Source organism: Anastrepha ludens, chromosome 6 (genome assembly GCF_028408465.1).
Source record: "Anastrepha ludens isolate Willacy chromosome 6, idAnaLude1.1, whole genome shotgun sequence".
In the NCBI taxonomy this organism is placed as follows: Eukaryota; Metazoa; Arthropoda; class Insecta; order Diptera; family Tephritidae; genus Anastrepha; species Anastrepha ludens.
In genome coordinates, this window is record NC_071502.1 from 49600213 (window position 1) to 49672301 (window position 72089).

General features: G+C 36.1%; 3 protein-coding genes across 9 annotated transcripts; 1 reads left to right on the forward strand and 2 right to left on the reverse strand.

The window, feature by feature from the left end:
- Positions 1-8951: 8951 nt before the first annotated feature.
- Positions 8952-10460, reverse strand: LOC128866878 (uncharacterized). 3 transcript variants are annotated; one of them, XM_054107916.1, is made up of 5 exons: positions 10204-10460; positions 9889-10137; positions 9703-9820; positions 9431-9628; positions 8952-9350 (listed from the first exon to the last, which is right to left on the reverse strand). In XM_054107916.1, exons 1-4 carry the CDS (start codon positions 10283-10285, stop codon positions 9445-9447), a joined length of 633 nt encoding a protein of 210 aa, XP_053963891.1. In that variant the 5' UTR covers positions 10286-10460; the 3' UTR covers positions 8952-9350; positions 9431-9444. The 3 variants fall into 3 exon arrangements, with proteins under 3 accessions (XP_053963891.1, XP_053963890.1, XP_053963889.1); XM_054107915.1 differs by having other exon boundaries at positions 9427-9628; positions 10204-10459; XM_054107914.1 differs by having other exon boundaries at positions 8952-9628; positions 10204-10459.
- A 1625-nt stretch (positions 10461-12085) lies between these two features.
- LOC128866045 (uncharacterized protein CG5098) lies at positions 12086-24219 on the forward strand. 5 transcript variants are annotated; one of them, XM_054106514.1, is made up of 10 exons: positions 12086-12177; positions 13935-14090; positions 14315-14455; positions 16970-17271; positions 17333-17765; positions 17827-17971; positions 18042-19173; positions 19236-20169; positions 20239-21654; positions 21712-24219. In XM_054106514.1, the coding sequence occupies exons 2-10, from the start codon at positions 14022-14024 to the stop codon at positions 22237-22239; spliced, it is 5100 nt and encodes a 1699-aa protein (XP_053962489.1). In that variant the 5' UTR covers positions 12086-12177; positions 13935-14021; the 3' UTR covers positions 22240-24219. The 5 variants fall into 5 exon arrangements, with proteins under 5 accessions (XP_053962489.1, XP_053962490.1, XP_053962492.1 ...); XM_054106515.1 differs by having other exon boundaries at positions 21721-24219; XM_054106517.1 differs by having other exon boundaries at positions 17333-17732.
- Positions 24220-31194: 6975 nt separating this feature from the next.
- On the reverse strand, positions 31195-53664 carry LOC128867057 (uncharacterized). The gene is made up of 7 exons (XM_054108151.1): positions 53639-53664; positions 44223-44293; positions 44041-44134; positions 43832-43950; positions 40424-41583; positions 32968-35164; positions 31195-32746 (listed from the first exon to the last, which is right to left on the reverse strand). The coding sequence occupies exons 1-7, from the start codon at positions 53662-53664 to the stop codon at positions 31371-31373; spliced, it is 5043 nt and encodes a 1680-aa protein (XP_053964126.1). The 3' UTR covers positions 31195-31370.
- Between the last annotated feature and the right edge of the window lie 18425 nt (positions 53665-72089).

Genomic DNA, 72089 nt, shown 5'->3' on the forward strand with positions numbered 1-72089 from the left:
TTTTTTCCGATAGGGAGGGCGAACGACGCAATATTTTTTTATTTTTCGCTTGTCATTTGTAAACTTCATTAGTATACATTTCATCGTGGAACGCTACACACTTGAGCAACGCGTTAAAGTTAGTCAGGCTTATTATGAAAACGGGCGTTCAAATCAAAATGCATATCGCGCACTTCATCTTCAGTGAGGACGCACATTTTCACCTCAGTGGATTCGTCGATAAGCAGAATTTGGTGTTTGGTGCGGTTTACATGCCGGCGGCGTAATTGGCCCATATTTTTTCGTTGACGAGAACGATCGCCACGTTACTGTGAATGGAAATCAATAGCTCGACATGATAAACGATTATTTTTGGCCGCAATTGAATGGAATGGACTTAGACGACATGTGGTTTCAACAGGACGGGGCCACAAGCCACACAGCACACGCTACAATTGATTTGTTGAAGAGTAAGTTCGATGAGCGCATTATTTTCAGAAATGGACCGGTCGAATGGCCGCCGCGCTCGTGTGATTTGACGCCTCTAGACTATTTGCTTTGGGGTTATGTGAAGTCATTGGTCTACAGTAACAAGCCGGCGACGATTTGTGAGCTCAGAGCCAATATTGAAAGCGACATTGCTGGAATTTCGGCCGATTTATGCAAAAGAGTGGTCGAAAATTGGGTTCAACGATTGGACTTCGTAAAACGTGCACGCGGTGGTCATGCAAAAGAAATCGAATTTCATACTTAAATGTATATGTTCAAACTCGATAATAAAAAAAAAATTAGTTAAAAAAGTCAAACCGTTTGTGTTTTATTAAAAAAAAAGTTTAAGCGCTCTTACTGAAAAACGCTTTATTTCTCAAATCGACAGATGTACAATTTTACACGATAGAACTCGATAAAATTATTGAAACATATTATAAAAATGGTCGATCTTTAAGAACAACATAACGCAAAATTCACGGGTTTTTTTGGTGGAAATGAGTTGACAATTCGAAGATTAGTGAAAAAATTTCAAGAAACTGGTCCTGTCGGGGTTAAAAAAAAAGGACTGGCAAACCAAAATCTGGATGTGTTGTTGAGAATATTGCTACTGTAGCTTCAGTCAAGTGTTGCTGAATGACCGATATTTCGACGTTCCCAACAATTAGGCGTTCATGAATTGACTGTTTGGTGCTCATGGTGGTCATTTAAATTAAATATTTTTTCACATTATTTTTTTCATAATAATTTGTTTCTTTACTTTTCGTATAATTGTTCAAACCCGTATTTTGAATAAAGATAGTGAAGCCTGAAAGAATCTAAATTTTTTTTATATTTTATTCTAGGCGCGTCTACTGAAAGACCCTTCAGTTCGTTCTCTTACAATACACAAAGGCAAATTTAAAGAATGCAATTTTCCATCAAAACTTCACACTTATTAATCAAAATTTTTTAAAAATTTTCAAGTAAGAAAATTATAGCCCATTGATTGTTAATGTACTGAAGTGCAATTTCGAAATAATTCAAAAATTGCTTCAATTTTTTTAATTTTTTTAAAACATCCAGGTAAAAATATATGGAGCAAGGAACTTTGAACATTGAATTGGAAGATATTCAAGAAAAAAATTTTACTTTACTCTTTAATTTCTTTTTCCCCATTTGTCAAGATTTTCCTCTTTCTTTTGATTACAATACGTGAAATTTAAAATTTTTAATATTGTAATTTTCCCATTTCCTCAACCCATGTGAAACTTTAAGATTCTCCGAGAAAACGAAGAAGCTTAAATAGAAATAAAACATAGAAAAAAAGTTTTTAATATCCATGAAACTAACTTTATGTGATGGATAACACAGGCTTACAAATTAATGACTTTTTTGCTCAAGAGCCAGGTCATCAAATTACTATTTAAAATCGGTCGCTGTGTCTGAAAATCCACCTAATTTTTTTTCTGTGATGCAGCTTTCGAGATATCGTCAAATGAGAGTTTTGAATTAAGGAAGAAAAGGTACATATGTTACTGCCAACTTGGGGCAAAGACATGGAAATGTTGCTGTCGGCTTTTAAAGCAATAGGCCGACTGGTGCTAAACTATGCCGCGCCTGTCTGGTTGTTGTTGTTGTTAACAGCATAGGTAGCCCTGTCAGTGTAGGCATATCATCGTTCGTCTTCGTCTAGTTCATCTAAGGGTAGGCCCAGGAAACATGCTGTTTCCTGTCCAGAGGGAGAGGGGGGTTAGATGAGTCGGTTTAGGGGGGCATGTGAAGAGGTGGTTAGTGTCGTGCAGGGTACCTTCACATGCCGGACATGTGTTTGGTATGTCGGGGTCGATTCTGGATATGTAGGAGTTTAACCTGCTACAGATCCAGAACGTAGTTGTGCCAGTATTACACGGGTCTCACGGGGAAGCTGGAGCTCTTCGTCTGCAATAGGTGGTGGTTGGACTCCGATTACGGCATTCACAGGACGGGAGTTCAAGAAGGTGGTAACGGTCTCCCGGTGAATGTCGTTTATTGACTGTCTAAATACTGTCCGGTCCAGTAGGTTACGGTCAGTTTTGTCCTGGATTTCGTCAGCGTAGTATAGGAGGTGTCTCCTGACGTGCCTGGGAGGCGGCTCGGGCTCAAGCAGGTGTCTGCAGGGGTGAAACCTGCGGTAACATCCCAGCAGGAACTGCTTGCTGAGCAGTTTGTTGTGCTCCGCTACTGGGAGCATTTGTGCCTCGTTGTGAAGATGTTGGATGGGTGACATCAGGAGGCACCCGGTCGCTGTCCGAATGGCGGTATTTTAACATGTCTGTAGCTTTGTCCACTGCGAATCACTAGTTCCAGGCGACCAGACAGGCGTAGCATAGTTTAGAACCTCCCGGCCAATTGCCTTAAATGTCGAAAGCAACAGTTCTTTGTCTTTGCCCCAAGTGCTGCCGGCCAGCGATTTGAGGACCTTGTTGCGATTTTGGACTTTTGTGGCAATTGCGGTTGTATGCGCAGAGAAGGAGAGCAAGCTGTCAAAGGTTACACCCAGAACTTTGGGGTTATTTACAGTCGGAATTGGTGTGTCGTCGACTTTTACCTCCTTACCACCTCTTCAGCCCTGGCGGGAGTGTCGACTGATAAATATCATCTAGTAGCGTGGAATGGCTGACTGTATCGAAAGCCTTCTTTAGGTCCAACGCTTCTAGGACAGTCCTCTCGCAGGGGCGGTTTTGGTTAAGCCCGCGATTTATCTGGGCGTTTATGGCAGTGAATGCAGTGGTGGTGCTGTGCACTCGTCGGAATCCGTGCTGATGTGGGGCTGGGGCCAGGTGTGTCGTGTAGAGTGGGAGTAGGAGGGCTTCAAGTGTCTTCACTACTGGGGAAAGGAGAGTTATCGGCCGATAAGACTCCCCTTGGTTGGCGGGTTTCCCAGGTTTCAGTAGTGGGACCACTCTCCGTGCTTTCCACTTGTCAGGGATGATGAGAGTGGCCAGGGACAAATTGAAGACCCTTGTGAGGAATCCTACTCCCAGGGGTCCCAGATGTTTCAGCATCAGCGCGTTTAATCCGTCAGGGCCAATGGCTTTCGATAATTTCGACTTTTTGATGGCCGCCTGAACCTCATCACCGGAGAAAGTAAGTGGCGCACTGTCGTTCGTCAGTTTGTGCAGCCTTCTGGTAACACGACGTTTGGTTCTGTCGCCCGGAGGATGCAGTATGAAAAGCCGGCTAAAATAGCTCGCGCATCTCTTCGGGTCCGACGAAGTACAACCGTTGAAGGTGATAGCCACCTTCGTCGGGTTCGACAGGGACCTAACGGTGGACCAGAGCTTACTCACCCCAGAGGTGAGGTTGCAGGTCTTCAGGTGCTCAACCCATTTAGTCCGCTTGTGTTGATTTACCAGGTGCCGGATCTCCAAATTGAGATCCCTTATGCGGGGATCCCCGGGATCGGCCTGGCATAGGTGGTCACGCTCGTTTGCTAAACTGGCTGCTTCGGCTGGGAAATGAGGACGGATGTCCTTATATCTTCCAGCTAGAATGAAGCGAGCCGCAGCAGCTGTGAGCACCTTGCGGAATGCGCGTTCGCCCACGCGCACATCAGTGGGTATGGGAAGAGCGGCGAAGGTGTTCTCGGTGAATTCCGTGAAGCCGGCCCAATTAGCTTTTTTAAAGTTAAAATAGGACCGGTGTTTTGCCGGAAACGAAGTCGGCAGGTCTCTCAATCGAGACGATAATGGGCAAGTGGTCTGATGCAAGCGATAGCATAGGTCGCCACGTTATGCTATTTATCAGACCCGCGCTAGCTATCGTTCGGTCAGGCGAGCTGCTACAATTGCCCGCTACCCTGGTGGGGTCGTCGTCGTTCACCGTGCTGAATGTCGAGTCGTCTATCTGCTCTGCCAATTGCTGTCCCCTACGATCATTTGGCAGGCTTGAATGCCAAAGATCGTGATGCGCATTAAAGTCACCTACAATCAATCGGTTTTCACCTCTGATGAGTGCACCTATATCAGGGTGATATCCTGCCGGGCAACAGGTGACAGGGGGTATATACATGTTAAATATTTCGAGCGCGGAATCGCCTGACCGGACAGCTATGCCTTGACATTCTAAGGTGCTGTCCCTGCGGTCGATTCCTTCATCGATAAGACGATACTGCACAGTGTGGTGAACTATAAACGCTAGGCCAGCCACCACCATTGTCTCGCTCGCGATCGTGTCTGTGCACGTTATAGCCATCCCTGGTGATCAGAGATGACCTAGCGTGCAGCTTTGTTTCTTGGAACGCAGCTCTTTTAATACTGTGCCGGCTCATAAAGTCAACTATCTCGTTACTCGTAAGTCCGTTGCAGTTGAATTGGAGAAGCTTCAAGCTTCTCGGTGAGGTCAGTGTAATTCGGGGGGTGAGGGACGCGTGGGGTTGTCTACGTTAGACCTGCTGCGCAATCCACTGTGGTTGTTGCGGCCTGATGGTGGTGGGCGGCCGCGCCTCTGGGGGCGGTAGTGAGTGCAGAGCTCTGCAGCAGGGGGCAACGTAGGCAGTTGTCCACTCACGGGTGGTGCGCAGGCCGGAACATCTCCGAAAATGGCACCAGCCATTGCAAGAATTACACTGGACTGATACCAGATTCCGAGGTATTACGGCCTGACACACGGAACAGACTGTGCGGGGGACCAGGAGCTGCTGGGGCAGGAAGGATGGGAAGGGGTTGAAGGGGAGTTGTGTTGCTCCGATAGGCTCCTCACCGTGGAGGTGTGGGTAGTGGTGGCGGTTGGTAGTGCCGGTGTATTAGCCGTGGAGGCATCAGACGCCTGCTGGCGGGAGCAACACGTGGCCACATACCGTGTGGACCACTTCCTATGTGACTTAAGACCCGAGCAGGTCTTAAGGTGGCTCCACCCGTTGCACTTGTTACACCTAACCGAGTTGGAGTTCGGGTGAAGCCGTTTGTGGCAGACGCAGCAGTAGAATACTTCTGGCCCAGGGTTGGATTCGATTCCAACTCTGCGGAGAAGTATTTGGAGCAGGATTGCTGCGAGAGTTTGCTCCTGTGACTTAAGGGGTGGGATGATATGGGTTTCACTAGACAGGGCTAGTATACTGGGGCGGCAGCCCTTGGTCGGGAAAAACGGTACGTAGAACCGGCTGCCATGGGAATGCCTGTCTGGTCGCTTGGCACCAGTGATTCGCAGTAGACGAAGCTTCAGACCTGCCAAAACACTGCAGTAAGGATCGCGACAGGATGTCTTATGATGTCACCAATACAACGCCTACACGATGAGGCCCTTTTGCTGCCTGTTAAGGAGCATAACAAATTGCTCAGTAAGCAGTTTCTGCTAGGGTGTTACCGTAGGCCTCACCCATGCAGATACCTGCTTGAGCCTTAGCCACCTCCCCGGCACATTAGGAGGCATTTCCTCAACTACGCGGACGAGATCCTAGACAAAACAGACAGACAGCTACTTGATCGGATAGTGTACAGACAGGCCATAAACGACATTCATCGGGAGACTCTCACCACCTTCTTAAGCTCCCGACCCCCGAATGCCGTTATCGGAGTCCAACCACCACCAATCGCAGACGAAGAGCTTCAACTTCCCCGAGAGCCCCGCGTAACCATGGCACAATTACATTCTGGATACTGTAGCAGGTTAAACTCCTACTTATCCAGAATCGACCCTGAGATACTAAACAAATGTCCATCATGTGAAGGCAGCCCGCACGACACTGACCACCTTTCACATGCCCCATTAAACCCACTTCTCTAACACCCCTCTCCCTCTGGACCCAACCCGTCGAAACAGCTAGTTTCCTGGGTCTACAGTTAGATGAGCTAGACGAAGACGACCGGTGATTACGCAACACTGACAGAGCAAAGGTACTGCTACAACAACAACAACATCCAATGAAGCGTCCCCTTGCACGTCGCCTTGGCAACGGCGAATATCGTAGGCGATGGAACGATGAGTTGTATGCGCTTTACGACGACATAGACATAGCGCAGCGAATAAAGCATGGCATGGGTCATGTTGTCTGATTGGATACAAACGCTCCGGCTTTGAAAGTATTCGATGCGGTACCAACTGGTGGTAGCAGAGGAAGGAGAATGCCTCCTTTGCGTTGGAAAGATCAGGTGGAGAAGGACTTGGTTTCACTTGGTGTATCCAACTGGCACCGGTTAGCACGAGAAAGAAACGTGATATGTTAAGCTCGGCCAAAATCGCTTAAGCGGTTATCGCGCCTATTAAGAAGAAGATATATGAATTCAAATGCCTCAGAAAATTTTCGCTGAGCTACGCGATTTTCCGATTCTGATTCATAGCTATATCTTTCTAGTTTATATTAAACAAAAATTATTTTTTTTGGCCTCCATTAGATGCTGCTGACGGAACTTTAAAGCAGAGCTGGGCGATAAATATTAAATCCATGTGAATTTCGATTACTTTAGTCGCAATTTCGAACATTTTTAAATTTGGATTCGAAGAGTCGTTCGTTCAAGGAGTCTTATATTACAATTTCAGTAATCGTAATTTGAGAAAAATAATTTAATTCTAGAAATGTACAAAAGATAAGAACTACACTTTCTACTTATTTTTAAAGTGTAACTATTTTTTTTTTTTTACAAATTGTTTATGTGATTGATTTGTTGCTACTTATCAGTTTATTCACCCACACCACACCATAGGGCCGATGAAGGCTCCTCTCGGCACGTTCTCCGACCAGGTAATATATTAACAAGTAAGAAACAAATTGTATATATAATCTGTAATAGTACAGAGCTCAATCCTCTGCTGTTCTAGTCACCATCAGTGTCAAATTTTTATTTCAGCGAGGTCGAACTTGGAACAGTATAGACCCTAAATTGGCAGCTTCTTATGATAATTAGCCAATCAGTATTTTAATCCGGATACTTGCTTTTTTGCTGCCTTCACAAAAATGTTGTAAAGATGTTATTAATATGTTATTTGAAAATTACAATGTATTGCTCTAAATAATTCGTTACTATATAAAAAAAACCAACTAATGATATCACAAATGTGTGTGATATGTGTGCGTGACTTGTCAAACTTTACTTAAGTACGATCAATACATGATTCAATGATAAAAGGTTTGCTCAGTAAGCAGCTTTCTCGTTCTCTCTTGACAAATCGGCTCCCTTAGCAAGACACTGGGTGGCTGGCTTTAAAAATTTAGAGTAAAAGTGGAGGAAAAGTAAAATTTGTAGAAATGGTTTCTTTACGAGCAACAAATCGCTAAAGAGTTTTCAACGGCATATTCAGGACTATGGTAGTATGACATGAACTACATACCGCTTAAGTCAGGGCATGATAGAGTAATTGAGGCAATCCGAGATCGATGAGTGGAGAATTTACAAAGCTTTATTTCTTATGATGTGGTGATTTAGACAGAGTTCATGTTTTGCAAAAAGCTAGCATTTCCCAAAGAGTTACGACAGGGAGAATAATTGGATAGTCCCGACGCAATCGATAACATTTCAGACCTCATTATAAAAAAGTTGGGATTGACGGAACTTGTTTCCAATGAGCCCACCTTCCCATGGATGGATGAAGTGTCCAGAGGAGGCTTAGCAAAGCACAGTACCAGCATGAAAAAGCTCCACATAAAACTGTAGATCTTTCCATTTATGGAATAACATCAAGACGCGCGTTACAAATAGGAGGAGGATCTCGGCTAAACACTGAACAGAATTGTACGAGCCAATTATTTATTTATTTTTAACAAAAAAGTTTCATATTGTCGAAACTTCGCTACCTCGCGATCGGTTTTAAATTTAAAAATTAGTTCAAAAAATAAAATATTGTTTTAAGTGAAATAATTTCTTGATTTAATATTACACTTGGCGTATATTAGGCTAATAACTTCTATTTGTACCATTATTTGCATCTAAATATTAATTAAAATTTATTTTTTAAACCGTTCGCAGTTTCTTTCAATTTAAGTAAGAAAATACTTTTTTGCTACCATTTTTACCAAAAAGGATTTAATATTTTCTTTCGCTTTATTCACCTTCTTAAATACAACCTTTTGTAAGGGAGTGTCAAAAATCGAATGTCACTAGTGAGCAAACCTTTAATAATCGAATCATGCGATCAATACAAAATTAATATTTTCATTTTCATGCGAAAATCGTTTTCTTATACATTTCTAGTAATATAAATCGCAAATTTTCATAACTTTGTAGGGAAAAATATTATTCCAAATTTTCTATGCAATTGGATTGCACTATGATTGATGGAACTACCGTAAATTTATATATTATTTGTTAAGTAAAACCTGCTGAGCTAAATTGTTTGGATTTTTCGAAAATGTGTAGGTTTGAAAATTAATAATTTAGGTTGTCTTCACTAAACTGCCCGCTATTGTAACAACATAAAGCATTCCTCATAAGTAATATTTGTGGAATACTGTAGAATGACAATTCTTGGACACATATAATTTTGAATCATACATACAATTATTGTAAAAAAGTTTGAAATAAGTCAACTGAATAAAAATATACCATTTATATTAAGTCAATTAGCTTAAGTAACGAAAACAGTTTCTAACTATACGTTTCCATGACAGTCTGTTCTACGTTACCGAAACGACCCGGATTTATATCCGGCCAAGGACTCCAGCAGCATTCCCCGTATGTAAGTATGGGGAATGTTTAAACTGCTACAACAACAACAATACTCTAATGTGAATAAATCTTATAAAAAACTGGGATAAGTTAAGACTTATTATGAATATACCTTACGCTTTACAAAATTATTACATTCGATAAAATTTTAAAATCTATTTTCTTAAAAATAAGGCAAACTCCCTTGAGATGTGTTTATGTTAATATGTGGTGTGTTTACGCTTTAGCTGTTTTGCTGTTCTTACTTTCATCGATGTGGGTCTTAATGTAATTCGAGAAAGCGAAATATTATGCTTGTTAGACGTTTCGTCATTATCATGCGAAGATTTTCTATTACTTGCCTATGTGCGACCGGTTAAAGCACTTTCAACGGTTCGTCTTTTGCTAGCTCTATAACTTCCAACACTTTTGTGCTCAAAGTTTCTAATACTGTTTCTTGCGTTTGAGTAGCGTCGATTGAATGCCAGAAATGTTTTTGGTCTTCACAAATACGATCGAATACACTGGCTACCTTTAACTGAAAGTCCTTTTTCTCATACCTAAAATAGTAAAATTTAAAAACAAAAAATATATCAGGATATGCATGAGGTAAATAAAAATGCAATATTTAAACCTTTCTTTGCCAAAATCGCCTCGCTGCATTAGTATCTCAATTGGCGCTTTTAGATAAAACACAGCATCTGGCCGTATGAGTCCTATTTCTGGCGCCATGCACCAATCGAAATCCAAACCTTAATAAAGAATAAAAGAAGATAAAATGTTGGAAGCATTGAATAAGAACAATTTTTTTGTTTTTTACCTTTGGCCACGCTGTATGCCACACCAGAATACGAATACCTGTCAACCACCAAGGTGGTACCTAAACTAAGTAATTCCTCAATTTCTTTTTTGAATTCCCAACGGTTGGCAGTGAACAGTAAATGTATTACTTGATCATTAAGTTCTTTAGCATTTTTCAAATAGGAGTTTATTGTTCCACCAATTTCTGACGAGCGATTTGGGAAAATCATATGTTTTGCTGGTATGCCGCGACTACGTAGAAATTCAACTGAAAATGTAATTTGTTATGAATTTGCATAGTAGCTTTAGAAATTAGTAAATACTAATAACTTACATAGCAAGCGACTTTGTGACGATTTCCCACTGCGGTCACAGCCTTCCAAAACAATGAAAGCACCACGCTTTACTGTTGCCATGTTTTTGGTTAATTGACAAATTGATTATTCAAATGTTTACAAGTAGTTAAAAACCACCTTAAGATAAATTGGAGATATGGAAATACGCTAATTTTATTCAACTTTTATATAGCTTGCAAACAAACGTGCTAAAAACGCTAGGGTTAATTAAACTACCGGTAACATATAAGGCGAATTGATAAAATAGGTATTAAATTCGCCTTGTGCCGGTAAAGTGTAAATAAAAAACGGCCAACTGTCATGCAAACACAAGGGGCGCTGCCAACCTCATACAGGTTTTCTTTCGTTTTGGTGATTTGAATGGCAAACTGATCTGTTTTATTTACATTCTGAATAAAATTCGTGGAATTTTTAGAAAGTTGGATGTCCTTTTGTAAATGTTAGCAAAGATTTCCTATTTATCTACACAATTCCCAAACTACGAGACTGCGAATTTCTGCTGTTAAGCATTTAATTTCATTTCGTGATTTCTTATGTGACGACTTTATAATTTGAATATAGGGGATTGATTTGATTGATGTCATTCTTCAAATGATGTGACATATGTCTACAATTGCCCTCATGAGAAATCAAAATGAAATTAAGATACGAAAATTGGCAGATATTAAGGCGCGAATGATGGAAAATGAAGATGCAGCGTCAGAGGTATATGTGTTTTTTTAGGTCATCTCATTCATATATATATATACATATGTATATATAATTGGCGCTCACACCCTTTTTTAGTATTTGGCCGAGCTCCTCCTCTTCTTTATGGCGTGTGTCTTGAAATTGTTCCGGAACTGGAGGGACCTACAGTTTCAGGTCGATTACGAACGGTAGATATTTTTATGACGAGTTTTTCCATGTCAAAAAAACACTCGGTTGCTTACCATTGTCTGCCAAGAGGCGACCGCGACCCTTGGGTTTACACAAGACAATGCTGTGAAAATAATTGAAATTATGTATTAGCTGTCAAAAAAAGAAAAACTGTTTACGTAACTTTGGCATGCAGCCAGTTATAAAGACAATTGACTTCTAAGCTACCCCCCTTAGTGTCGTTTCGTACAAATTGCTTGCTCTGACTTTGATTTGTTTGGGTTGACATTTCACTCAAATGCGTAGACTATAATAATACTTTAATAACACTTACTAAATCTCCAAATTAAAATAAATTTCTCCGAACTGCGCGCCTTTTTATCAGATTTACTGTCTTCGAAAAATCATAGACCGTCACGACGGCAACTAGAAAATTTTTAATATGTTAGAAAAAAAGTGTGAATGTATTGCTATTGTGTCTGTAGGACTGCCTCTGTAAAAACCGTGTTAAAAGTAACAAATAAGCATAGAACTGTCAAGCAACAGCATTTTCAAAATAAAATTGCCTATTAAAATGCTTGCAGTCTACTTCATAGCTGTAAATTCTAATAAATATCGAAAAACCTTATCGGTGAGAAAATTGTACTCAATATTAATTAATGCCTTGTTTCGTATCAATAATTGTCTAAATTATTGTTGGTTCACAGTATCTCTTTGACTAGCCTCGTAATATATCTTTTTGATTTCCTTTGGTTTTTTCCCTTGTTGGTTACTACTGGTTTCTTTTGCTTAATTTAAATTGCTATTTCTTACTATGAGTACATTTCTAACTTTTACAATACTACCCCTAATAAATAAATAGTTTATTAATAAGTTAGTCCACACAGTTCTGTTAAGTCTTTTAGGTCAATTATTCTTAAAATTATCTCCGCCTATATCACCCTGCACTAGCATATCGCGGTAGCCCTGTACTAGGATATCTGGTTGCAAAAAGAATTTTCAATCACTGCAACACTGCTCTTGGATTTACGAATTGTGTGCTAGGTTCGCGGAATATTGGTTAAGAAAAATCTAATAAACTGCTTTAAAATTTAGTAAGTGTTGAAATAATATATACAAAAATGTGCAGTACATAACAAAGAAAATAAATACCATTCATAGAAAGAGTTATTAGTCTAAGAAAACACTACAAAAGAGATAATGCATGAATAGCTTTTACTGAAAAGGTGTTTTGGTTAAGAAAGTGTAGAAATAAAGGGAATCGTGTGAAAATCTGGCAAAGCGGGTGCAGCAAATAACCGAAAAAGTAGCGTAACGAATGAAGGTAGATGGCACAACCGAAATTAGCCTAAAGGGAAAAATACCGAAAGGCGAAAATGCGTGAACTGCATAAACGAATCTTTTCGCCGTACTGAAGAATCAAGAACTAATATATCTATCGCGGATGAATGAGTGAAAGAAATGTATACTGACCCCGTGGCAGTCTTTTTGTATCAGTGTGAGTGAGTACATGCTATATTGAACTGATGTAAACAAGAATTTTTGCAAAAGGAAGAATTGTACGAAAACAAATTAAAACGTGATGAGTAAAATGTGATTTTGGGGAAGTCTCTATAGTGGCGTTCCAGAAATCTTGTTTGAAAAATGTGATCAGTTTAAATATGTGCCAACGGGAATTGTCCACATTATTTCTTTGTAAATAAGTTAATACCGTCATATATAATTTATGAATGCATTATTTTATCAAATCGCCCCTTTTTTTTTATCAGTGTGAAAGCGTGTAAAAGGCTAACAATTAGGATATAGAAAATCCATAACCTTGTACCAGCTTCGAAATGCACAAATATTAAAAAAACTATAAAAAAAAAAACCATTTGATTTGATATCCTGACTCCTTTTGCAATAAACCAAAAATTAAACGCTGAGGAGCAAAGAAACTGACAGTTCGAAGGCGCTCTGTCATCCATTCAGCTGCTTTCTGTCGTGTTTACTGCTCGTTCTTTACGTTTTTTCGCCTTCTGTTACGTAGAGGGATCAAGAGGAAATAAAAAAGGGAAAAAGTTGCCGGAGTAGAAGCAGAAAAAGGAAACGAATTGTGTATAGGTGAGATTAGTGTGGCGTATGGACAAAAATTTTATTTCTCAGGGTTTTTGTGTTTCGCGCATCAGAAATATGTTATTATAATGTTAATGAAACAATTGAAGCGAAAATTGGAAAAGTGATATGCCTAACCGGTCCTAAATACTTTATAGACCACGGAGTTTTGCGAAGTGTTTGTAGATTAATGTGCGAGAGTGTGTATTTTCGCCTGTGGGCTGCTGACCGCAGGGCATATCCTAGTGTCGTCTGCGCCATTAAGAAGATTTGCAAATCCAATCAATGCGATTAATTGCGAATAACCGTTTATGCATATGAAGGCAATAAAGTTTTTTTTTTTTTATTGCAAATAGGTGTTAATTAAAAACCATGTTACCAACCTCCTAATTATACAGGTAAAACTATTTTTAAATGCAATTAACTAGCGCTAAAATGTGAAGTCGCGTATTACTGCTGAATTTGAAAATACCCATAAATAAATAAATAAATATCCCTACATAATAATAAATAAGACACTTTTGGAAATTGAATTGTTTGATATTGGCATTGATAGCAAGTGCTAACGGGTATATAAGATTATAAGGTCCATACAACATAGAAAGGTCTTTAATAAAAGAAGAATTATTAATTAGTAGTGCATATAAAATAAAAAGAGTCCTAAATACCTAAGGCATGAATTCACAACATATTTATAAATTAATGGTTTCAATGTCTTCATAAGTTTTTTTAACTCATTAATTATTTATACTCTAAGGTAATATCCTAAATGCTTACTTACTAAAATAAAATACCAGTTATTGGAGAATCTTTGAATTTAATCAGGATCAACGAATAAGGTGAAATGTCTAACAATAACCCGCATGGACACATAAGCCAACCGACGCAAAACCCTTCATGGAATCATTTGCAAGTAAGTTTTTGATTTTTAAAATTCTAATAAAGCGCGAACCGGCATAATTTAAAGTCAATAATGAATACTGTATTAACAAACTGAAAAAGAGCATATGCAATACGTAAATTGTGCGCACTTTTATGTCGCCCCCATTGCCTATCCAATACTAATATACCTACATACATACAAACATGTGTACATGTTCATATATCATTGTAATGCTTTATTATACTTAAATACAGATACCATCGTATATACCGAGGCAGCCACAGTTGGCGCACATGTCCAACGAACGTCCCATGGTGCGATCACCATCGGCATGGCATGCGCCGGCACCGCCACCGGATTCCCTATATAATTTCATGTCGGCCAATCATAAAAATGTAAATGAAGATAATATGATTTCAAAAAAAAGAAGAAAGTTTTTTAAATTATCACGATTACATTATAATTTCCAATAATTTCTACAATAACAGCTTTCCATTTGTTTCTCCTATCGATATGTTTCCTAAGTTGTTCTTTTTTTAAATGAGTTTTCGAAATTTTTTCTCTTGTATATTTGCTTTATTTTGGCCCTAAAAGTAATTATTATTTCTTGAAAGTAATTTCTCTAAATCAAAATGCGTAATTAGTTAAGAACCAGATATTTAAATTTTCATTTACATGTATGTGCATAACATCTATTGCTTTGCTTATTTTAGTAAGTAGTTTAAGCCGAGAGCATTGTAAAAATTTTTCTTGATTTGCAAAATGTATTTACTTACAATGTAGAACCATGATCACGATCGGTATACGGTGACAGGCCAAAACTGATTTACTTAGATATGCAAATGTCTATTCGTGTATATTTATTAAGGACAGTTTTGTTCTAATTGTATTTTTGAATTAAAAATAAATTCTTCAAATTAAAAGAAGAAATCCTTAGCGCCATAAGTTACTGGAAATAATCCTTGAAAGTTGTATTATACATAAGTACACGCCTTAATAAAAGTCCAGTGCCTATGCACATGTGGCGGTACACATGACATGCGACGTATTAAAATTTTGTTTTTTATTTATCATTATTTTTTTGTGTTATTGTTAAATATATTAAATGAATGAAACGAAATATATAAAATTTTAAGTTTTTCATATTAACAAAATAATTATTGTAATAATTACTCATGGGCGAATATTGCGCGTATCCATGCTGGATGTTCGCGATCACATACAAACGTTATTTTGATCTTAGCCGTTTGGTTGTCAGATTATATCATTAACGATACTATTAAATTTGTGTCTGTTTTTCGCTGCCACTGTTACTTCGCCGATTTGTTTTGAGACCTGTCTACTCTTTGATGTTGTCGAGCCACATCATTTTCTTCCTACCGATTCCCCTTTGTCCCTCGGTTTTTCCTTGTATCAGCAGTTTTAAGAGATCGTATTTGTCACTTCGTGTTATATCTTCGAAATAAGCGATTTTTCTTCTTTTTATGTCGGTTAGCATGCCTCCAGAGGTTTGCATTCTATTAAGCACTGTGTCATTTGACATTTTGTTAGTCCAGCTTATTTACATAGTTTTTCTATAACACCACATTTCGAAAGGCTTCTAGTCGGTGTATCCATATGGTTTTCAACGTCCACGACTCCCATCCATATAAGAGTATTGACCATATATAACATTTTAAAAATCGTGTCTTTAATTTAATTGATATGTCCCGGCGGGCCAGTATTTTTTTAAACTTCATGAAAAATTTAAATAAAATAAAAAATTACAAATTGAAATTGTTAACAAAATTTTGCTTAATGCCCCACAGATTTATTGTACTAAACTCACCCAGAGCGATATTTCAATAGCTATATGATTTTCTGCTCGAAATTCATAAAAATGTGTTAATAAAAAAGTAATTTGCGAAAAAGTAATTTGCGCTTTCAAAATTCCACAACTCTCTGTAAATGAAGTGACATGAGGTTCGCCGGTGACACTGCCCGCATAATTTTAGGCATACCACTGTTGCAATATTTTAGCCGGATATGAATCCGAGTTTCCCACAAGCTATCTCTTAGTGTTCTGAGATAGAATTTATGGAAGTTTGTCATTACTGTGGTTAAGCAAGGAGTCTCCGCTACGAGTGGGACGTTAAACGTCCAACCTGTTTCTTAAGGGCCCACAACCTCAAATGCGAACGACCAAATTACCACAAAGATCTCTCACGTGAAAAATGCATCACAATAGCCAGAACAAGAGTAGGTGTAACGAAATTTATATCTGAACGCTACTACAGCCGCGTAACCCCACGAGAATGCAGGCGGTGTAATACACTCCTTAGCATAGAACACATTCTAAAGGACTGCCCCATCTCGAGCTACAGCAGCAATCTAACAACAACTCTAGACTGCAGCAAGGAAGTTACAATTAAGATACTAAACGACGCCTTCAAAAAACACAATCTGCTGCATGAAATTTGAACACGCTTGCGAGGCAAAATGGTCCAGTAACCGAGCCTCCAAAATATATTTTACAAATTAATGTGTAAAGTATAAATTTAATAATAATAATAATAATAATAATGAATCCGAGTTGTTCTGGTGGCGCATACCCGATTGTTTTGGGTATAAAATTACTTTCTAGTCCAAAAATTACAATAATACCAACAAAATAAAAAAAATGCTTAACGTATAAAATATTTTTGCTTAATTAGTTTCTACTAAAAATCTGCTAATTAATTGGCTTACTTACAAATCACTATTTTGTTTTAATATAATACTAACATTAGAGAGTAGAAGAGTAAAATTAAAAAAAGAAACTCGGCTTGGGCTACTTTCAATGTATAATAATATAAATTTTTGTAATATAGAATTTATTATTTTTTTTTGTTCGACTTTGGCTACCTCTTATTAACGTTGTTCTTCAATAGCTCGAACATCAGATGAACTCGCTGCTGCCACGTTCATTACTACCCCCATTCGACTCGATGGACTTATCACTTCAATCGAGTCGTAGTTCCAGTTCACCTCTGAACAAGGCAGTTGGTGGTCATGCGCCCGGTATGCTGCCACATGAGTATGGCGGTCATAAACATGCAACTACGCCACAGCCATCAGGACCACCACCACCGCATCAACATCAACAACATCCACACCAGCAGCAGCAGCAGCAACAACAACAGCAGCAGCAGCAAGGTCAATCACAATTGCATGGACCAAATAGTTACCCGATGTGAGTTGATAAAATATAAAATTAACAAGAAAATCTTTTATTTTTTATTTTATTTTTTTAGTCATAATTTATCATCGAATTCACCCTCTAGTTTAGCACAACAGCAACACCAACAACAATCACAATCTCAACACGCACATCATTCGCAACTATCTGCGCTGCAATCATCGCCTGCCACGCATGGCATGCAAAGTGCTACACCCCAATCTCCAGCATCGCCAGCTGCAAGCCAGGGTCCGGGGAAATATATGAATACGAATGGCAACGATTGCGAAGGAATGTTACCACCTAGTGGCACAAATCCTGGTGGTCCAACGTCGGTGGGTGGCAACAATAATAATGGTGGCGGAAGTGGTGGCACCGGCAATGGCGGTGGTAGCGGTGGTGGACCGAGCCCTGTACATCCTTACATGCGCGAACCAAATGATGCGCCAACACATATGGGCGACAGTTATGGAAAGGTATCTCATTTGGCACGCAACTATGAGACTGATGTATGCTGTTCTTAATTGAAAATTGTAAGCCGAAAATTTAATGTTCTCTTCCACATATTAGTTGCAGTCCAAGGGTTCTAGTTCAAAGCCAGTTGAGTTGGTTAGCAAAGATTGTAATTATCCCTCGCTTATATCAAATAAAATGCCGTCACATACACAGCAAACGCAGCAGCAGCATCAGCAGTCACAAGTTTCTCCCAAGAAACGTAAGCCATAGATTTAATATTTACAAGTAATTTCGATGTTAATGTTAGGTTGTTATTATTTTCCTCTAAGACTCACCGATGCGCACCTATCATGCACAACAGCAACACCAACATCATCATCAACAGCAGCAGCAACAACAACAACAGCACCAGTCATCGTTTAACAATCCCTCACAATCCACAATGAAACACAATGGCCCGCACACCCCGCCAACACCACAGTCTCCAGTTATGCATCAACAATCTGGCGGACCTTTGCATGGCATGGACTACAATCAAATGCATTTGCAGCAGCAGCCGCCGCCGCAGAGCAGTTACCCACATCAGCAACAGCAACATATGTCGCAGCACTTGCCACCTCCACCACCACAGCATGCTCTACACTACCCACCACACCCGCACGCACATCCACATTCACACAGCTTGCTGCCACAACAATCGGCACACCAGCAACAACAACCAACGTCACAATTGTCGCAACAGAACCAGCCACATCATGTGTCAACGCAACAGCAACACATACATCCGCCAATGCATCAAACGCAACAGCATCATCACCAAGTTTCGCCACGCATGCACCAACACCACCAACATCAGCAACAGCAACAACAATCCATGCAACCGCAGCAACAGAATTCGTCGCCACCGATGCGTCATACTTTGAGCGCCCATTTACATCGCACTAACTCCAGCAATGTAACGCGTCCGGATGATATGGCTCCTGTTGCATCGAATGCATCAAACACCTCATCATACAACATGCATTCAACTGAAAAGAAGAAATCTTCACCGCACGGCGAAAACGCCGTGATATCTGATCTTTCACCTGCAGCTATTGACACCACTGCTAATATTCCCTTTTCAACGAGCGGGGGTTGTGCGCCAAGTTGCATACCTGACAGCGCTGAATCACCGTCTCCGGAAGCAGTGTCATCACATTGCGAATCGCTGGACTCAAATAGCAATAGCAGTGGTGGTGGAGGCGCTAGTTTTCGACAGCGTTTACAAAAACGGGGCAGCATCGAAGCCAAGTCTTCAGGCACTGAGCATGAAGCTGCTGATTTCGGCAATGTTTTAATGCCGGCACAGGGTAGAGGAGATGCTCTACAAAGGCGGCAGCAATTGCCACGGAATAACATTCCTAGAACTCCAAAGTCTTCACCACCGGAACAAATGAGACGTTCGCCCCGAAAGGCTGATAGGTAAGTAACAAATTTGTTTTTTTTTTTTATTTCACTAACATACTTTATCTCACCCCTTAAAGCAAATCACCTACAAGCAATTTAACTAAATCACCTCCCACTGCAACGGCAAACTTGGGTACACCATTCTCTCTGCAAGAAAAAATGCCAACAGCTTCTACACCAACTTCGCCAACAAGCCAGACAATGGAGAATGGTCGCATACCTACAGCCAGCACAGATACAAACTCGCTTCGAACTATGGCCGAAGCGTTTGCAGACTCGGAAGTGGAAACAATTGACAAAATCAGCGCCATGATTGCCAGTACTGCAAACGATAGTACACCGAATATGGATGCGAATAGCAATTCAAGTGTCAAGAGTATCGGGGAACGAGAGAACAGTGTTATTAGCAGCGGCAGCCCAAAAACCAAAAAACAGCGACAAGCGCTAAAACTGCGCAATGCCTCGGAATACAACTCCAATTCGAACGGCTCAAGCAATTCATATGGCGCTATTGGAAACGCACCAAGCAGGTGTATGACAATGAGTGATAATGCTGTCGCAGTTGATGAATTGCGGAAAGAACTAATGCGATCAGAATTGCAGCAAACGGATGAGACTAACGGCATCAAATCAGCAGTCGCGCACTCCACAAAAACTGATCGCGATAGCGCTGCCAGCATAAGCATTGAGACAGAAACCGATACGCGAATTCGTCATCCACCACCGCTGAGCCCGCAAAGCAATAGTCACAGCAGCAGCAGTTCGTCGAGCAGTTCAAGTTGCAGCAACTCCAGTCACAGCAGCATTGGCAGCAAAACAGCAACAAAGGCAGGGAAAGTGTCAGGAAGTCAGTGCATCGTTATCGCTTCGACGGCATCAGCCGTTGAGGATGGAAACAAAACAACGCGGCAGGCTCAAATCGACAACAAAACTTCGTCAACATTAGCCGACAATGAGCCATTGAATTTGAATGCACTAAAAACTGACACAGTAACAGCTTCGTTTGAGGAGGTAAAATTTTGCAAAATCTGCCACATGGCAAATAACAAAGGTAAAGAGCTAATCAAAAATTTATTACAGGTGGAAAATAAGTTGGAGGAAATGTTCGCCGGCATTGAGGATGAACCAATTATACCAGAGCCCGAAGATATTGTTTCGCAGGCCCCTGCCAATGCGACCGAGGTGGTGCGCGATTTAAGCTTGGCATTGGAGTTATCCACAAATACCAGCACACAACACAGCGCCCCAACATCTGATGAGGCAATGGAGTTGAACCAATCTGTGAATGCTTGTGTTAAGGATATGAGTGCGCCGCTGCATGTGCGTACTGATGGTCCACCTCCAACGAAGGCCGCCAAAAAATCCACACTACCTAGTCCTGTGCGCAAACCAGCTGCTGAAACGCCACCTGATGCTTCTTCAGCTTCAGCGGGAGCTGTGCAGAATGCGGACGAAAAAAAGATTGCAAAGGAGAGTGATGCAGCATTAGCTGCTGTTGGCAGACGAAATGGTCCGCCACGTCGTCGCCTCTCAGTTGCTATGGATCCAGCAAATTTGCGCATTATGTTGGGGGAGGAATCTGACTTTACGGAAACACGTCCGCAACGCGCGAAACGCGCAGCCGCAGCTAAAAGGAATAACAATAACACTGATAACAGCGGCGACCATAGCAAAGAAGTCATATGCTTAGATGATGATGACGATCAGCCGAGCACTTCTGCCGCTGCAGCCGCAGCCTTAGCGGCTAAGACGATGGTCGCTAGCACAGCCAAAGAAGCAGCATCGCATGCAGTCGGTGGAAGCGGTGCCAATGCGAAAGCAACACCCAAAAACGCTAAAGGCGGCAAAGCGCAGGATACGCGCAAACGACCCAGTCGCGCTAATGATGTTGGCAAGAATGGTGGTAAGAAGAAGTTGACGGGGAAGCAGCAGCAGCGGCGTAAACAACAGCAAAATTCATCAGAAGATGAAGCGCCAGCTGCTCCGTCGTCTTCTGCCGTCGCGGAGCAAATAAAGAATAAATCCCCATTTATCTTGGTCAAACGGGATGGTAGCATAAGTGTGGTGAATGCACCATTGAATGCTGAAGATGTAAACGAAAAGCACTCGGGCTCGCGGCTGATCAAGAAGCCTGCAGGTGCTGCCGGGTATGCGCACGATAGGAAAAACCTGCGGGGTCTGCACTCGTCCACGTTGAGCAATAAATACGATGCAGATACTACAGATTCAACGTGGATTTGTGTATTTTGCAAGCGGGGTCCTCATCGCATGGGGCTAGGTGACTTATTCGGACCCTACCTGGTCACAGTCGATTGTGAGGAGTATAAAGCGGCGGTAAAAGCGCCTGATGCACTTGATTTGGATGCGATTTTCGTTAGCAAGCGGAGGCGTATTGATATGGTTCAGACAAATCCGCGTAATCTGCCTGTGATGGCTGCTAAAAACAGCGCAGCGGAAATAGGCACAACTATTGGCGCAACGCGTACAAGCGTTGGGGTGAGTATACCAAGAATATTACTACAAAAAGTATTCTATAGTGATTCCCTTTTGCAGGGTAAAAAGAAAAAGAAATCTATGGACACAAGTATGCCTGGAGCTCTGAATTCCCTTGTACCAGTCATTGATCCACTCGACTGCAGCGCAGATGAAGCATTGCAGCATAATTTCCTTGGCATGAGCAAAGTTTCGGAAACAAGCTATGAAGTGTGGCTGCATGAGGACTGTATTGTTTGGGCACCAGACGTATTTTTAGTCGGCGTACGTGTCATGGGGCTCGATGCAGCGGTCTGGAATAGCACTCACTACCATTGTACGTTGTGCAGCAAGCCGGGTGCAATTGTTTGTTGCCTGCAGCGTGATTGTAAGGCGACAGCACATGTGCCATGTGCACGAGAGGCCGGCTGGAACTTAAATGAGTCGACAATGAATGTGCACTGTCAGAAGCATGCGACTACTAATGCAGTGCAAACAACCGTGGCAGCAACAACAACAATAACCACTCCTGCTGTAACAAGCTCAGCTGCGGTACGCGAACTGCAGGCTGTAAGCAGCGGACGTCAATCTGATTTGAAAAATTCTTGAGAAACGCAGGTGAGCGAGAGTCGCCGTCCACATTCACGTGCACATCAGCGTGCGCGTCGTCAACGTTGCTTAACGACGCCGTCGCAACGTCGAAACAAAATGCAGCAAAATTAAGCAAACGTCAAACCCGCAACAGCGTTGCATTTAAATTTAAGGGATGAGGAGTAAAAGAGCATTGAGTGAATGTAAACGAACGAGGCCTGTTTTGACAGTGCTTTGGCTATTGGTAATCTGCTACACATTCGTTAGTTTTAAGCGTAAAACATTTTAAGGTTTAGTAATAGAAGTGTATATTATTAGAAACTTGGATTTTGCAAACGAATTGTACTACTCATTAAGCTGAACGCTACTATTACAACATCAGACCGGCCAAGGAAGCAAGGCCATAATAATTGACAAAAAGCTTGAATTTAATTAGCCACTGTGAAAATTTTGAGCAAAGAAAGATTGTGAATTGTTTAATCGTTACAAAAACTATCGCATGCGTTTATTCAGCAACCATTCTGGTACATTTCGAAAAGCAAAAATAAGTGACTAATTTTTATTACCATCTTTTGTTGTATTAAAATTTTACATTTAGTTTTTAATATTAGTTTTTTTACATAGATATTTTATATAACGCATAAGCAGGCGAACATGCCTACGCACATACATTTACATATATTATGACATACCTATAAGCTATTTGTATATAAATAATAGTAATTGAGTTAGAATCTATGAGTAATTGCAGTAGAAAAGCGATTTTTATTATGGTAGCTCGCAGCGGGGCGATTATTACGTATATGTAATAATAAATGATCAAAACAGTAAGAAAAATAGTTTTTAATAAATATGCGGTTGCTAGTGCGAAAGGCTATGATTGATGCTAAATTATTTGAAAATACCAAAATTCATATCCTGATCTACAAAAGATAGCCAAACAAATCCTTAATAGAAGAAACAAAGTTTTTATACTGATTTGAAGTTGGAATTAGGCAATTGTGTCACAGAGCAAATGGGGTTTTGTGCTTTCACATACATATTTATAATAATAGTAATAAAATGTATTGTAAAAAATAATAGTGCTGCGTTTCCCACTTGGCTGATGAGTGTTTAAGTTTTTAGTTCAAAGCAAGTAAATTAAAAAAAAAACAAAATGGTGGTGATAGAAAAATCGGATAAAACGCAATTATGTTATTGTAATGATGGCTATTAAATTTGCCTATATAATTAGTACATTCAAAGCTATCCGCTGGGAACTAATTTATCCTCATCATCACACATCGCTGAATGCAAAATACTTTAAGTGCTCAAATTGAAACGTGACCTTCTCTGCAAATTCAAATTCATTCCCCTACAATTCAATTCAAGTAGTCCTACTTCAGTTCACGAACCAATTAACATTGAATATCTTCGTGTAGACTGCAAACGGTGTTTGCGATTGGTTTTTTTTATTTGTAATAGACAATGAATGCAGTGTACCACGGGGGGGTGCAAGCACTAAGTTTTGTGTCACAAAAAATTTGATATTTTGTGTATAGTGAGGGGCAAATAACGCTAATGATGATGGCAGACTTAAGTGACAGAATATATTTCCGAATCAATATATTCGTTTCAAATGGAAATTCACCTTCAAATTTGATCACTAACTATTCATATAAATATGGGTGGCAAGGCTGTTTATGTTGCATATTTTTATGATTTAGTACAATAACTTTCCGTATAAAAAATTTGAATTGAAAATTTTCAATTGTGGACAAAAGCAAATCAAGTCGTTCGTCCGAAACGGACGGTAATTTCTGTATACTTGGCATCATACAGGGATGGTAATCATTATAAGCTAATAAAAACAATAATAATTTACTGATTATTTTCTGACAACAAAAAATTTGCTGAACATTAGTTATTAGTTTCTATTTTTTTTTAAACAGTAATTATTTATTCACTCTTATTTATAACGCAAAAATATTATAAAAAATTAAAAAAATTATAAAAAATATTTGGGCTTGGTTTTTTCTCAAAATAATTATCAATGTTTGATAAAAAATTGCTTGATGACAAAAAACTTCTATTATTTTTTAAAAAGTAATTATTTCTTGGCTTTTATTTATAACGCAATAATATTAATTTTTGCTTGGTTTTTTCTCAAAAGTAATTATCAACATTTGGTACAAAAAAATTTTGATGACAAAAAAGTTTTACTTCTTAAAAAAAAATCGTTATTTGATTTTTATTTATAACGCAATAATATTAATTTTTGCTTGGTTTTTTCTCAAAAGTAATTATCAACATTTGGTACAAAAAAATTTTGATGACAAAAAAGTTTTACTTCTTAAAAAAAATCGTTTTTTGATTTTTATTTATAACGCAATAATATTAAATTTTGCTTGGTTTTTATCTCAAAAATAATTATCAACATTTGGTACAAAAAAATTTTAATGACAAAAATGTTTTACTTTTTTTTTTAAATATAATCGTTTTTTTGAGTTTTATTTATAACTCAATGATATTAATTTTTTTATTTTTTTTTTGTCCAAAATAAGTATCGATATTTGATAAAATAATTTTGTAAATACAACAAAAAATGTTCTGTTCCTTTTTAAAAAGTAATTATTTATTGATATTTATTTATAACGCAAAAATATAAATTTTTGCTTGGTTTTTTCTCAAAATAATTTTCAATGTTTGATAAAAAATTGCTTGATGACAATAAAGTTTTATTATTTTTTAAAAAGTAATTATTTATTGATATTTATTTATAACGCAATTATATCATTTTTGCTTGGCTTTTCAAAAATAATTCGCGTTTGTTAAAAAAATTGCTTGATGACAAAAATTATCTATTTATTAAAAAAAAATTGTCGCTTTTTGATTTTTATTTATACTTAATAATAATTTTTGCTTGTTTTTTTTTTTTAATTTTTATCTCAAAAATAATTATCAAAGTTTAATGAAAATAATTCTTTATGACAGAAAATATCAATTAGAGATAATTTGAAATTGAATAATTTTAGTTTTTGAATGAATGAAAATTTATCAATTATTTTAGGATAACAAAAATTATGCTGATCAATATAAACAAAAATTTCCATTTTTTGAACTTCACTAAATTTTTTATTAACAGTATTGATTGAACAATAAAGAGCAGTGAAACAATATTGATAACTGCTGATGTTTTTTCCTTCACACAAAATAATAAATAAATGAGAAAAAGTAGTTTATTTTATTATTTACTCAAAACAACTATAAAATTTGGTAAAAATCGTTTTCTGGTTCAAGAAAAAAATTTAAGATTAGAGATACAGTACAAGCACGATTTTCGCGACTAATCAGGGTGTGATCTAGAGTGGGATCTAAAAGTGAATTGATTAATAATAAAATAGTATTGATTACCTAAACCAAAAACTTTTATTTAAAAATATTTTCGACTTAATAATACAGTAAAGAATATAAAGCTGAAAAAAATTTTCCAGTTTAGCCGCTAAAAAAAATTACTTATCAATGCCATGTGACTCAATATCAGGCAAATCAATGCAGAAAAATAAAAAAATAGAACCCACAATGCTTCAAACTGAGCTGCCGCAATAAATGGATCGTTGCGCTTACCGAGCTTAAACTGTATCTCCACTATCAGTGTTATTTAAAATTAAATGTAATTGTTTGTTATTGTTTTCTCTTTCTTTCAAAATAATTATAATTTTTTACTTACTTTTTTTTTTAATACAAACTATTCAGTTTTTAAAATTCCTCAGCTATAGGTTTGAGCTAATAAGTTTAGCTTAGTATTTTTGAGAAAATTGTCAAAAGTTTAGTATTTTTGAGAAAATAGTTAAACTAAACTAAAAAATAAATATTATTTATAAAAAATTTCAAATGTAAAATTAATGCTATTTATAAAATCACTCATTTTGCTTGAGCAAAAATTTTAAATTAAAAAAAACTTTATACTTAAACAAAAACTTAAGGGGTTATACGCAGTTATGAAGCAAATAAAAGACGGGTTGTTAAGGATTTATCCTGAAGAAACTTCAGAATATTTTAATTTGAAAATTTTTGGCGGTTATAAAAGCATCCTTCAAGAACGTAACAAAATTTTTTATTTATGAAAATGTTGATTATAGAGCTCGCTGCAGTCGATTTCTGAAACCTCCTTTAAAAAAAGACGATTTACGGTGTACATCGTAACTCAGGATTGGATTATCTGAAATCAAAAAACCAAACAAATTTTGTTAATATATTAGATTATCTAGTAATTAATCGTTCGGCTAATCAAAATAGTGAATTTTCACAAAATGGCAGCTTTTAAAAGAAATGATTTCGATTTTTACGTTAAAATTTGGCCGTAAATTGATTATAAAATGGAAAATAAGTATCAGATTTACAAAAGGAACGATTAATTACTAGAAAATGTATCTTTAAAGATTGAGTTAAAACGGTTGACCGATCAAACAAGCCGTTTTCGAGATATCGTGTACACCGACTTGAAAAATGCCGTTTTGAAAAAAACACGTTTAAAGTTTCAATACCTACCTTAAAACGTGCCGAGGCATCTCTACATATTTAGGTATAACTCCGAAAGTATTGCTTAGATCTACTTCAAATTTCGTGCGTATACTTTTGAATATATGTACATTACAAAAATACAAAAAAAAAACGATTTTTTTGAAAGTCATAACTGCGTATAACCCCTTAAATCAAGTAATTATTTTTTTTATTAGCAAAAAAGTTATTAAAAATTTGCCATAATTTATTAACAAAAAAAACCCAAATTCATTATTGAAACAAGAAATATTTATTGAAAAAAGAAAAAGCAAAAATTACGAAATAAAAGTAACAATTTTATTGGTAACACTGAAAAAAATTATTATTATTGCAGATTACAAAAAAAATGTATGCAATCAATAGTTTTGCGATTAAATTTTTTTGACTTTTTGTTATCAAATTTTAATAAGTAATGATTACTGTCCGTCCCTGGTATTATGCCGTTATTTGCTTTTGATTTTTTTTGTTTTGTTAGATATGTAGATATATATTCAAATTTCTCAATCTTCTCTTCTCATCAGAACTGTAGGTCTACATAAACAACTATTTATCATAGTTAAAAAAATGTAATAATAATAATATTAGTAGTAATAATCATGATAATAATAATAAAATAGTTATAATAACAATAAAGATAAAAAAATAATAATAATAGTAATAACAAGAATAATAAAACCAAAAAAAAAAATTATTTAAAAAAAGAAATCGCTTTTCTGTATTATAAAGTCATTCATTCATTCATTCATTTGCATTCAACTATTAAATTAGTGGAAACCAATCAAACTGATTTCATTTTTTGTTTTGTTTTTATAACGGAAATGGCACCATTAAAAAACAACAACACTGAATGAGTGTGCATGTGGTACACATGAAGAATTCTCAAAATAAAAAATACTGGAAAAATAAATATATGTATGTATATTAAAAATTGAATAAGTTTAAAATAAATTAATTAATAAATAAAAACATAATCTTAAGCTGTTTATCAATGAAATAACCAAAATTGTGTGGATGCCGCGAAGGTGGTTTTAAATAAATAAAATGTAATTGCAGTTATTTTGTTTAAACTAAGTAAAAATGCTTTTTGTTTAATATTTTTTTCTTAACAATTTTAGTTATAGTAGCTATAAAATTTGCTTAGGCAGGCATGCAAATAGACATACACACACACACATCTGTGGCAAAAACATATATATATATGATGGACTTGTATAAGTAGCACATAGACAAAAATTAAAAAAAAAAAACTAAAAAAAAAAATAGAGTGGCAACATCATTATTGGAATAATATGGAAATAATGCATACAATAATAAGTCAAATGATTATAAATAATTTTCCTTAACTTAAAATTATATTTAAGGTATTGTAAACACATCGACATATAGAAAACATTTAACTAATCTTGCAAAGTGAAAGGCAGAGTCAAGCAAAAAAGGAAAAAAAAACAACAAAAAAACAAAAATATTAAACATTAAATAAAAAACATACCACAAGCTAGTATTTATGTATTTAACTAATTTACTGTAATTAATGTACTGTAATTTGTAATTTGTAATTTTCAATTTATGACGCTACGAATTGTATTTATATACATACTAGTTTATACACTCTACTACATACAAACACATACCAATTAAAATGCTGTATGGAATGGAAACAGTGATTTAATTCAAATTGATATATAGCAGCTTTTCGATTAAGTGAACAATTGTAATTTTTAATTAATACTAATTGATATTAAAGTTAAATCACACACACACTCACACAAACACACACACACATACATCGGTAAATCTATCACACTCATATATGCATTAAAGTGTATACTAAGCGAAATAAGTTAAATATTCGGATGTGACCGACGATGTGCTAAGCTTCAGGTGGTGAAATGAGAAAAAAAAAACAAACGAAATGATATAAGAAAATGACAAAACAATATAATTGTGAAATAAATAAACTATATGCGTATTGTTTCTTTTAATTGAAAAAAAAAATGTGATTAAGTTGTTTAATTTCGTTTGATAGGCTCTGACAAACTACGTTGAAAGATACTTGCAGGAAGAAATATGCGAAGGAAACTGGGTCTAAAAAATTAAGGCCCCTATTATGAATTGGATTCGATCTTCGATATTCGATGGTTGTCGAAGATCGAAAATCGAATGTAAATTTAGTATTATGAGCGGTGCATGCCTATCGAAATTTTCGTTGTATACCGAATTTAGAGTCGAATGCAATTTTGCTTTCGATTGTGTAGCGTATTGTGAGAAAATTTGTTAAAATGTAGGTAAAGTAAAGTTGTTTGCGATTATTTATTGTTTTATAGTAACCAAATAATAACCATATAATAATTTTGTTAATTTTATGCAGGTCGAAAGTCGTGAGTACCAAATAGCAATTAAAAAAGCTGGTTGCATTAATGAAAGAGAATCCACAATTCGCAAAAGGGATTTGCACAAAAGTTCAAGCAGCAAAAAATGGGAGGAGTTTACAACGGAGCTGAATTTATTGGGACCACCAGTTAGAACGGCAGCAAATTGGATTAAGGTTAATAATGGTTTTTTTTGTGATGTTTGTAGAAATACATTTTTATTTTCCCTTGGCAGGTATAGGCTGACGAATGACGAATAATTGAATAAAGAAAATTTATAACAAAAATAAAAAAGAAACTATGGCGTAAGGTTTTTATTTAATACTTTTTAGTTTTTTCCATAATATTCTAAGAATTTCATTTCTCATGTTTTCTGCTTCTTCTTCTTATGTTTTCTGACTATAGAATAGACTATAGAGAATAGTGGAGAGCTCTTGCCTGCAACAAACATTTAAATCGGTTTTTCAAGACTCCAATTGTTCTCTCAATGATACTTCTCGCTTTAGCATGTTGTTTGTTGGATGCCCTTTTTGAAGACCCTTCCTCAGAGTTTCTGAAAGCCGTCATTAAATATGGCTTTAGAGCGTATCCAGCATTACCTGAGACAGACAAAAATTATTAAAAACGGAATTTCAATTGGTGTTTATTGCATACCGAGGAGTCAAGTATTGCGACGGTCATTGATATGTTGCTCCTCTAAATGCGCTTTCAATGGCGACATGTTGAAAGCCATAGAATCATGAGTAGCTCCTGGATTTTTCGCATTTATATAAGTTATTTTTGTTGTATGATCACAAACCTAAAATTTGCATTATTCGCATTGAGATGAATCGTCGAACCACAACTCCGTTGTACTCATTTTCCCAAAAAAGAATTTTTTTAACCTTTAAAAATGTTGTTAACAAAGAATTTTAATACAACCGTTTTTTCTTTATTTTGATTTGCTGTATCAGCTGAGAAAAAATTATCTATTGTAAATGCGTCGAGCGATCGAAATTCACAATAGTCTTATTCTTCAGCGAATGAGCACCATAATATATTACCAAATGAAAATTCTTTCGATCAGCACTTTCGACTATAGTCGAAGATCGAATGTTGCTCATAATAAGGGCCTAAAACTGAATCTGTTCAAACTGATAAACGTTTAATATTTTTTGCGTATAATCTGGCACGATTTTCTCCAATTATTCCTGTAACCTTTGTTGTTGTGGTTGTAGCAGCATACTTAACCCTGGCAGTGTTGTGTAGATTACCGCTCATCTTCGTCTAGCTCATCTAACGGTAGGCTTAGGAACTTACTGTTTCGACAAGTTGGGCCCAGCGGAAGAGTGGTGTCAGATGAGGGGGTTTGGCGGGGCATGTGAAAAGGTGGCCTTCACATGCTGGACATATGTTGGATATGTCGGTGTTCAATTTTGGATAGGTAGAAGTTTAGTTTGCTACAGTATCCCCAACGTAATTTTGCCAAAGTTATGCGGGTCGCTCGGGGTAGCTGAAGCTCTTCATCTGCAATAGGTGGTGCTTGGACTCCGATGACGTTATTCACAGCTCGGGAGTTTAAGAAGATGATAATTGTCTCCCGATGAATGTCATTTAGTGCCTGTCTAAATCCTGCCTGTCCGAGATCTCGTCAGAATAGTTGAAGAAGAGGCTGCTGACGTGCCTGGGAAGCGTCTCAGGTTCTAGCAGGTGCCTACAGAGGTGCAATCGAAGGTAACAGAAACTGTCTGCTGAGCAGTTTTTGCTCTTTGATATCACGGGATGCCCCCGTGGCTATCCTGATTGTGGCTCGGTCTCGCCAAGTTCGCTCCTTAAGTCTTTTATAAAATACACCGTAAATTGAAGCTGGTTTGAATACTTACCGCTGCATGCCAGCAAATAGTTAAGTCTAATTTAAATTTTTTTACGATTTTGTTTATTTTTATAAAAATAAATATTACAACTACAATCGATTTTTCGTTCGTACAAAGTACACTTATAAAAAAACATATTTATATATATAGTAACTTAAAATTAATGGCAGTATTGTGTTTTTTTTCGTACAATGAAAATGCCCCAAAAAACAATATAAAAAATAAATTACTAAATTTTGCAAAAAATTTCTATGGTATCATCAAATGATGTACTATTGTTTTGTGACAGTTATTAAATCTAAGTTAGGCATTTTGAACTAAGTATTTCTAGTATTCCTTCCTCTCAAAACTCACTTTTTCCTATGCATCTTAATAGCGGAAAACATCATTTAATTGCCCGCAATCGCCTCAACAGCTGGGTTATGTCATTCGGCAGACGGCCGATGCTACTTAGTGGCACATCGTAAGAACTTACGCCGTTGTAGGCATTGCTTGGCTTTTGTTGCGCGCTAGAGCTTTCAGCTTCACTCACAGCACTCACAACATCCATGCGTCGCTGCGCCGTTAGCACCGGCGTGGTAGGCGCCGGTATGAGGCCGGCTGTGAGTGCAGGCAATTGAATATTCAGATGGTTGTCGTGTTCAGGTGGTACGATGCTATTGCTGAATTCGTCAAGTGTCTGGTGTTGGTGCGGCAGTGGTGCGTTGCCGGGGCGAGCGCTAGTAATTGAGTTACCCAGTGGCGGGAATTGTGGAAGCTGTTGTTGTTGTTGCTTGAAGTTATTGAAGAAGCTGGGTGGAATAAGTGATGTTTGTTGTTGTTGTGCAGCCACTGATACTTGCTGCGCAGATTGGTGTTGCTGCTGTTGCTGTTGCTGCTGGTGTGGGTAATACAACTGAGTTGCTGTGGTTTGCTGGGACTGATATTGTTGTTGCGTTTGTTTTGGCTGTAGGTAAGTTTGTGTTTGTTGTGTGGAATATTGGTGATTTTGCTTTTGTTGAAATACTTGTGGCGGTTGTTGCCATAATGACTGTTGTTGTGATGTTTGATAAATTCTATTAGTGTTATATTGTTGTTGTGGTTGTGGCTGTGTAAGCCTAACTGCTTGTTGCTGTTGCACCTGTGGACTCGTAAACTGCTGGAAATATTGCTGCTCTTTCAGTTGCTGCTGTTGTTGCTGCTTTTGTATTTGTTGCAATTGCTGTAGCTGCTGCTGCTGCGCTAACTGCAGCGCTTGTTGGTTTTGCTGACTGAAATGTTGCTGTTGTTGTTGTTTGTGGGGTGATGCCAGGTAAGTTGATGCGATCGCTGCAACTTGTTGATATGGGGCTTGTGGTTGTTGTTGTTGTAGGTGTTGCTGCTCCTTTTGACCAACAAATGTGGCAGGTGTAGTAGGCGCTTTTTGAAAGTAATATTGTTGCTGGCTTTGTGTTTGTCCATATTGCTGTTGTTGTTGCTGTGTTTTTGCAGTTTGTTGTTGATTGTTATTGTTCGTTGGTGTGTTAGTTTTCGTATAACTCGCAGCAGTTTGCCCGAACTTCTTTGTGAGAAAGTCATCCAATGGCACATATGAAGTTGGTGTTGGCTTGGGTTGCGGCTGCGTGACCAATGCCGAAATAATAGACGACACTGAATTAGGTGGAATACGTTGTCCTTCTGCGCGCGCAATAATAATACGCGGCGCCGGCGAAGTCGGTGCATGCGAGTTGACAATCGGTAATAAATGTTGTGGACGCTGCGGTGGCGTTAGCTGGGCGGGAGCTGCAAAGAGGAGGGTAGTTGGAAGGCGAAATATTGAGTGTTGTTTTTATTTTCTTGTCTTCGAATTTTCAATTAGCGCAATAGAGTGTACGTATATGTGGGTGTGTGTGTGTGTATGTGCATTACTTTAGATAGTTTAATAGTGTGTGTATGTGTGCACTTGGTATACATTTACAAAAATTCAGCTTAAGAGCGCGCTGACTCAAGCGAAGCGAACTCACCTTGCGGCGGCAGCTTATTGTAGCTTTGTGTAACCGAGTTGCCAACGGTACGCGCATTACTGTTCAGTGAAAGCGCGCGTGGCGTTTGTGCTGGTGTTGACTGGTACACAACAGTCGGCTGGCTAGACGCTTGTTGACTTTGGAAATTCTGTAAGATGGAATCATCAACAATAGCGCGTGTTAGCTTTTCAAAGTCGAGAAAAGTTGCAGATTCGCCATGAGTAGTGATAGAGGAAGAGGAAGAAGAAAAGGAAGCAGAATCGGTGGTAGGAGCTGCAGTGGAGGCAGAGGATGAAGCCATTGAGTAAGTGACAATAGATTGGGGTGCTTGAACCGCGACGGTAGGTGCTTGATTTTTAGATGAAGAAATCGAATAGGAAACAGAGGAGGTAATAGATTTTAGTAAATGATCAAGATTTGGTGTAGGACTGTGTGCATGTGTTCCAGTACCGATAGACACTGATTGCGCTGGTGGTGCTGTGGTGGTTGTCGTCGATGAACTTGTTTGTCTTGACGCGTTTGTTTGCTTTTTAATATTGTCATAGCGACTACGTGCGCGCAATGCAACACTGCGCGTTGGTTTAGTCACTGCGTGCTGAGAACTAAAACTTGTAACCTGCTCAGTGCTTGGCTTCCGGCTGGCTTGAAAGCGTCTAAAACTATTTCGCATGCTCTCAATAACTGAAGCGCCGATGCTGGTGCTGCCCTCTGCCGCTGTTGACGTGGTTGTGGTTGTAGCGCCGCGCTTATGTGTGCTGTCGCCGTCGAAGGAGTTGCCGCGCGCGTCATAACGCTTACCGCCACTAACGCCGCCCAACTCCTTGTCTATGTTACGCACTGCGATCTTCCTGCTCGTTTGCGATGATTCAATACTACTTTGATTGCTATTATTGTATTCTACAATAGGCGCAGCAGTTGTTGTGTTGGATGTTGTAGTAGCCAGTGTACGATTGTTCGCTGCTGCTAGACGCGATAAGCGTAACCGACTTGCGGCCACGCGCTTCAAATAACTACGAGGTGTGGTGGTGCTGCTGCTGATAGCTGGGAATTTCGTTGTTGTTGTCTTACTAGGTATCTGTAGATTCGTACGTTTCTCATATACAATTGGTTTCGCGGTGGCGCGCTGTTTTGAAGCCAAACGGCGATAGTTGCGTATACGCTCCTGAAAGCTGCCGCCTTCGCTCATGCTCGCTATGACAGTGGTGCTGGTTAAAGGTTGCGCGGTGGTTGTAGTTGTAGTTGTGGTTGACGATGTCGTGGCATCCATCGTAGGCTGTGCAGCAACGCCACTTGAGTTAACTGCTGCATTCACCGTTTCATCATCAACATGTATGAATAGAGCTCCGCCTTCACCGTAGTTTGGATCTAGAATCGCGCTATAGGAACCGCTTGCTCTTTGTGTATTCTCTTCATCTTTATTGCTGACATGTTTGGTTAATTTCACACCCGCCAGCAGTAACTTGGCCGCTTGATTTTCCACATCTAATTTGTCCTCATCCAGTATCGCTGGGTAGGTTTTTATATGCATTTGCTGTTCAGCGGGTGCTTGCGTAGTGCTTGCAATTTCTGTCGTATCTTCTGTAGGTGGAAACAGTAGATGCTGTATAAGACTGTCGTCTGTGTCGACTGATGGACTGGACTCTTTTGTTTGTGCTAATATTGCGCTCACTGTAGTCGTGTTCGTTTGAGCCAAATCTTTCAGTATTTGCGTGCTATTCATCATTAGATCAGACGTTTCTTCCGCCGGACTAATGATTTCCTCGAACTCATAGAGAGTGGGTGCGTCAGCGGTTGTAGTCTCAACATTTTCTGTCAACTCTTTTTCTGGTGGGCTCAAGAAGTTGTAATCCAAACTCATGGGCACCGTCCCGACCGAATTCAAATAATATTTTTCCTGATTCACATACGTAGCCGTAGTCGTAGTAGCTGTTGGACCTACGGTGGTAGTATCATAATCATGCGGTTTGCTAAATCCCTCGCCCGCAGCTATATTAGTCGCAAGATTCGCAGCTGCTTCGTTTGCTATTTCGGCTGGCTCAATTGGTGTAGGCGTGGTTGTCATAAAAGTGAACTGTATAGTATCATCGATGCTCTCATAAGTCGATCCATTTGAACCAATCGAATTTTGTTTTTGCGTTATGAATTCTTTAGTGTTCTTGGTATCTTTGTAGGTATCATCGATAGGCAGCTCATTCGGCTTTAAACGGCGTTCATCGAAATTACGGAATATGTGTGTGTGCGTTTGTACGTAATGTTTTCAAAATGAGTTTCGGTGATGACGATGGATACAGTGTAGATGTGAAAAGTGTAGAGTAGTGATTATGGTGCAAAGCAGAGAGCAAATATGTGAAATGGAAGAGAGTAAAAAAGAGAAAATAGAAAGTAGGAAGAGGAAAACATTTGCACAGTAATAGAAAATATGATGCAATTCTAGCAAAAATATGTATGTATGTATGCATCCTAAGTAAGTGCAAAAGTGTAACTGAAATTAGTCGAGTAACTAAATAAATTATGATGAAACCAAACAAAATGAAAAAATGATTTAAAAAAAACATAAATAAACTAAATTATATTAAATACAAACAAATAAAAAGCGAAACCAAGAAACAAAAAAATAATAACAATTAAATTAAACGAAATAAAATAAAATAAGACAAAGTACAAAATTATTAAATGAAAGAAATAGAAACGACGTAAAATGAAACTAAACAATAAAAATAATATTTAATAAATAATGGAAGGTTAAGTAAAATTAAATAAAAACTAAGAATTTAAACGAAAAAAGTAAAATAAAATAGAAAAATAAAATAAGTCACAACAATACAAAAACAGTTAAATAAAAATAGTAAAAATATATTGTATATATAAATAGAAACAAAATAAAATAAAATGAAATAAAACAAGGAACAAAAAAGTTAAAGGAAAAAAAGTAAAAAAAGGTAAAATGAAATAAAATGGAATGTGTACACATAAAAAAATTAAAAGAAATAAAAGTTATTTAAACCAAACTGAACAGAATAAAATAAAATAAAAAACCAAAAACATAATGAAAAAATTGGGAAATAAAATAGAGTAGAAAAAACAGAGTAGAATAAAAGAATATTAAATTTAAACAAAAAATTAATACTTTTGTAAAATAAAATAGGATATATAAAAAAAGGTAAAATAAAATAAAAAATTTGAATTAAAAATTTGTTTTAAGTAAAGTAAAATAAAATAAAAAAAAAACTAAAAAAGGGGTAATATTAAATAAAATGGAATGTATACACATAAACAAATTAAAAAAAATAAAAGTTATTTAAACAAAACCGCACAGAATAAAATAAAATAAAAAACAAAAAACCAAAAAGCATAATGAAAAAATTGTGAAATAAAATAGAGTAGAAAAAACAGAGTAGAATAAAATGATATTAAACTTAAACAAAAAATTAAGTATTAAAAAAATTAAATCATTTTTAACAAAATGAAAAAATAAATAAAATAAAATAGAACAAAATCGAAATAAAAGAAATAAAAAGGAAAATGAAATGAAACTAAACAAAGAAATAAAATGAAAAAAAATAAATAAGAAAAAAATAATAATAATATACAGTCGAACCTCAATAAGTCGAACTTCGATATCTCGAATATTTGATATCTCGAAACAAATTGCTTGGCAATGGCGTTTAGAGTGAGAATTGTGTGTAATTTTTACTTTATAACTCGAACTTCTATTACTCGAATATCTTGATAACTCGAACAGAATATTTGGCGCCAGATTTGATAAGTCGAATTTCCGGGGGAGTCCCCTTATTACGTGTTGCTTATTTTATAGCGAACAGATGTCAGCAGTTGGATCGCTGCACTGTTTAAGCCCACAGGTATTTTATTAGTAGTTCTTACGCGAAAATAAACATTGTTGACATGTCATCAAAACGTTGTTTAAAAACTTTATCTATTGATGAAAAATTGAAACTAATAAAGGAAGTAGAAATGGGTGCGCGAAAAAAATATGTAGCTGTAAAGTATGCTATTCCGGCAAATACAGTGCCAACTATTTTAAAAAATAAACAAACGGTTATTACTGCAATCGAAAGTGGTGGTGAAAGTGGGAGTTCAAAGAGACTTAAAAAGCCAACATACGTAAATGTGGACAAAGCAGTTTTAGAATGGTTTAAATCGGCAAGAACACGGAATTTGCCTATATCCGGAGGATTACTTAAAGAAAAAGCATTGGAATTTAGTCAAAAATTAGAACAACCGAATTTCAAGGCAATCACTGGTTGGGAAGGTATGTACATTCATAAAATAAATGTGCAAGCTGGCACCTAAAGTCTTTTTTTTTCTAAGATCTGGTATATGTCATAAAAAGGCGTGTGGTGAGAGTAGTGATGTAAGCGAAGAAGACTGTATGAAATGGCAACGTGATGTTTTACCTCATTTATTAGAAGGTTATCAAGCACGGGACGTATTCAATGCAGACGAGACGGGCTTATTCTTTAAATGTCCTCCAGATAACACCTTAACTTTTAAAAACCAGGAATACCATGGAGGAAAGCACAGTAAACAGAGAGTTACGTTGATGATTGCCGCAAACATGGATGGATCAGAAAAATTGAAATTACTCTTGATAGGTAAAAGTAATCAACCCCGCTGTTTTAGAGGTGTTAAATGGTTACCTCTCGACTATAAAGCTAAATTCAAAGGCGTGGATGACGGGAGCCTTTTTTGAAGAATGGCTTCTTAACTTAGACAAACAATTTGGAAAAGCCGGAAGAAATATTCTACTTTTTATTGACAACTGCCCAGCCCATCCTAAAGACATCCAACAGAGATTAAAGTTTATCAAACTTGCATTTTTCCCCCGAATATGACATCAAAATTACAACCACTCGATCAAGGTGTCATACAAAATTTAAAATGTCATTATCGTCGCAGAATTTAAAAAAAATACTATAAAATGCTTTGAGGTAAACAAAAATCTTAACATTACATTAATAGACTGTGTTGATGAAATAACTAATGCATGGAATATCGATGTTAAGCCAGAAACCATCTCTAATTGTTTTAGAGAAGCCGGCTTCGGTCAATATTCTGAATGGGAGTAAGAAGATGAGCTAGTTGCAAATTCGTTCAAGATTTTGAGGTCATATTTAAAAACCAATGAACATACAACCGATTCTCTGTACAATGGTTTAAATAATATTGAAGCTTTTTTTGAAGATCATAATAAAAAATCCTATCGTCAATCCCAAATAATTAACTTTTTTACTTTAAGCGAATGAAAGCTATACATCTATTCATACAATGTTCTTAATTATGTATATATAATTTTAAAATATACACATACAATATTATATAGCAACTGTACATAATTTGAAGCTTGTACTGTTTTATCAATAAAATTGTTTGCTAACCCTTGAGTTTTATGGATTGTTTTATTTTGTTTATGGATTTTTATGTATATATGTACGTATGTATTATATATTATATTTGATAACTCGAAATCTTGATAGCTCGATTTTTTTTGTGGCATGTCATAGTTCGAGTTATCGAAGTTCGACTGTACATCAAAATTAAATAAAATAAAAATAAATAAATTGGTAAGATAAAGGAGAATATAATAAATAAAAAAAGAAATAAATAAATAAATTAGAAAAAAATAATAAAATACATCAAAATTAAATAGAAATAAATAAATAAAATTAAATAAATAATAATAAAATAAAATTAAATAATTTGTAAAATAAAGGAGAATATAATAAATTAAAAAAGTTACTAAATTTGTAAAATAAAATATAATACATAAAAAAGGTAAAATGAAATAAAAAATTTGAATTAAAAATTAGTTTTAAGTAAAACAAAATAGAATTAAATAAAATAAAATTTAAAAAATCGAAAAAAAAATTAAAATAAGAGAACTGAGGATCCACTTATCTAAATTTAGCTCGTCAAATACGGTTGCGCCCTAAAAATGGAATGGAGTCGGTGGTTTATGGGCCGGAAGCATTATTGAGTTATATTTTCAAAATAGAATTGAGCTATCGCTCGATCGAAGCATCAACAGGGCCCATATTGTTCGCGAAACTAACAATTGGTTGAAGAAATGATTCGGTAATAAGATTAAGATAATCTTTCTAAATGCGCTCTTGCCGCCGAAGATATCGCTGAACACACATTTCACAACTGTCCGCTTTGGGAACATGAACGGCGAAAACTGGAGGACGCTATCGGTCATATAACTAACGAAAATATCATTGTCAAAATGATAAGCAGCGAGGAAATATGGGAAAGACTCAGCAGATTTGTGGAAAACATTCTTCGAATGAAAAAGCGGAACTCAAACGTAGGTAATGATAAATATAAAATGCTACTCGGAAGTCATACGAAAGCGGTTCCTGGGCGCGTGACGATTACAAACGAGGAGGAGTTTTTTAGCTCTACAAGTTGGTCATACATTACTGCGATGCCGGCTTTGATGATGTGTGAAATATACATATTAAACCCCCTCATAAAGCAAAAAATAAGGTAAGCTAGCCTCCAAAATCATATTGATTTTACGCATGTGGGCTGCCCTGTGAGGAACTTTTTCAGTTAAATAAATATTCTTAAAGACTTTGGTTTCTTAATTCCAATATTTCTTAAAAATAATCTTTTATTGTAAAATTGATTAGAAATTCTTAAAAGACATTTGCAGATCTTTCTTAACTTCCAATCACGAAGACTACAATAGCAGTCTCACTTACTTTCCATTATCGCTCAAAAAGAAAGAGGTACAAGGAAGTTAAACTGTTAATGTGACATTGCCTGCTGTTCAGGTCATCAAATAGAGCCTCATAAGAAACAAGAAAAGACCGTGGGCCACATAATCTATGCTGTTTGCTTGGTAAAGAACAGCTAAAAGTTGGCTGGCGAGGTTAACCAGCGACAATCGACTACAAAATACTACTGTCCAAAGGATTAACAATATTTCTTAATATTGATTCTGGTGTACGAATTTCAGAGTTCAACTGTCGTAAATGTTTCTGGTAACACTACGCATGTGTGGGGCCTACCTATGCTGCCAAGTCTAATCAAATTCAATTATTTTTTTATATTAATTATATAAAATGTAATGAAATATAGAACAATTTATGAATAAATTTTTATAAAGTTATGTAAGTCTTCCGATGCAACGAAGGATGTGAAAAATAACAATGAAAAGGGACTATAGAAATATGAGCAAGAAATGACAGAAATTAAATGAATGGGAGAAAAATAAAAAGAAGAAGAGCATGCGCAGAGTTCTAGAAAGCAATAAAAGAAGAGTTGAATTGGAATATCCTTAGTTTTCTACAAAATTTTGGTAAATTGCACCCTTAAAAATTATTCTCAATTATGATCTCGACACTTCAGTAAATTCTATCACAAATTTACGCTTAAAATTTTGAACACTTTTAAAACATTCATGGCTTCGTAACTCACTTAAACTTTAAACCCAATTGCCAAAAAAAGAAAAGCGTGTTTTACGATAAAAAATGTCACTTACCGTAAATCGTATCGTACTTGCCGTCTGCTTTGGCTTCGCATACTCATAGTGTGGTCGCTTGGCCCGATCACTTTGCGACGAAAAACCGCGACTTAAAAACCTGAACGAGGTTTTATTCGTCTGTGGCGCGGGCACTTGATACCCAGAAATGCTAGGATTCAAATCATCGGAAACCTCTTCAAGTAAGTTATTTATGTTGGCTGCCAAAATTAGGTCTTCATTAGATTGGCGTAAGTTTTTCACATAATCCGGTGCAATAATTTCTTTTGCGGGCAATTCGGCAAGATCATTCAAGGCAACATTCACTTTTTCGGCGAAATTACGTTTCTGTTCACTACTTTGGCGACTAGTTGGTTCCGCTATAATGCGCGCACTCTCATGCATGAAGCTAACACCCGGATCGGAGGATAATTCACCCAGGCTATTGACATAAACATCTTCATCATCTGGTTTAGCAGCACTCTTTGCTTGGCTCACTCGCGTTCCCTGCTGCGGTTGCTGTGCTGTACCGCGCGTTGATCCAACTCCGCTACTTTGTGAATTGGGAGTCTTAGTTTCGGTACGTTGAATTTGGCGTTGCTGTTGCAGCTTTTTACGTTGTTGAGTAACTGCATCCTCCACCTGTGTATGCTGATTACCGCCGGTACTCTTCGAGACAGATTCGACCTGCGCACGTGTAACTGCCTGTTTGCGCGTCAAATAAGCGCGTTGACTACTATCGCGACTAGACTGTTGCACTGCGTCTGTCTCACTAACATCCAGGCCGCTTTCTGCCAATTCCAATTGTTTCTTAAGCGTGTGATGTGAACGCGTTGCTTGTGGTACGGCGGAACTTTTAAGTGCTTGTGATATCGTCTTTATGGGATATTCCATCATTTGGCGTACCCTCTCCATCATATCATAACTGCTGCCAATACGATTAACATTATTTTTGCTGTAGTATTGCTCCGATTCATCGCAATTAACGTTACGATACCAATCACAAACGAAATTCTTCTGACTGAATAGTGTGCCATTGGGGCAAAGGAAACCGAAGCCATGTATAGTGCGGGAAGTATGAGCACAAATGCGGAACACCTGACAGCGCGTCTCCATATCAGCATAGTAACCTGAAAGGGAGTTTATAATTAGAAAAAAACAAAATAAGACCTGCAGTAAACCTCAGCTTCCATATATTGCGTGATATTCCGACAAAGCTAAATCAACTTTGAGACCGGTTTTAAGTTTTTCTATATGAGACCTTTTTTTGCGCTCTATTTTCGTTATAGATATTGCTACTTTGTACCTATATCATTTGTTGGATGTTCAACCGAGCTCGTCTTCCAATTTGTGGTGTACGCCATGATATTTTTCCACATATGAAGACACTTAAATTTTATGGCCTGCAAGGAGATTACCACAAAGCTAAAAATCAGTCGAACCAAGCGGAGGTAGCCGTAATCAAAGAAACTGCTAAGCAGTTGCTTACTTGTGGAACTACTTCAACAGAGTAAATGCTTGAAACTGTTCGGGAAATGTCGGATCTCCCTTTCAGAATACCTCGAAATTAAGCTCAATTAGTGACCTGGTTACAGGGTCATTGTGGCGGTTTCGTTATGAAAAGAGAGTATTAGGGGTCAGTTGAAAGCCTGTCGTCTGCAGTGGAATGATGGGCTTCACGTCAATTCAGCGAGTGCTGGCAAAGTACACAAACTAGCAAAGTTGCGAGATCCATCTTGTCACTAATGGACAATGGAGGAGCTCAAGGAAACTTCTAAGGTTACCAAAGCCGCAGCCCTCGAATTTTGTGAGTGCCCTTTTTGAATATTGCCCGTGAGGTATCCACGCGGTGAGACTTGGTATTATTTCAAGTTTTTTTTTGTAGCAGAAGCTGTCTGGAAGATGAGATGAAATCATCTCGGCACCTTCCCTTCGGCTATACTGCTTTCACCGGCTGGCGGTATAGCAGGTTTAGATATCGCACACCTGATGAATTTGATTGATAAGCTAGTAATCGTTCGGTCTTTTACATAATCCTCAGAATTTTAAAAATTTAAAAATAATCAGAAATAAAGCAACTCCAAAATATTACATATTTTAAAGAAATACACTGACTATTTTAATATGTTTTATTTATTTGAAAGGGTGTTTGAAAATACGTGCTTAGATGTTGTTTTAAAATAAAACATGTCAAAATTTAGATACTTTCAGGCATCACTATTTCTATTCAAAATACGGCTCTTTGTGAAAAAATATATAACTTAATTATCCACCAAGAGCACATCTACAGTTAAAATCCGCCATACAGCCAATTCATGAATGCCTAATTGTTGAGAACATTGAGATATCGATGTTGAGCAAAATTCTCAACGGAACGTCCAGTTTTTGGTCTGCCAGTCCTTTTTCTATCCTCAACAGAGTCAGTTTCTTAAAATGTTTTCATCAACTTTCGAAAAGTCTACTTATTTCGATTCTTATTCCCAACAAATAAATCACGAATTTTGGGATATGTTGTTCTTGAAGATCGACCATTTTCATTTTAACACGTTGTATCCATGGTTGGGTTCCTGGTCACAGCGACATTGCTGGAAACTGTGAGGCGGATGAGCTGGCCAGACAAGGGACATGCGAGGTGATTTCCCCGCGAAGGGAGAGAATTGGGATCCCCCTGACTACTTGCGGTCTGCCCCTGGAAAGATGGGCATCGAACCAACTCAGCGAGCGCTGGGCAAGTACACAAACGTGTAAGGTCGCGAAATTCTTCTGGCCACGTGTGGACCGGAGGCACTCGGGCGAGCTTCTCAGGCTGACAAAATCAGCTCTCTAATCTCGTGGGTTTTCTCACAGGACACAATGCGCGAGGAATGCATGCTGTGAGACTGAGGATGAGGTGGAATCATCTCAGCACCTTCTCCTTAGCTGCCCTGCTCTGGCGGGGCTAAGATCTAGGCATCTTGGCTCCTACTTCTTTGTCACGCCTGCTGATACATTAAAAATCTGATGAATTTCATCAGCAGCATAAAGCGGGTGACGCAAACATAGTCATCGTTCGTAATCCGCACGCTCCTAACCATCCCAGCACCACCTCTGCCCGCTCTCTCCCTGTATCCCATCGGTCTTTCTCTCCCGCCTCACCCCTCCATAATGGCATCACAAAGGACGAATCCTTCTTCGTCCAAGTTTGCCCATTCCCTGGGCAACCATATCAACCTAACCTAACCTAAGCATGGCTGAAATTGTACATCTGTTCACTTGACAAACGTGAAAGATGACTTGAAAAATCGTCTTAACTACCGTTTAGAAATTATTCACTACTGGCATTTAGGCGAAACTTTTGCGGGCAAATACCCTTCACAATGTTTTCCTTCATATACAAACCTTCATGTTTTCCAGTACACTCAAACCTCGTACTTGGCACCTCGCTATAGACGGGGTAATCAATATCAGGTTCTCCGGGTATTGTATGCCGCAGATCGAATTGTTGATGTGTAACGCCACTGAAAGGAAAATAATGTAACAAAATATATTAATTCACTTAAACTTGTATTATCAACATACTATTGAGATAAAAATAATTTCTTTTTCACCTCGTATAATCATTTGATGTTTCCGCATCTTCGAAGGTACCCTGCGCATTGCTGATGCAAAGCAGTGTCAGTTGGAGTAGCCAAAATAGTAGACCTACATATATTTTATAGTTTAGGAGTACAATAAAGTTTACAGCGTGAGCATTTTTATGGTTTTGTTTTTTGTCTTTCAATAGATTTACCAAACATTTTCGGTCTCCTCATTTCCACACTATGGTCAAGCAATTGTACTTCTGGGCGCACGCTAGTTATTCTGCAATGAAGAGATTCAAATTAGACATTATATAAAAAAAACATATATTGGTTTATTTATTACTAAAATCCGTTTCGTTGATTAGTTACACTAGCCATTGTACATAGTTACAAATGCAGGAGATAAAAAAGGGTCATAAGCGCGCATCCGCATTGACATCCCAACCTGAAATGTATTATCTAATCATGCAAGAAATTGCGTTGACCCAAAAAATGAATCAAGAGTGGAAAAGTAATCAAAACAAAACAGAAAAAAAGCAACCAAAAGTTCAAAACAACTTTTTCCATATACGAGTATAAGAAATATGTAAATTGTGAATGAATCAAACCGAAATAAATTATGCACAGAGCCAGGCAAGCAAGCGAATAATAAAAAGATTAAAAAAAAAAATAAAAAAAACGAGCGTCGGTGAGTTGTATGGTGTCTGTTGATAGCACATGTAGGTTTATGTGTTATGTATGTATGCCAACGCCTATCGTTTTGCCTCATCATCAACATCACTAGTCGCAAGACCTATACTCTAATCAATCTTTCTTTTGTGCATCCCTTGCCCACCACACCTCACAACCGTACACCTGAGTGGCTAGAAAGAAAAGTTATTGCTTTAAATTTGCCGAACAACTATTTAATTCACTTTTGCGTAAAAAAAAGAAATCGAAACGGCGTGATAACTCGTTTACTATTATTTAACAAGCTTACAAAATTCGCTTTCATGCAGTTATGTGACAATGAATGATGAAAATTCAGATCTCCAACTAGTTAATACCCACTAATAACTTGCGTAAATTACCATAAAAATTTGCAGTTAATTAATTTAAAGTATTTGCCAATTCGAAAATGTATTCAAATTAGTAATAAATATGACATCTTTTTTTGTGTCACAGAGCGTGGCATCACTCGTAGGTTTGTATGTAAATTTTTGCAAATTTTTCCTAAAACTTGCTTGAAGTGTTATTGAAACTCACATTCGCTTTTGAAATAAAAATTAGTAAAAAAGCAATAGCTGATATTCAAATAAATTGCATCATTGCCATTTCGAATAATGCATAGAGTTACGCTGGCACGCTTTAATTGCTAGGACTTTAATGCCTTTCTAAAGCTCGGTTACTTTTTCAAAGCAAAGGAATAGCCACAGATTATTGAGTGGTTCAAAATAGGGAAATGGATCGTACGGATATGCTGCTATTAGCATGTCTATCCGGTGCCTTGGGATTTCGGTATTTGCGAAATCCCGAAAATACCGGGATTATTTGCCTGGAATCTCGAAATTTTCCGTATTTGAAACTTCTTACGTAACATATGAAATGGATGAGAAAAATTACTTTTTACAGACTTTAACTTTTTAGCAAATATGGATATGTTTGAACGTTTTTGTTTCTGTTTTTCTTTTCATATAAAAAGCAATACATGCAAATGCATATCTCTATTGTAAAAAGTTGTACTGATTTAGTTGATTTACTATTTAATCATAAATGAATATGAATTAAAGCCTACTACTTTCCGCTTAAATTGCAATGGATGCAAAAATATATGAACTTCTTTCAATCACAAAATACATGTCGAAAAAAAATCTATGCAAAAAGATCTTTCCTCGACATAACTTAAGTTACTTTATCAGATGTGTAGAAGTTAAAGTAGATATTACTTTATAACTACTGCGTTTATTTTATTACTAATGAAGTAATGTTCAGTTTAAATAAAAAAGTATCGGGAATTTTTTAGCTGCATGAGAAGTATCGATATCGATAACTATGGTTTAACAGCTGAGAACAGCAAACTGTGTTGCCATTTCTGTTTTGTAAGGTTTGACAAGCCATCATGAATTGTTTAATGCCAAAACAACGCTTCCAAATTGTCGAAATTTACTTTGAAAAAAAATTTGTTCGCAAAGTTCATAGAGCACTAACGGCATCATCCGCCTTTACTTCTTTCGAAATGAGAAAGGAGCTGTCGTTACGGTGAAATACGAGCGCTATTGCGTCATGCTGACGGAATTTTGGTTTCTGAAAATTAATCAGTTAAACGCCGATGACATTTGGTTCCAAGAAGTCGGTGCAACTTGCCTTAACAATCGATTTATTGCATTTTTAAGGCACCATTGACGCCATATGACCAGATTTATTGGAAAAAGTAGTAAAAAATTGGGTTTATCCAATGGACCATGTAACTGGTAGACCCTGTTAAAAATTAATCGGTCATCGAGAGCAATAAACTTATACTACTGGCTCAAAATAATCAAAACAAAAAAGTACTAATCTTTTTTTTATTTCCTTTTTAAAGAAAAATCTATGAGTTAAAGGTCGATAGCCTTTGCTGCTAGTCGCTTTAATTGTATGTACATATAATACTTAATAACTTAATATACAAGGTGTCTCAAAATTATCTAATTATCCAATTTTGTTTTTGTCTAGATTGGCTCTATAAGCACTTGAACGATTTTGGCCGAGTTTAACAAAGCGCGCAAGTCATTTCTTTCTGGTGCTAACTGGCGCTAGCTGGAAACACCAATTGAAGACAAGTCCTTCTCCACCTGATCTGCCCAACGCATAAGAGGTCATCATCCTCTATCCTCTGCTAACACTAGCTGGTAACGCATCGAATACTTTTAGGTTGACATGATCAAGCTACCGAAGCCGCTGGATCTTTATTCGCTGCACTGTGTCTATGTCGTCGTAAAGCTCACACAGCTCATTGTTTCATTACCTACGTCGCTAATGTGCAAAGGTCCAAAAATATTTCCAAAATTTTTCTCTCACACACTCCAAGGGACGCCTTATCGAATGGTGTCACGCTCAAGTTTCTGCGCCATACAATAAAGTGGGCATGGTGAGGGACTTATACTTATATAGCATTTGCTCTTTTTCTTATCTCAACTTTAGATCGTTGTAATACACAACTGGCATCACCAAAAATAAAACTTAGATGGCAGGTATATGTCATGAATTAGAGCTCACTATGAACTGTTAGTGCTGAATATTACTCCACCTTTTGGTGAGATATTAAGAAATACAAATTTGCTAAGACAGTTTATTACGTAATCAGTTTGAATAAGTTTTTAAATAAAAGCAGAATACCTTTTATTTAAGCAACTCTTTGAGCTGTTCTTAGCATGACTAAGAAACAATGACTCATCGTTCTCCGAGACAGCTAAAAAAAATATACACGCACTGTCAGTAGTTTCTTTAAAACTTCTAAAATAAAACGCAAATTTCTTTGACATTAATTCGTCATATGTTGGCATTTAAAAGGATGCAAGCACACATGCTTACACAACCGTTAAATGTTAATGAATACAATTCGCTGAATGTGCCACAAAGATTTCTGAAGGCCAGGTGACTCTCAAGTAAGTGACGCATGCACGAAGGCAGCTCAAGTTAATGTTCTTTCTTTTCCAATGTATAAACACCAGTGTGACTACCAATTCCCTATAAATGATGATTCCTAAAACGCTACTAAGTATTACATATATCTCTGAAAGTCAAATAGTTTTTTATGAGGTTTTGTCTATGATAGAACTGCATTTGAAGGCCTGCACTCCTCTACCGATTAATGACAGCTATAAGGAAACTTTTTTTTCTGATATTATATTGTTTTTTTTTTTTTTTGATTTTTTTTTTTAATATGTACAAGTACACGCAGGCGGCAGCCAAAAATGTGTATGTACAAATATGGTTTCATAAGAATGTTTTATGAACTGTCCTAAACCATTTGGTCTGTTGAGAAAAGCCAGGCGGCTACTACATTGAATAACTACACATGTAAGCATATTTTTGGTAGCCAAAAGTCAAAATTGTAATGGCTATTTTAAGTGTGTGCGTAGGGCATTGCACTGCATGCAATAAACTCATATAGTTTTTTTTATATTAAAGGCAACTAACAGCTTAAGTAAAACAGTTAAGAGTGAATGATTTAATTATGTTGTCTTAAACAGTTGTGGTCATAAAAATAATAATCAGTTTAATAAGCAAACAATCAGTATCTACTTCTCTATTTTAATGAATTATAGGGCAAAATTGTCAGAGCAATTCATTAGATAGAAACAAAACTTGATGCAAAGTTCGAATCTGAAAGTATGTGGCAGGCAAAAGAGTTAGGCTATATACCACAAAAACAGAAATATGCAAATAGTTAGTGAACTAATGAGCGCCGCCATTTATGCACAGCGTTAAATAATTATAATATAGGCAACTTATTGGTTTCTTATTAAATTTTAAAAATTTTTTTATGACAATATAGTATATTCTTCAACAAAAACCATATAAATCGAAGTTTCAAACGATGTGCAAATTAAAAAAAATTCACATGAAATTTTATAATTTTTTAATCTAGATTTTGTTTCTGGAGAAAAAATTTCGGGTATGCAGTTTTAAATCCTATTCAATTTTGGTATAATACCATAAAGTAAAAGTTTCAAGTGGCTCAAAAATCGCATTGATTTTTAACATTTTTTTTTCTTGGCGGTCTTGTGTATTTGCTTCATGTAGCGAAAGCTCAACATTTTCCTTCAACTTGCACATTGAGTTTTTGACGCTTGCACGGCATTTACGGGCTGTTTTTGAGAGCGTAGATTATTTTTTGATTGGAAACTTGTAGGGAATTTCTGTTTTAGTATAAAATCATGCAATGGTTACTTTACTTTTACGTAGTTTATTATAGAAATATGCTTCAATTTTTTACTTAAAATATTAAATTTTGTGACTTCTTAGAACGGATAAAGGTAAGTGATGAATTTGCGCACATTTAAGCTACTTTTAGTATTGTTATTTTGCCGGTCAGAGCTAAAATCTTGCCGGTTTACTTTCTCAGTTCATATTCTAATGGGTAGCTATGGAGAAAATAATACCATGTGCTAAGGACAAAACTCTCGACATTTTTCGTTTCACCCATATTTCGGAAGTGTGAAATCTGAAATTTTAGCGAGAAGAAATTCAACAGAGCCTCTTCTAATAGCATTCATTATAAGGAGAAAATGTTCAAAGTCATAAAAATCTACGAAAATTTTGAGCGACTTAAACCTTTATTATGCTAACATTTAATGCACTATAAAAATTCATACCTTAATTTTTTTGTTTTAATTTTCATTACAAAGTGTGAAAAATTGTCGAATTTTCATTAATCCTGGAAGATCGTGGTGTCCCTGGTGAGAGTGAATGATTTGTGGATTCTGGGCCCCACTACTCCTGCTCCTACACCATATGGTGTTTTTGATCTATCAGTGTACCATTTTTGTGAATCATCATTCATCCATTTTGGGTTGGATACTTCAGATACTTAAGGACTTTATTACTTATGTCATTTGTGATTAATTTTTAGATGCCTAAAACTTAAATGTTTTCCAGATACTCAATTTTAAACATTATTTTAAAACATACTTTATTTTGACTTCAGCCTTGACAATTAAGAGTGGCTGCTTGATGGGCTTACGATTTTGTGCTAAGTATTTCCTGCTTCATATAATTCGAAAAAAATTGTATGGAAACTATTCCGCAAATTATTATAGAAAGTAGGATGCCTTTTTAGCTATCCATAGTGGTATACTTATCATTAACAGAATTAACTGAGTAAGGTATACACACTTATATATGAGTACTTAGTTAAGGGGTGAGCCTGCTTTAGAGGCTTCAAAAAATCGATTTTTTCGTGGATTTTTTTGGGAAGGAAAGAAATATTCGATTGAAACGAAACTTTCTGGTTTTATTGCTATATATTTCAACAGTCTTCTCAAATTTTTTAATTAAAATATATATCATATTAAGCCTGGTACAAGCATTTTGCCGAGGCGTGTGCATGTATCGTGCGGCGGGAAAGATGCAGGTCGCAATTATCATCTGAAACCAAAAACCCAAAAAGTGTTTATTTTGGTATAGTATAGCTTCTAGTTAAACCAAGAAAATTAAACAAAAAGTGAGCAATTCAACAATTTTTCGCTAATTAAAAAAAATAATAATTTTTTTGGAAAAACAAATTCACTTTAGATTGTTTAAAAAGTGGGTTAATCATAACTTTCTTAAGGTTTTTAGGTGCAACTAGAAGATAATTTAATTCCGAATACAGTCAATGTTATCTCGTTTCGATAGAACGTTTAACTTTTCCCCTATCTTTCCCTCCAATTAGGAAAAATCGCAAAAATTAAAAACCGAGAAATCGCACTACGAGCAATCCGGCCGCTCGTATACCTGCTCGACGCTTGCTCACAATTTCTTCTGTAACTCCGGAAATATTTTGAATTTGCTTCTGAAATTTTTAAGACACATTCTTGGATAGTTTGGGAAGACACTTATGAAAAAAAATCGATTTTTTGAAGCCTCTAAAGTAGGCTCCCTCCCCCCTTAATGAGTTTTTCAGTAATATTTTTAACGATTTGTATGACATTTGAAATTTACTATTGAAAAATTAACAAAATAAAGAAAATAATATTAAAGGCAGGAACTTAGCATATTCCACAATACTCGCGAAAAACAATTATTAAAGTTCGGTTATCGATATACCAAGTTAAGATATCAGTAATGATTTAGTAACGGTTTTATTGGGATTTGTAAGTAGTCCTCATGTAACTACATATATAGTCCAATAAAAAAGTGAAAAAAAGTGCGCAGAAAATCTTCTGTCATTTATCAGCTACCTTCTATTCGCATATTTTTCTATTTCCAGTTATACCTCGGGAACTGATAATATTAAAAAGGGAAACCTTCTTTTGATTCCATTCTAAGTTTGGGGTAGTTAGCACGTTTGATTTGCATTTTATGCAAGATTTTCGAAACTTATTTTTAACTTAATCGTAACGCAAAAATGTGTGGCTGCGAAAATCGAAAGGACTAGTTGGTCCGGCCTCATATTGGCCACAACTCATCACTATACCCTATACCCAATAGGTGGTTGTAGGGTATAAATACAAGGTGGCGCAAAATATATCATCAATTTTGTATTTGAATAACTTTTAATAAATAAAAAAAATGTTTTGTGTGATGGAAATCTTTGTTTTGACTTTAAGGTAGTTCGTTGCTTGCCTGTTTGTATACTGCAGCTGTCTAGTTCACAATATGATTGATGTACGAGGCTGTTTATAAAATTATAAATCTTGCGACAGGATACATTTTTTTTAAACTTAAATTTATAATTTTTATTTTTAACATCAATAATGTGTTTTTTTTTTTGAGGAAATATGGAAAACCACAATATACGAGAAAATTTCAATTTTCAATTCATATTCAATTGAACTCCAACAATTATATATAAATAAGCTATTCATACTCCACAAAGATCAAAGAAGTTGCAAGCACACTGCAACACCTTGAGGAGGTTGTCAAAGCTACTTCCAATCGGGAGCAACGTTTGAATTATTATGTAGAGTGGAAAAGCGATGATCAAATTGAAGGTCGTAACTTAATTTGCTCGTATCTTATAAACGAGTTCCCGGAACTTAATTGCTTCTCTCTTATAAACCTTTACATATTTTACCATTACCAAATGAAAAAAAAAAAATTAAAAAAAGTCTAAATGCACCCAAAAATATTTGTGTGGAATACACAAAGCACTTGTCATGTACAAGAGCAACCATGCACTAGACAACGCACACACAACACGCCTACTTGAACGCATCTTATTAAGCGGAAACCAAAGACGTTATTACCATACAAAGCGAAGCCGGCAACATTTTTGAGAAGTTCATTCATTTCGAAAATTGATATTTAAAAAAGAAAAAATAAATAAATAAATTAGCAACGCATTTCATTAAAATGGAAATTATTTTTAATTGTTAGTGCCCAACCAATTGAAGCAACTAAGTAGCTATTTCGGCATTTAAAACAAATAATTGATTGACAGTCGTGCACATGAACAAATACAGACAGTCCACTTGAAAGCAATTATTTTTGCATAGCTGATTTTTTTCACCTTTTCGGCTTTTTGCCGCGCTCTTCTACTCATGTTATCAATTTGACGGCAATTTTATGGTACACCTGAGGCCTAAGGCATTTCTTAAAGGCCGCCAAAGTAACAACAAGTTTTCTTAAAACAAATTATTTTTTTCCTAATTACTATTTTACTGAATTTTTTGTCGCTAATTGTAGATAGTTTATTTTGGGAGCTTGTGTTTGTTTTCTACACTTGAACTTCATTGGAAATTGATTCACCCTTCATGTAATTGATTTTTCTTCACACTTCTAAGCTCAATGTTTGCCGTTTTATGAGTAATTATTGTCACATTAAAGGTCAATAAACTAAATCTTTGTTTTTGTTGTTATACCTTATACTCGTATATGCATAGAAATTTGCCAGCAAGCGTATTTAATTGCTTAAAATTATTCCATTAACTATTTTAATGAATGGAATGCAAAGGCTGTGAGTTTCAGAGTACCAGAAAATGCACGCTGATCGTCACGCAAAAGACTTAAGGCACAAACTTGACTTGGTTGTCAAAGAAGATGGCCTATATAGCGTTGGTCGTATAAAATATAATGTTTACTAGTATGTGTTTAGTTTAAAATTTTGCTATTTATGGCTAATTTACTTAATTTGACATATGGCATTTTTGTGTGGTTGCATTTGAAACATAAAGTAATATGTATCGCTTTTGCTTAAATTTGGCGTACCGTGTCGTCTTAATTAGGGCGCAATAGCTAAAATTTTAAATTATTAGGTGGTTGTGATAGAATTTTGCATTTTTGGTAATATTTGAGTGATTCTAATATTAAATAGGTGTTTAATGTATTCTCAACCTTTTTCGGAATCAGTTTTGAAAAATAGCTTAACAAACAATAAATGTCACCTAAAAGCATAAATAAAATATTTTGCATAAATACAAAGGCGATATTTTAATTTTTTATAGTGCTAATCACCATGAGATTAATTAACTAAATCCTTTGTAAAATATGGCTTAATATAAGATATAAAAAAATTGTATAAAATCACTAATTACACAATGCAACAAAATGAACATAATTTTTATTGCTTGCGGTCTCATAGCATTTTTCGGAATGGTTATGAAAAATAAGAAGACACATATTTTACCAAATACTTGTATCAGTAATTTTTTTCATTTCATGCCCCCTCGAAGTTTAAAGTTCTTATCTTATTTGAACTTTTTAGATATTTTGACTAAATTTGCGAGTAACGCACCCATTGCTCGCGCACTTACAGACTTCAATTTATTATCCAATTCCGAACTGTACCATAAAATCTGTTTAATGGTTTTTGTGTTATCAGCAAAACTGTAAGAAAGTTTAAGTTTCTATGGATAAGCACTAGTCTTCAGAACGGATAATACAAAATGGGCCAAACTTTAAGTGATAATTGGAGGAATTTTCTGAGGAGTTTATAGGCTGCATTCTGTTCCGAAAATATTACTCGCCAGCTGGTGCTGTGGTCGGCATATTTCTAAAAGTCCTATTTGTAGTTAATTTTGACTAATAGGACTATGAATAAGTTCGTGCGGTTTTTTTCCGAAATTTGAAACTTTATTGACGTAAAATGGTTACAAATTTAATATTCAAAATATTGTCCATCGCTTACTACTACTTTTTCCCATCTTTCTGGCAATTCACGGATTCCCTTTGTGAAAAATTCGGTCGGTTTTGCCGCAATCCACGAATCGATCCATTTTTTGACTTCATCGTAATTACGGAAGTGCTGGTCAGCCAGGCCATGTTGCATCGATCGGAAGAGATAGTAATCGGATGGCGCAAGGTCTGGACTATACGGCGGGTGGGGTAGGACATCCCATTTGAGCGTTTCTAAGTATGTTTTGACCACTTGTGCAACATGTGGCCGAGCATTGTCATGTTGCAAAATAACTTTGTCGTGTCTATCGGCGTATTGCGGCCGTTTTTCTCGCAGTGCTCGGCTCAAACGCATCAATTGTCGTCGGTAGACATCCCCCGTAATCGTTTCATTCGGTTTCAGTAGCTCATAATACACAACACCCAGCTGGTCCCACCAGATACACAGCATAACCTTCAGGCCATGAATATTCTGCGCCGACGTCGATGTTGAAGCATGGCCAGGGTATCCATACGTTGCCCGACGTTTTGGATTGTCGTAATGGACCCACTTTTCATCGCCAGTCACAATTCGATGCAAAAAACCCTTTCTTTTGTGCCGTTGAAGCAGTTGTTCGCATGCCATAAAACGGCGTTCAACGTCTCTTGGCTTCAATTCATACGGCACCCAATGGCCTACCTTTCGGATCATTCCCATGGCTTTTAAACGTTTGGAAATGGTTGATTGATCAACTCCCAAAGTTTTTGCAACCTCTTCTTGCGTTTGAGCCGGATCTTGATCGAGCAATTCCTCCAATTCGGTATCCATGAACTTTGGCGGCGCACCCTCGCGTTCTTCGTCTTCCAAGCCAAAATCACCACTTTTAAAGCGTGCAAACCACTTCTGGCACGTTTGCTCAGATAGAGCATGCTCACCATAAACTTCCACCAAGATACGATGACTTTCGGCTGCTTTTTTCTTCATATTAAAATAATGAAGAAGAATTCCCCGCAAAAACACATTATTTGGCACGAAATTCGACATTTTCAAGTGTGGTAAAAATATTGTTGTTTACGCTTCAAATAAAAAACTTATACTGACGTTTGTGCCTTACGACAGTAGCTCTCCAATGAATGTTTGGAAATGTGGATCGATGGAATAATAATCAAGTTACGCCATCTGTTGTAAAACCGCACGAACTTATTCATAGTCCTATTATATTCAAAATATATATTAGATAGTGAAAATAAACAAATGAAACTCGCTGGAGAAAGCTTAAGCAGCAAGGGAAAGTAAGAAGTACTGCCCCCATTGAAATCACAGAGGCCATGCTCTAGCGGCTAACGCTATGCTAAATGAGATGTTCGTAAATATTGCAGACAAAACGGCTGCGAGCTGCATTCGGTTCAAACTACGGGCACCTAAAAATTCTTATAAGTTTTGAGTTCATCCGAACTGTACCGTAAATATCAGTGTATGTTTATGTTGGGTCCAAGCGAGTCCTTTTCTATTGACATCAGCATATAGGGTTCAATAAATCTTTTCACGAATGGTTTAAACTCATACGCAAAGACCAATGACGCAGTAATATATTGGGAATAACACTTTAAGATTTTCCGGATAACTAAAGTGTTTTTGAAGTGGAAGTAGCTAATATTAAAGAAGCAGTCACATGGCTGCTCCCTGATATATAATGTTACATACCAATTTTTGTGGCGATAAATATTTACTCTGGTAGACATGCTGCTATCATGGGCCTACGCTTATTGATTGTATGCTGTAAGTAATCGGGGAGAGACCTGACTTCTCGTTCACGCGCTTCGGAATATTTTGAAAGCACGTTTATATGGCTACCAGGTCATAAAGGCAAGGCATTGCAGGCTGTGTGCTGATATGCCAGGAGAGAGTGGAAGTACTCTCGTGTACCTGTGGTCGGAAAGGTGGGCATCTTGTTAGCTCAAAGAACGCCGGGCAAGAACGCTGATGCGCAAAGTTGTCGTATATCTGCTTACTAATGTATGTATGGTACTAAAGGACGTTACGATCGATTTGAAAATGGACTTATTTTTTTTTTGGGTTTACTGTACGTATTTGAATATAACTCGCAAAGTCTCAGATATTAAAAAAATAAGAAAAAATCTGTGGAGGGTTGTTTTTGAAAAAAAAAACATTCCACACAAATTCTTAATTTTTTTCTAAAAATTTTTTTTTCACAAACTTTAAAAAAAAATTAATGTGCCACATTCTTAGTTCAAATAAAAATATTTTTTTTTTCAAATGTAGAATTTCAATACTTAAAAAAACTTTTTTTAGGATTTGTAAGTTTTTTTAAGTATATTTTATACTAAAAAACAAAAAAAAATTATAATATACAATAATAATGTTAAAAAGATGTTTCATTTTAACTATCAAAATTATTCATTTTTTCCAAAGTTGTTCAGCCAAATTTTTATTATATAATATTGTGTTCCTTTCAGTACAGCAAGAGCCATTAGTAAGGTAGAGAATCAATTTCAAAATCCATCACTACTAGATTAGAAAATGTGATACTTTTATAAACAAACCCTTTTTTAACATAAAATGGTAAGCAACTTTTATTCACATCCTTTCATTAGCAAATACTTGTGCATACATACATATATACACATGGGTACTCGTATGTCTGCACATTTGTGCATATTGGAAAATGGCAACTGATACTCCCAAAACAAAATCATTTGTGCTCTATTTCAGGTTATTTTCTTAACATTTAAAAGAATTATTTATGTACAAAGAAATTTTTTTCAGAAAAAAATTTCAGTTATAAAATTATGAATAAATTTTTAGACAAATACAAATGTATTTCTAGATAAATATACTTAGACAAACTCATACACATATTCAGTATGATATTCACGGCATTTAAGTAGGTTTGAATGCTTACGCAGATAATGTAATTTTAAACGTTTTCTAATGATCGCCAAATATTTATTTGAAGCGTAGAATTTCAATTTAATGAACTGAGTGCGTCTAATAATATTGCAAACAATTGACTAGAAAGGCTTGGCACACGTTTTCTCATAAAGGTAGAATTAGAAAATAATGGATATGCTAAAAAATATAAAATTGAAACGACTATTTTACATACATACATACATACATAACTGCATTGCGAACTCATGAACTTATTTTGTTTTTATCGGAATTTTTATTTATAAGTTTAGAGGAGTTTGTGAAGGAATATTTAGCATCGCAAAAGAGATGAGTAAAAAAGTGTACCGAAAAAATTCTTCAAATTTCATAGTGGACTAAATATATACAAGATCAATTCTTCTTCTTCTTAATTGGCGCGATAACCACTTACGCGATTTTGGCCGAGTTTAACAAAGCGCGCCAGTCGTTTGTTTCTCGTGCTAACCGGCGCCAATTGAATACACCAAGTGAAGCCAAGTCCTTCTCCACCTGATCTTTCCCACGCAGAGGAGGTCTTCCTCTTCCTCTACTACCACCAGCTGGTACCGCATCAAATACTTTCAGAGCCGGAGCGTTTGTATGCATTCGGACGATAAATTAAGTGCTCTAATTTTGTTCGATCCTGCAGAGCCAGTCTTATGAACAGCAACTTATGCCCTCAGCACTGCTAATAAAGAATTTTCAACTTTCGCTGGATGCTTTACAGTGTAAACCAGCCGATTTGGTAAAGCTATAGATTAGACTTGACATTCAAACAGAGCATTGAAATTGTTTAAATTTACTATCAAACTCAGTGCGTTGTTCAATAAACGTTTGAAAAGAAATTTATCTTCAGTGGCGTGTCCCGTTTCCGATGAAGTGGCTCCATACACAAGCAAAATGACTGAATTTGGGCAATCAGGTGCCAGGAGATTCATCAGGTGTCTCTCTACAGGTACTCCGCAAAAAAAAAAAACGAATTTCTATGAATATTTTCCGGTAATATCAGCGTCACTTATTTCTCTGAGGATGCGCAACGAACTGCCATATCACTGTCAATGCCAATCGATATCGAATAATGATAGCAAGCATTTTGAATTTCATTTCAATTTTCAAGAACATGTGGTTTCAATAGCATAGCAGCATAGCGCCACTGGTCGTAATACCCGGAAAACATTGATTCCATTTATTGAGAAATATGAGAGCGAGAGTAATCTCACTGAGAGTCATTTAACACCTCTCAACTACTTTCCGTCGAGTGACGTGACATTTGCGGTCTATGCAGATACCCGGCCCTGAAGGCCAACATAACTGGCGTTCCTCATGCGTTCTTTGGTTTTAGTAGTCAGTTTGAAATTTATATTTTCTTGACTTCATGAATAGATAACTAAATAAGCAAATAAATAAAAGTGTTAGCCAAAAGTCGTCCCGTAGAATGCGCCACCTACATTGAAAATTATCATATATTTCACATATAAAGTCATCGAATATGTGAGAAGAAAAAAAATAAGTGTACCAATATCATTTAAACTTTTTGTTTTATTTGATTTCATAATACACGCGAACAAATGACAGCACATTAACATTTTGACTAGTTTTGACTAATTGTCTTTTTATTGTTTTAATCTTGAATCAAAAATCATATGAATTCAAGTTTAAAATTTTGTACAAAAAATAGAAAAAATCCACAAAGAACCTATCGCAGTTCTACGGTTTTTAGTTAGAAAAGTTTCAAAAAGATTTCTGGCATGCAGCTATATATAGCTTATTGCATTTTAGTATAATAAAGTGTGTGTTTGAATTTGCTGATTATGATTTTTGACCATTTTTTACCTTGCCGGTTTTTCTATATAACGAATGAGAAATTTTTTTTGTGGTTACTTTTGACGAGCAATCATAACAAAAAATAAATAATTGGCGCGTACACTTCTATTAGGTGTTTGGTCGAGCTCCTCCTCCTATTTGTGGTGTGCGTCTTGATGTTGTTCCACAAATGGAGGGACCTTCAGTTTCAAGCCGACTCCGAACGGCAGATATTTTTATGAGGAGCTTTTTCATGGCAGAAATACACTCGGAGGTTTGCCATTGCCTGCCGAGGGGCGACCGCTATTAGAAAAATGTTTTTATTAATTTTGCTTTCACCGAGATTCGAACCAACGACCTCTCTGTGAATTCCGAATGGTAATCACGCACCAACCCATTCGGCTACAGCGGCCGCCGAGCAATCATAGTAACTAGAATATCCTTTCGTTGATTTATTGTGAAGATTTTTTTTTTGTTTGGCAAAAACTCATTCAAATATTTATTCTTGCTTCCTGAAGAAGAGTTCATATGGGAAATATTCTAACTAAATTTAAAATTACAATACAACAATAAACTGATGACCTCCTTCCATTTCATGGTAGTTTTAAAAATCTTATTCAAAGTATCCGAGCAATAACAATACATTCATGAACCCACAAACCTTCACGAGCCAATTATTATGCCGATGCAATCTCAATGATGGTAATGATTGATAGGCTATTTGATTCAATTGTTCACAATGCTGCTATTACGCAATATTTGAGGGCTATTTTATAGTTCATTTTCTCAGTTAACATCGAAATCAAAAAAAAATAGAAACCACTAAATAGAAAAAAGCATAAAAACTTCTGTTCAAGTGGCAACAATGCAAAGGGGCAGTTAAAAGGTTAGCGAAACCGCAATTATGGCTGTGTAATTAAGTTGATATGCACTCATTTGCCTACACGCTCCACCCCTGCACATGTTAACAAAACTATAGGCAGCTTAAAATGCACCACATCATGCATAATTAATTGAGTTAATTTATATTATTGTAATCAAATTTATAACGCCTTTTCATGTTAATTCTAGAGGTCATACGGATCCACGAGCATTCATCACATCCAAACCTAAGTACGAGTACACCCTTAACTATGTTTCATGCTGCTGAGCATATTATCGATACCACAATAATCAAATGAATGCACTTTTTAATTACATAGCTGATATTAGTGTAAAATACTTGTACTTTTATGCTCATGTCTGAATGTTCACATTAAATGTTGGATACGATTTTCTTCCTCACTGAATACTAGCCGTGGGCTTGATGCTGATTTGTATATACTTACAAATACATATATATATATACTTTTTGGAAATTTTCACTGGAATACTGTTCGCCGCTACATTGAATATGTTTCGTTATGCTGCTCTGATAGTTGGTACATCGTTTTGAAGGTCATTGTCAAGTTTGCCACTCAAAAATTTTGTTCAACAACTTCAAATGTTTAACTAAACTGCACTGAGCTAAACTCTTAAAGCCAATCGGTAACAGACAATGATTGGCAATGGCATCGACAATCTTATTCGCTGCCGTCATCATCGCTTCTAGCAGCGCCATTAGTCAGTCCAATGGCAGCCTCTGAAATACAGGCATACCTTTTGCTGTTAATTTATTATACAGGTGTGTATGTACCTGTACTGTTATATTAACGAGTGTATTACTTCTCTGTACGCATTTATTTTCAAAGCTTAATAGCTGAAAGTTAGGTTCTTTTTATTTGAATAGAACCAGAATATAACAGCTCGATAAATTAAAAAAAAAGTAAATGTCAGGAAATTGTTTGCAACAATCATTAATATATATTTTTATTACTTTAATTACATTTTTTTAATTAAGGGTTATACACCACCTCATCATACTTTTTTACAGTGGCTTAAAATTTAAACTTTTTGCAAATATTGCATATTAATGGGTTAATCTTAATACATATAAATAATAAATAATATCCGAAACCGCCCAACCGATTGAAATGAAATTTTGTGAGTGCGTGTCGTTGGTTTAAAGCGATAGCATAGTTTTGACGTGATAGGTGGTGCTGTTGTGAAATTTTATTTTATTTTTCTTTATTTAAACAATTTTTTTTTGCAAAATTTTAAAATTCATTTAAAAAAAATTTTGCAGAATTTTAAAATTAATTAAAAGAAAATTGTTTAGGCCCAATTTTTTTAAATTTTATTTCTTTAGTTTCTCTGTCTAAAAATACATGACAAAATTTGGACTCAATTGCTGGCGTTATTGTGGAGATCTAATTTATTTACATTCTCTTTATTTATCTAGGTCTAAATCTTTTTCTCTTATAGCTACTGACTTCCACATTGGTGGATTTATGTTATCCAATCCAAATGAAATTATCGATATTATCTTTCAAAGACATTTAAATTACACCATTACAAAGCCATATTGTGTACTTGCTTTCATTCGACGTTTAGTTTGAACTTTGTTGATCCATATCGTCACATGAAATCAAAAAGCCCTAAGTTACATTTTAAAAATTTTACAGGAGAAGCAAAAAACCTTTTAAAATGAAAAATAAGGCAAAATTTTTCAATATTTTCTCAAGTTAAGATTATTTTTCATAAAAGAATCAGTATTTGAAGAAAAAATATTACTTTTCGTATTACTTACAGATATATGAAACTTACCCCTTCTACAATTAGTTTTTTCTGAAATCGAAAAGGGCGTAACTCAAATAGAAAGTTTGTTTTTTGGTAATTTTCTCAAAATATTTTGCTTATTTCTTGCATTAAATTGATTATAATATAATAATATATGGCATAGTATAATAATATATTATAATGGATATTATCCAATTTATTATTATATATTTTTTATTTTGATAACAAACCAGCAAAACAAAAAATAATTCTCAAAAAGAAAGTTAAACAAGAAGAAATTAAATTCGTAAAAAGATGAAAACTTTACATAAATCTTGCTATTCATTTTCATAGGGCAAATTAGTATATAAATCATGACAATTTGCTGGACTTCAGATCATTAAGATATTCCCACTTTTTTGTAGAAATGTTTAATCTTTTGGTATGTAATGGAGCAAATTGGGAGTCATGAAAATTTTTGGCCTCTTAGAAACATACAAAAGGAAAACTAACTGTTAATACAGAGATGCAAAAAAACCTTATCGTCAATACTTTTCGTCAGTAACTGATAAATAAGAACACACACAATGGCATGGCATGCTATGCCTTCTTGTGTTTATTGTTTATTATCTCTCTAAAGGCGTAAGTTACAGTTTTGGTTGGCAAATGTGTTACGCTTGCACTTAGGGCTTTTCGAATTTTGTTTGTACCAACGTCATTATTGGTTGTTGGATTATACAATTTTAAAGGAACATGTATTATGATACGGTACATGATAATCAACTAAAAAGTCGATTTTGAATTTTTTGTAACTTAGGGCTTTTTTGAATTCATATGACGATATACTCTAAAGCTGTTATATACATCTCTTGTGCATTTTGGAATACGCCGCCTTTATTTGAAGACCGTATATTTGTTTGTCGCATTAGTAGGTTTCAACGTGACCAGAAAGCCTTTATTTGTATTGCGCTCTATGCATTTTACTGATCCAATTTCATGCTATAAAAGTCGGTGCTTACTCATTACTCTAAAAACACTAGATATTAGAAGGACTATTCTCTCCACTATTCACTTTCGTTTTCGATTTGACAAGTGGATTCACCGAAGCTTACGAAATAATGATATTTTCTGGTTGGACTTGGTTAGAACCAATTACACAGTCCTGCGAGGTACAGTTTCTAAAGCGGCTATGGGTATTTCCTAAAGGTTTTTTTATGCTGAAAACGAATATGATCTTGAAAATTCTCCAGCACGTCAGGATTTTTGGCAATTTGAGGTTAAATAGTCAAAAAATGCAGATTTTGGCCATTTTTTAAAATTTTTTTGAGCAGAGTAAAGTTTTTTTTTTAATTTTCCACAACGGCATCGCAAAGTACTACTCTTTAGCTTTAAGGTCCGTTTTTAAAAATATTTTTACGATTTATATAAAAAAAGTTATTCTAGGAAACACCCATAGCGGTTTTAGAAACTGTAGAAAAGCGAGATTTCGCAGGTCTGTGTTATGCTTCCAATGCTCCGATTTCTAGAACTTTTAGAGAATTTAGATCGCTTTGAGATCATATTGTCCCATGTTTTTTTCCTCAAAGTACTACATCAAAATGTTTCTAAATGAATTGTTAAACTTGATTATAAGTATTTTTTAATATTGTCTCTGTAAACTGTAAAAAATTTTAAATGAAGAAATCATTAACATGAAATTAGTAAATTATAAGTTTATTATCTTGATTGAATTATTTAGCATCTGTTTAATCTACTTTTTATAGTCTGTAAACATTTTTGCATCTTTCAATTATTAAATAAATAAATAATTTTTGAAACCGCCCAAGCGATTCAAAATAAATTTCATGAATGCGTATGGCTAGTTCTCAGTAGGGAGATAGGGTGCTTTTGGCTTCGCAATATAAGTATATTTCCATCGCTATAATGATGATTTTTTTTGCTATTTATGTGAGATGAATTTAGTTTTTGTGATGATAATAAAGGTCCACATTTTACAGACCGTTGAGGGAAGATATGTCAGAATGACTTTGTTGGCGCAGCTCTTTCTCAAATGCCTACTGGTTAAGGCCCACACTGCCACGATTTGTGGTTCTTTTTTCCTCCGTAGTAGTTTTTCATCTACGTAACCTCTAGCTTAAAAATATTGTAGATTTATTTAACAATATTTTCACTGTTTTAAGATATTAGGGTGAGGTCAGAGAGTGTGGCCGTAGTATTATGACATAATTTTTCAAATATGTTTTCTGAAAAAGCTGTTTCATGAAAAAGCTCGTCATAAAAACTATCTACCGCTTGAAGGCTGCATAAAACTTGAGGTTTCCTTGTTTGTGGAAAAACGCAGCTTAAAAGTACCGCTAGGATTTTTAATAATTTTTTTTCTGAAGGCACACCCGAAATTTTCTAAAAATTCACTCAGTTATATTCGCCACCGTATCTACATATACATTCTTACTTGTTTATGCTTTCGAAATCGATGACTACTGAAACTCTAGAAACCACTCGATGGCTTTGAACGATTTTAAATAATAAACAATTGCCAGCACGGTACGTGAATTGAATACAAGTTTAGTTTAAATATGTACTACAACTCTATCTGGAATAAAAAAAAACTTTCTAAGCATTTAATTACTTTAACCTCTGTTAGAGGTGGGCTTGTTATGAAATGGCGCATATCCAGAGGTTTCACATAATTTTAATATAATTAATACTAAAAAAAAGATTCCGAACAGTCCATTTATAAAACCTATTAAAGAATAATTGAACACGCGAAAAGTCAGAGAAACAACTATTGTAATTTCATAGTAATTTTGATAACGAAGTATTTTAATTTATTGTTACAATACTTTCAAGTAGAAAACTGCGTGCACCTACTAAACTGGTTTTATTTTATAAAATTCCAACCAAATTTATCAGCATAGAACTTGAAGCCATTGAGTTTAGTGTCGATAGAAATACCTTAGGTCAATATGACTTTGAAAGACTCTTAAAGACTAGAGCGAAAATGCATATGACGCTAAAATCTTCACGAAGTAATTTTTCTAGTAAAACGCCTTTCTATTTTTGTTAAGATGTGGAAACTGACCCAATCTATTGTACTCACAAGCAAGTCTCATATTAGCATCTAATTTTTCCTCTTTCCAACTCATTCATCCTAAGCTACTTATAAATTAACACACCTCAAATATGGGCAGCTCACTATTTCTTACCACAACCGTTTCCTCATTCTCCTTCAGCCAAACTAACACACCTCTTATATTCACACCTCACATCTCCTCTCTTCAACTGACTCCTACTCTCACGAAGTGCAACACCATCAAATAGCATTTATTGCTAATTGTTAATATAATTTAATGCATTTGCTAGACAATCCTTGAAACGTACAAATCAACAGGTCAGCACTTAATCTTCATCCAGCACCAACATTCATTATCGAAATTTTGTGATTGCATAATATTCAAATACGTTTCAGGTGTATTTACGGAACAACAAACAATTATAAAAACTAATAAATATTCTATTGTATTTTTAGTGGGAAACTTATTTCTGCTGCACTTCTATTCAAATTCAAATTGGTTCATTCACCCTTGACCCAGCCCTAGAAATGCCAATGCAGCTTTTCATAACAATTCGCAGCGCTTGTCCAATCTATTTGCTCAAATGGTCAATTCTAGCCGTAACTAATTAAAGGTGATTTCAAAAAATTAGTCACTTTCAGGTTGAAGATGGTTGGCGGTGAAGAACGCAACATTTCCAGCCAGTAGATGAATCATAAATAACAGGCAATCGTTAAAATCAATTGCCCACAGTTATTGGCACATTAAGCAGATTTCGAAATAAGATCATGACAGAAGAAAAAGTAGTCACAAAAGTTTTGAATAGGAGAATATGAACGATTATTTAAAATTCACAATGCCGGCTACACCATGATTTGACAAATACAAGTCTATAAACCACGTATTTAAATTTTATGAAAATTTGTAATTCTAAGTTGAATTTATTGCCAGTAAAGTATTTGAAATGCCATTCCAGCGAACGACCCTGCTCGAAACAAAATCAAAAGTAAAAAAAAAAAATTAAAACAAACAAAAAAAAGTAGATGAACTAGTTTGTCTGTGGGAATTCCGCATATTTTCATTGTTGGCACTTGAAGCCAAGTACGATGACGCCAAAAGTGGTTTGAAGATTCTGATATTTTTAAATTTGAAGTGCACTTCAATATCGTATGCCATAATAGTAGTCTACGAATAGATATGAGTTTTAGAAATGAAATCTTTTGTGTTAGAGAAATAAGAGCGGCCATAAGTTACTTAAAATTTTTGCAGGTGTGAAAATGTCTTGTACTATTGTACATTGTTAGAACAGAGAATAAAAACTAATAGGATTTGCGGATATGTACACTTAGCTTTCATAATTAAGGATATGTTATAGGCTGGTTACTTTTCAACTCACACGTTAATTTGATATTGGCAGCTATTTCGCGTGCAAAAAGTGGCAGGAATTCAATATCACAGGGTTTTGAAAAATAATAAATAGATTGAAATGGGGGGAAAAAGTCAGCACATTCCCGGCTTAGCAACCCCTTGACAGTTGGTAGCTATAAATTTAAAAATTAATGTACTTAGTCTATTTATGAACCAGCACCAAAAACATGTTAGCCTTGAAGTCCAACGGATAATATTTCTTGCTAGCAAGTGCAACTTTGGACTCAGAAGGCAATTGAATAGTAAAGACATATCTCGGCGAACTAACACCACTATACGTCCCTCATCATGCCCGCCATATTGTATGGCCCAAAAGCATGGACAATAAAAACACCTGATGCGATGGCCCCTGGAGTGCTCGAGAGAAATACTCTGTGAAAAATTTTGCGACTTTTGCGAATTGCCCAACGCGAATATCGTAGGTAGTGGAACGAGAAGCTGTAACGCAAACATGGACATAATGCAGTGGCTCCGCTGGCTACGTCATGTTGTACGAATGGCCACAAATGGATGCCTAAGGGTGGTAGCAGAGGAAGAAGGAGGCCTCTGCTGCGTTGAAAGGACCAAGTAAGTGGAGAAGGACATGGCTTCATTTGGCTGGTGCGCTTTTTTGAACTCGGGCAAAATCGCTTTGCTGGCCAAAGAAGTAAAAGGAGGGAATGGAATAAAACAAAGCTGCGTGCGACTTACTAACGAAACCATTTTTTTTCTTTTTTTTTGACTTGAAAGGCTCATATATGCCACTTAAATGGTAGCATAGACTCAAGAGCTCTAATTTTCAATGACTCTGCTGCATATATGCGGAGTGTGAACAATGACCTGGGTTTTGTTGACCTTAAGAGTATCAGTCGATTGCCGGTTAATTTCAGAAAACTTCACTCGTAAAAGTTTAGTGACTCCGCTCGACCTCGAAAATCGTGGAGGCCAAGTCACCTTCGAGAGACTAAATCATACCCTTAAATGGAGTTATAATGATGATTTGGCATCAGCTAATGAATGATAAAAAATAGATTTGACAAACTCTATGGAAGCACATGGTCCTGGTAGAAAATCTATATCTCCATTGTAAGAAATGGATTACTTTACGCTTGAAAAACGTTTCAAAATATTGGATAATTACTTCCAAAAACAGCCTTAATAATATAATGAAGACCAGGTATCTGATAGCAATAAACAAACTTACCGCATTTGATAATAAGGAAACTCGAACGTGACTCTCGAGAAGCCAATGCTCGCACAGAGAGTTTCAATTCGATATAGATTTTTCTTTGAAAGTGTCTTTGCAACCATTACCGCTGTAACGTAGTCAAAGTAACTATCTTTTTTTAACTGTAATTCACCATATCAACTGGGATGAATTGTAGTTTCAATACTATGAAGCACCATGCCCAACAGCTCATCAAAACCCTTCATAGTTTTGGACTTTTCTTTCGGAAATCCATTTAATCAGCCAATTTGTCCTTTTTCAGCGATTAAACTTAGTTATACTTTTTTGGTGGGCGAATATTTAAGTGGAATTTTTGGTGCTTAATCTAGAAACGATTATGATCTTTAAAAAGTAGATTGATGGAGTCAAGCGAGAGATAGGGCCAAAAATAGTCAATGTGGTCCAGGCAAATTAAGCTGAAAGTATGCCCTACTATAGGTCCAACCAGGGCAGACGCTTCAATGCAGTTCTAAGGTGATTCAAGGAAGATGCAGATCTTAGACATGGAAGAAAATACGTAAAACCGCAAAGGGAAAACATTATCAAGAAAAATAAAATAAAATAAAAAAATAAAGAAAAATGTAGTTTCTTACATTAAATCTTGATGAACTATAAAACTGCGTACCTAAATTAACTTTTTAATTCTGATGGAAAAGTTAAAAAATCTGTCGAATTTTTATAAATTTTGTGTCTTGCGATTTCGGCATCAGCCACCTTTTTTCAATGAAGCAACGTAATAATTATGGTATATGTCAATGAACTGGAGACGATTTTCTATAAAACTGCGTACTTAAATGAACTTTTTAATTCTGATGAAAAAGTTAAAAAATTTGTCGAATTTTCATTAATTTTGTGTCTTGCGATTTCGGCATCAGCCACCTTTTTTCAATGAAGCAACGTAAAAATTATGGTATATGCCAATGAACTGGAGACGATTTTCGAGCTGAGGAACCATAAATGATGCACAGCCCAAACTATGCACGAAAATTATGGAACATTTTCGTATGCGCATACCATATTGCCAAGGGACTCATGATGTCCACCATATGATGGAGTAAGACATCATAAAATAAAAAAAAAAATGTAAATAAATTTTGAGAATCATTCTTATTGAAACATTTTGAAATTAATCCAAAGATTTACCTTTAAGTGCAGGTAAAATATTTAAAAATGTAACGGTTTTTTCATGACATTTTCTATAATACACTAACCGATGCCCCACCCTCCATTGTAATTTCGTATTCCGTTTAAAGAAGAATAAAAGTTGATCCTAAAAAATAAAAAATAAAAAAACGGTATATTACATATCGATATTCTTTCATATTACCATAAGTTGTTGTCAGAACCTTGCCATTTTTTCGTTTGGCGTTGCACGGTATAATTACTCAAAAAAAAACTTCATGCCAAAGTTGTGCGTAATACAATCAAAATTTTCGTAGACTTCGGTTTTATTATTAAGCTCTGGTCATATGAAAATTTGATTACTTTTTAATTGGTTTATAAAAACGGAGAGCAGCACTAGTCTCTTTTTTAGTATTCTTCTTCGAAATAGTATATGCACATATGTGCGAATATTCACATTAAATTTAATTTAATCTTTAAGATATTAAATACATTTTTTTTCCAATATCCGCACTTAGTTATCCAAAATTAATTTATTTGTGCTTTGAGCTTCCTAATAACTCTGTCAAAAACTATATTTTAAAAACAAATTTATGGAGTACTAATTAATAGAGCAATCCATATGCAACAATCAAATAAAAGCTAGTATTTCCAAACTATGGGTGTGATGCTTCTAATAAATGTTCTTATAATGATACTAAGATAGTTAATTTGGCAACGCATACCTCCTTTTTATTCAATACCAGCTGATGTTGGCAACTAAGTCTGCATGACTTAGTACATTAGCAATATTTTGTGATAACACAGGGTTTCTCAAACATTGCGTGCAAATAAATAAATTAGATATATGGAGAGTGAAATTCTACAAGCAGTCACGTTTTCTCAAATCCATTGCGTATTTTTTATTTCATAGGAGAAAAGTTTATGTTGAAGGGAGAGAGTTGAAAGCAAGTTGAGAAGTAAAGAAACATTATTTTTAATAACTTTTTTTTCAATAATGAATATACTCTTTTTCGTTTGGTATATATGTATATTAACAACATGGGTGAGTATAAGTTTTAAACCCATTGTTTGAAAATCCTTAAAACTTTAAAAAGTTACTATGCAACATTACTATATAAAAATCTATATTCGTGTGCATAAGAAATCTTTCCTGAGTAACTTTTACTGCCACATCGTTTTACTATAAATTAAGCAACTGAATTTAATAAGAAACAAGAGAGGGAGTTCTTTTAAATTCGCTTTGGTATTGGAAAATAAATATTGTGACTGGATTCAGGCTAATAATAACACAGTATAAAAAATTTAGATTTTTTGTTTGACAAATAAAAAAAAAAGTGCGTGTAGCGTAGTACACAGAACAGAAGTGAAACTTTTCAGGCAGACAAAGAAAGAGGGAGAAACCCGAGAGAGAATGAGAGTGAGAGAGAGAGATAGAGAAAGAATATATACCTAAATAAATTCACAACATTTGCAGAGAATACAAATGGACAAAATTTACAAGAAATGAAGAAGGGTCAATTGGTGTAGGTAAACGCCACAAACCGTGGTAACAACGCGCACTACTCCGAGCGTTTATCACCCGAACAAACGCAGCGATTCCAGGACCGCAGCAACGGAGCAAGTTACCGCAAGACAATACCAAGAAATCCGACGCCGGAATGGATAGCACTTTATAGTACGCACAAGCACTAGCCAGGAAACGGAAATAAGCGCCAAAAAGTAGGCACCACAAAAAAAAAACGCCAAAAAAATTGGGACCAAAAAACGCCCCAAACAGTAGGCACCAAGGAAATATAACGCCAAAAATATAATAGGACTATGAATAAGTTCGTGCGGTTTTTTTCGAAATTTGAAACTTTATTGACGTAAAATGGTTACAAATTTAATATTCAAAATATTGTCCATCGCTTACTACTACTTTTTCCCATCTTTCTGGCAATTCACGGATTCCCTTTGTGAAAAATTCGGTCGGTTTTGCCGCAATCCACGAATCGATCCATTTTTTGACTTCATCGTAATTACGGAAGTGCTGGTCAGCCAGGCCATGTTGCATCGATCGGAAGAGATAGTAATCGGATGGCGCAAGGTCTGGACTATACGGCGGGTGGGGTAGGACATCCCATTTGAGCGTTTCTAAGTATGTTTTGACCACTTGTGCAACATGTGGCCGAGCATTGTCATGTTGCAAAATAACTTTGTCGTGTCTATCGGCGTATTGCGGCCGTTTTTCTCTCAGTGCTCGGCTCAAACGCATCAATTGTCGTCGGTAGACATCCCCCGTAATCGTTTCATTCGGTTTCAGTAGCTCATAATACACAACACCCAGCTGGTCCCACCAGATACACAGCATAACCTTCAGGCCATGAATATTCTGCGCCGACGTCGATGTTGAAGCATGGCCAGGGTATCCATACGTTGCCCGACGTTTTGGATTGTCGTAATGGACCCACTTTTCATCGCCAGTCACAATTCGATGCAAAAAACCCTTTCTTTTGTGCCGTTGAAGCAGTTGTTCGCATGCCATAAAACGGCGTTCAACGTCTCTTGGCTTCAATTCATACGGCACCCAATGGCCTACCTTTCGGATCATTCCCATGGCTTTTAAACGTTTGGAAATGGTTGATTGATCAACTCCCAAAGTTTTTGCAACCTCTTCTTGCGTTTGAGCCGGATCTTGATCGAGCAATTCCTCCAATTCGGTATCCATGAACTTTGGCGGCGCACCCTCGCGTTCTTCGTCTTCCAAGCCAAAATCACCACTTTTAAAGCGTGCAAACCACTTCTGGCACGTTCGCTCAGATAGAGCATGCTCACCATAAACTTCCACCAAGATACGATGACTTTCGGCTGCTTTTTTCTTCATATTAAAATAATGAAGAAGAATTCCCCGCAAAAACACATTATTTGGCACGAAATTCGACATTTTCAAGTGTGGTAAAAATATTGTTGTTTACGCTTCAAATAAAAAACTTATACTGACGTTTGTGCCTTACGACAGTAGCTCTCCAATGAATGTTTGGAAATGTGGATCGATGGAATAATAATCAAGTTACGCCATCTGTTGTAAAACCGAAACGAACTTATTCATAGTCCTATTATTTCCTACAAGTTTGCACTAACAAACAAGCGCCACAAAGTATACAGAGTTATTTCTCACTAGAATATAGCAACCACAAGCAAAAAACTCAGGAAAAATAGCCTAAAGTATTTCTAAGATATATATAAGGTATAGTTCTCTCTCTCCTTTTCCTCGACGTTATATCCTTTTTCTCTCTCGCGGAACGAAAATGCCCAAAACGTTGCACGGCTTTGAAATTTTACTCTCCATTCTCGCTCGTCCATCGACGCCTAAGAAGTTTCTCTTCAAAAAGCGACAAAATAATCTTGATAATATAATATATCACTGGTAGACCATTTTCGTGGAAGAAAGTTATGGTCCAGCACGTTTCAGATTTTTTTTAATAGGACTATGAATAAGTTCGTGCGGTTTTTTTTCGAAATTTGAAACTTTATTGACGTAAAATGGTTACAAATTTAATATTCAAAATATTGTCCATCGCTTACTACTACTTTTTCCCATCTTTCTGGCAATTCACGGATTCCCTTTGTGAAAAATTCGGTCGGTTTTGCCGCAATCCACGAATCGATCCATTTTTTGACTTCATCGTAATTACGGAAGTGCTGGTCAGCCAGGCCATGTTGCATCGATCGGAAGAGATAGTAATCGGATGGCGCAAGGTCTGGACTATACGGCGGGTGGGGTAGGACATCCCATTTGAGCGTTTCTAAGTATGTTTTGACCACTTGTGCAACATGTGGCCGAGCATTGTCATGTTGCAAAATAACTTTGTCGTGTCTATCGGCGTATTGCGGCCGTTTTTCTCGCAGTGCTCGGCTCAAACGCATCAATTGTCGTCGGTAGACATCCCCCGTAATCGTTTCATTCGGTTTCAGTAGCTCATAATACACAACACCCAGCTGGTCCCACCAGATACACAGCATAACCTTCAGGCCATGAATATTCTGCGCCGACGTCGATGTTGAAGCATGGCCAGGGTATCCATACGTTGCCCGACGTTTTGGATTGTCGTAATGGACCCACTTTTCATCGCCAGTCACAATTCGATGCAAAAAA

Coding starts and splice junctions, on each gene's coding strand:
- LOC128866045 (XM_054106514.1), top strand. CDS start 14,022: ATGTCTAACAATAACCCGCATGGACACATAAGCCAACCGACGCAAAAC. Junction 17,272..17,332: donor GGACCAAATAGTTACCCGAT/GTGAGTTGATAA, acceptor TTATTTTTTTAG/TCATAATTTATCATCGAATT. Junction 21,655..21,711: donor CAACGCGTACAAGCGTTGGG/GTGAGTATACCA, acceptor TCCCTTTTGCAG/GGTAAAAAGAAAAAGAAATC.
- LOC128867057 (XM_054108151.1), bottom strand. CDS start 53,664: ATGCCGACCACAGCACCAGCTGGCGA. Junction 43,951..44,040: donor ACATCAAATGATTATACGAG/GTGAAAAAGAAA, acceptor TTTTCCTTTCAG/TGGCGTTACACATCAACAAT. Junction 41,584..43,831: donor GTGTACTGGAAAACATGAAG/GTTTGTATATGA, acceptor ACTCCCTTTCAG/GTTACTATGCTGATATGGAG.
- LOC128866878 (XM_054107916.1), bottom strand. CDS start 10,285: ATGGCAACAGTAAAGCGTGGTGCTTTCATTGTTTTGGAAGGCTGTGAC. Junction 9,821..9,888: donor GGCATACAGCGTGGCCAAAG/GTAAAAAACAAA, acceptor TTCTTTATTAAG/GTTTGGATTTCGATTGGTGC. Junction 9,629..9,702: donor GGCGATTTTGGCAAAGAAAG/GTTTAAATATTG, acceptor TTACTATTTTAG/GTATGAGAAAAAGGACTTTC.